The sequence below is a fragment of the Adiantum capillus-veneris genome, chromosome 17 (assembly GCF_014529385.1).
Source record: "Adiantum capillus-veneris isolate H3 chromosome 17, ASM1452938v2, whole genome shotgun sequence".
Lineage (NCBI taxonomy): Eukaryota > Viridiplantae > Streptophyta > Polypodiopsida > Polypodiales > Pteridaceae > Adiantum > Adiantum capillus-veneris.
Genome location: NC_140947.1, coordinates 101,936,512 through 102,008,600, shown reverse-complemented (window position 1 = coordinate 102,008,600; position 72,089 = coordinate 101,936,512).

Sequence of the window (72,089 nt, the reverse complement as noted above, 5' to 3'; positions counted from 1 at the left end):
CATTGGCTTGCCTTCTGTGTCTGTTTTCCAAAGGCGAATACTTCCACTCCAACTTGATACACCTACATGTGCCTTATATTGCATCATTGATGTCTCATCCTGCATAAAGAACCTGAACTGAAGCGGTTTGGAATGTCCAACAAGTATGTCTTGTCCATCACAAAGATAGCCATCACAATATTGCTTGAAATCGGGGATCTTTGTGAGAAAAAATGGAGCTGGAGATGAAGATGAGCTGTTTCGTAATGTATCCATCAAATGTGGCAAAGTATAGGTTTGTGTAACTCTCAGCTTCTCTGAAAACCTACTAAACATGGCGTCTATGTCCTCATGTGTATGCCCAACCATTAAAAATCCCAGCTAGAGGGTTTTGAAAACATCCCTTGCAACAAGCATTGACAAATAGGCAAATAAGTATCGATTTTTGTTTTCCCCTGCACAATTATCCAATTGTAGCAACAAGCTCTCTGGCAATCTGCAAAATGTTGACCCCAATTCCTCTTCTGCAATTTTTGACGACTGCACAATGGGCTCTTTTCCATCACTCAAGTTATGGTAGTCCAAAGCATCCCTTGAGTTCAAAGCATGTAGTAGTGAAATATTGCTCCTTGGAAGTCCATTTGTTACTAGATCACCAAGAGGATGCTTATCTATCCTCTCTAGGTTATGTAAACAATTAGCAATTGAGCCAATTGTAAGATTTGGATCAGCTGGCCACAAACCATTCAAGACAAAGTGTCCGTAATGACCTTCTCCATGTCCATGAGTGATCATGCCAATCAATGCCACCTGCAGATTATATCCTGAATCCACACCCTTGGGAACAATGCGTAATCTAGGAATGGCAGTCTTCTTTTGATCCATCTAATCATGGATTATGCATACATATTTTTGTGGTTGAGTTTCTGAATACGTGCGCCATGCATAATATAGGCTTCTGCAACTCTTTTGTTGTGCCATGTGAACTTCTCTCTCCCTCAAGAGAAGAGCTCTCTCTTCAAGAGAAGGTTTAGCTTCTAACCTTGCCTTGATTGAGCTACAAATATTGCACTTAGAGAACTCACTCGTCTTTGTTAAAGTGACATGTGGGTACTCTTTGTTCCAAATTCTACTAAAAGAAGATTGGGATAGCTTCTTCTCATAGCCCATTTGGTCAAGTGTCGTGTTGATTTCACATAAAATATCCACTTGTTTGTATGTTGATGGAATCATCAATTGAGTCTCTCTTGAGCCATCTAGCAGTGTTCTACTTCTATGTGGCATCTTCTCAGAGTTGTTTTCCACAAACTCATTTAGTAGTGCTCTTGCTAAACTAGTATGTTGAAGTCCCCTTCTCAATGTACATGTGTTCCCATGTACATATTGGCGCACACCATTTTCAAAGTTCTCCTTGTATCGATAAAATGATGTCTTTGGTATTCCATGTAGCTCATACCATGCTCTACAACAAACAATAGAGCCATTTAGCCTGAATTGGTATCGTGACTTCTCATCTTTCTGATAACATATAGAAAGAACATCATAAACATAATTAGTGCGTGATTTTTGAGACTCTCCCCAAAACTGTTGTCGTAACCTTGTCACCATATCACGATCTTCAAACTGGCAACATTTTTGTGCACAACAATCAATGCATGATACCCTTTGAATTGATTTGTTTGAAAGGTAAAAAGTCGAAGCTGGTGCTGCTTTTGATTTTTGAGTCCTGTTCATGAAATTTTATCGTCTCTTCCTTGACAACTGGACAACATTACTCCCATCAAGTTTTTTTCCAACATTGTCATCGTTGGATACATCCTCATATATAGCATGCATGCCATCAACAGGAACAAATCGTTGTAATGGGCTCCCATTCAACATTGTTGTCTGCTTGATGGGCCACTTTAGCAAAGTGATGCTACCCACTTCAACCACATCATCAATGCTTGCATTTTCTCTTTCAATACCCACACCCACACAATCAGGACCTAGTTCCTGAAAGTTGACATAATCATGTGGAAATACATATAAGATGGTCCCTTCATTCATGGTTTGCATCATTGTGTCATCTTTTAAAAGGACCCTCTGATTTCTCCAAGACTCTCGAATCATTGCTTCAAATTCTGGGCTTGTCATAGGTATTGCATCTGTAACTAGAGGATCAGAATGATCATGTTCTTCATCACCATTGTAGCTTTCCTGTGGATCAATTAAGTTTCCATTTAATACAAAAGATTGCAAAAGAAGCTTTGACCATCGAACAGCACTCCATAATGAGCCTTGGAGAGATGAAGTATCCATTGTAGGAAAAGGTAGGACCACATCCTTCAAGCATTCCTCCACTAGTATGGAGACATTTCCTTGCCCTATCTTTGTACCACCACAAGTGGAATCTGGATCTATTCTACACACACAGCCAATACCAACAATTTCATTGTCAAGTATCATATGTACTTTCTCCCCAGATTCAAATTCCATCCTGTAAGTGAAAAAGATTACATTGTTAAATCCATAGTTATAGAAAAATACTCTTCAAAAAAAAAATCATCCTACAACATGGAAAAGGTTTGCATAGGTTGGACAAGTGGTAAACCTTGAGACCAAATCCTCCTTGCTATATTAATGGAAGCAAGGTTGGAAATTATGGTGGATCTTGAAACCAAAGCATCCTTGATATATTAGAGCATAGGTTGGACAAGTGGTGGACCTAGTTTTAATACCCATTGCCACCTATCAACTACTATTGGACTATGCTTTCCAATGTCCAAGTATCCCTTGAGGCTTTCAAGGTTGAACACGTGGTGGACCTTGAAACAAAAATCCCCTTTCTATATCAGAGCATAGCTTGGACAATTGGTGGACCTAGTTATAATGCCCAATATCCAAGGTGAAATACCTTAGGACCTTGCTACCTTGCTTGCCAATGTTTACGTAGCCCCTCATTTATTTAATGGAAGTAAGGTTGGACAAGTGGTGGACCTTGAAACCAAAGCCTCTTTGCTATATGAGAGCATAGATTGGACCTAGTTGTAATACCCACTGCCACCTATCAACTACTATAGGACTATGCTTTCCAATGTCCAAGTATCCCTTGAGTCTTTCAAGGTTGAACACGTGGTGGACCTTGAAACAAAAATCCCCTTTCTATATCAGACCATAGCTTGGACAAGTGGTGGACCTAGTTATAATGCCCAATATCCAAGGTGAAACACCTTAGGACCTTGCTACCTTGCTTGCCAATGTTTACGTAGCCCCTCATTTCTTTAATGGAAGCAAGGTTGGACAAGTGGTGGACCTTGAAACTAAAGCCTCTTTGCTATATGAGAGCATAGGTTGGACCTAGTTGTAATACCCACTGCCACCTATCAACTACTATAGGACTATGCTTTCCAATGTCCAAGTCAAAAGGAAGAAAAGATGAATAATAAAGGAGAATCTAGCAAAAAGCCCTCCAAGTCACGACGTAAAATTGACATTGTAGATTTCTCTTTGGGTGAATGTTCTAAACCATATGATTTGGTTCAAGATGTTTCTGTGCAGGGCCCAAAAATCACCTGGCCCCAGTTACTCCACCTAGCACCTAGGGTGAGGAGACAATGGACAAAGATGGTTAACACGAGGCAACCAAAGCCAAAGATAGCTGGGGCTATCTTTGGGAGGAATCTAGACGACATACTACCAGTGATGGATGCTTACATCAAAGGGCAACACATCTCCAATATCTACATCGATGGTGGCGCACAAATATGCGTCATGAGTGAAAAAATGATGCACCGTTTGGGTTTAGAGGTGAGTCATCCGGCACCATGCCGAGCCAAAATGGCAAATAATTTAAAAGTTCAATGTGTTGGTGTCATAAATGCAGTTAGGATAAAGGCATTCAACACCGAGGTAGATGTGGACATCTTTGTCATGCCACACAAAGGGGAGGGCTATCCTATCATTCTAGGGAGGCCTTGGCTTATGGCTATGAGAGCTAAGCAGGACTGGGACACCGGCATAATCCAGATGAAGGATGCAAAAGGGAGGCCAATACTTTACGACATGAAGATAGGTCAACAACACGACATGGATCTAGAAACCTCCGAGGATGAGTTTTCTAGTGGTGACTCTTCAACCACTTCAGAGGAGGAGTCAACAGTGAGTGAAGAAAGTGACAGTAGCATTGAGGTGATGGGGATCATTCTCAAGGACCCTAAGAAGATGGAGCAACCTGATGCCTCATCATCAAGCCAAGGGGAGACACCAGGTATACAACCTCTGGTAGAAGCAAGTAAGCTACATCAAATGCTCTCTAGTGAGTTGTGTGGGAAGGAGCGTGAAGATTATATTTTGATGCTAAGTAATTTTACCACATTGTTCATTGATGAATATGATAAAATCATTGGCATCACAGTAGTTCAACATCACATTAAGCTCAAGGAGGGAAGTAAACCTGTAGTGCAGAAGCTCAGGCGGCTAGGAGTAATTCAACAAGACGCCCTACTCAAAGAGGTGAGGAAATTGCTAGAAGCCAGTTTTATCTATCCTGTAGAAGACTCAGAGTGGGTTTCTCCAGTGGTAGTCACACCAAAGAAGAATGGTAAGTGGAGGGTTTGGGTTGATTACAAGCCTCTTAATGCAGCCACAAAGAGGGACCATTTTCCTCTTCCTTTTCAAGACGAAATACTCAATGAGGTAGCAGGACATGAGCGCTACACGGTATGTGATGGCTACTCAGGCTATTTCCAAATTAGCATCGCTGAAGAAGATCAAAAGAAGACAACCTTCATCACACCATGGGGATGTTTTGCTTACAGAGTTATGCCTTTTGGTCTCACTAATGCTCCAGCCACTTTTCAACGATATGTAACATTTGTTTTTCAGCCATTCTTTGGAAAATCAATCCGTGTTTTTATTGATGACTTTTGCATTTATAACTCTCTCTCTCTCTTCATTTGGAGAAAGTTTATGAAGGTCTAGCTAGGCTACAAGCTTTGGGTGGCCAACTCAATGTGGAGAAATGCCACATTGGTGAAAGCAAGGTTACTCTTCTTGGCCATGTGATCTCGGCCAACGGCATTGAAGCTGACCCAAGCAAGGTTCAAGCCTTGGTGGCTTTGACCTCTCCCACCACAACAAAGCAATTGGTCTCTTTTCTTCAAAAGGTGAGGTATTTGAGTAGGTTCATTCACTTGCTCTCCCAAGTGGTTCTCCCTTTACAACAAGTTACCCATCAAGAGATCTTCACTTGGAGTGAAGAAAATGAACAACAATTCAATGAGGTAAAACAAATTCTAGCTTCACTTCCCACAATAGCACCTCCAAAGTGGGACGAGCCATTTTATGTAAACCCTAGTGTTGGCAATGACACACTTAGGGCTGTATTGATGCAAAAGGATCCTCAAACTTCTTTCATGCGTCCTATCTACTTCTCTAGTCGAATGATGACCCCATCAGAAAAGGGATACACGGCAGTGGAGCACATGGTGCTTGCATTAATGTTTGCTACCACCAAATTTCGCTCTTATTTATTGTCTAGACCATTCATAATCTTAACAATGGAAGAAGTATTTCCTTATGTAATGCAGCACATGGATGTTTCTTCTAGGATTTCCAAATGGCTCACAAGGCTACAAGAGTTTGACTACACAATGCAAGTGGAGAACTCCACAAGGGCCAGTCTAGGAGGTATTCTCACTCATCGCCACTATGAAAAGAAGCTAAAGATAAAGCCAAATGATCAAGATATTACACCCGTGCTGGAAGTCCCTAAGGTAGAGGAGGCTCACTCTCTTTTCTTTGATGGAGCCTACAAGAGGAAAGTGGACAAAGCTGCAGCAAGCATTGTCATCTTCAACGAGCAAGGGGACAAGGTTTTCTCCATTGGGAATCTCTTGGATTCTCACTCTAACAATGAGGCAGAATATGCAGCTTTAACTCTTGGGTTAGAGTGGTGTGTGACACAGGGAATTCAACGGTTAAATGTATTTGGTGATGCCATGCTTTTAATAAAACAAATACAAGGAACTTGGGCTTGTAAAAATCATATCTTGCTAGTCCATTTGCACAAAGTCAAGGAACTTTTAGGGAAATTTCAAGTTGTACAATTACATCATGTCCCTCGAGCAGAAAATCAAGAAGCAGATGCTCTAGCTAGAGAGAAGTTACAAGATGTTTCAGTGGTGGGTGCTATCAAGTTGAAGCTGCCTCTCTTCCAAGGTAGCGATGCTATGCCTGACATCATGAGTTTCTTGGACATAGGAGAGTGTCCTAAGGATCTTACTAAGGGCCAAAAGCAGTGGCTTGTGTGCAAGGCAACAAAATACCGCCTTATCAATGACGACCTCTACTGCAAGGGTAAGGATCAAATTCTTAGGCGTGTACCTCTCTCTAGAGAGATCGCTGAAATCATTTCAAGTTGCCATGATGGTGTTTACGGAGGACACTTTGCACTTGACATCACTAGTAGAAAGATTCTACAAGCCAGGTTTGTATGGCCTAGTCTACATAGGGATGTGCATCATTGGTGTAAAACATGCAAGGAATGTCAAAAGGCAGGGGATAGGAGGCTCACATATGAGCCACAGACTCCTATAATCTCATATGGACCATTTGAGAAATGGGGAATTGATGCTATTGGGCCTTTGCCAAGGAGCCAATCAGGTAAATTTTATATCATCATGGGTGTGGACTACATGACCAGGTGGGCTGAAGCAATTGCCACCACCCGGATTACAGCTAAGGAAGTGGCTAAGTTCGTATTTGAAAACATTTGTTGCCGTTTTGGCACTCCTCTTGAAATAATTTCTGGCAGGGGACCAAGTTTTAGAGGAGACCTTGTAGGAGAGCTAATGGAGAAGTTAGGTATCTCACGACGACACTCAACTTCCTACTACCCACAATGCAATGGTTTGGTGGAAAAGGTAAATGGTATGATCTGCAAGATCATCACTAAGCATGTAAACAATCACAAAAGTGATTGGGACAAGCATCTTATGGCTGCACTTTGGGCTTATCGCACTTCATTTCGCACATCCCTTGGGTTCACACCATATCACTTGGTGTTTGGTAAGGAAGCCATTTTACCCATTGAAGTACAATTGGCTAGTCTCAGGGTGCTAGCTGGGTAGGTGGAACGTCCTAATGCTCATCTCCACAACCACATTCTTGATCTAGAGAGGCTTCAACTAGACAGAGAAGATGCTATCAACTATTATGCAGCACAGGCAGAGCAACGTCGACTTACCTTCAACAAGGGACTTAGGGAAAAAGGTCTCAAGAAAGGTATGTTGGTCCTACGGTATTATAACAGGTTTGACACTAGGAAGGATAAAAAGTTTTCAACCAGATGGAAAGGGCCATTTGTCATTAGAAAGCGCTACGCCAATGGCAGTTACAGATTGATGGATGCAGATGGTAGGCTCCACAAAACACGTGCCAATGGATGGAGGTTGAAGCAGTACTTTTTGAGATTTGATCAAACACCTATGATGGAAATCCCCGAGGAGGGAGACTCCTCCACCTCAATTGAAGAAGATTCAGGTACAACGCTAGAGGCATGAATACCTCTAGCCTTAGGGGGAGGGCTAATGAGGAAAGCTTTTCCATGCATGGGAACCCCTCCATATATTTTTTCCCTTTTATCAAAATATTTCCCATTATATAAGTTACTTTTGATTTTTTTTCTTCCTTTTTCACAAACGTTTTAGCCTTTATTAAATAAATAATACTTATGCTAATCAATCACGATGTAGCATAATAAGTAATCTTTCTTTGTTGATCTCTCTTTTGACCTTAAAAATAGTAAATATATATATTCTAGTATTTTCTAATATATTTTTTTCATGTATGTATATTATTCCACTCTACCAAATATTTTATTCACTAGTTTTCATTTTCAAACCTCAACCCCACTTTCAAATTTCAATAGGAACTCCATCTAGATGATTGTCAATCTTTTCAACACTCTAGGTCATGTTTTCATACACATGAAGGAGCTTACACTTGAAGGCAAGAGAGAAGTCCACTCAAAGGGGACCACCAAAAGACTTTTGCAGCCACAAATAATACATTATTTGGCTGAATTTTTTAAGTAAAGAAGAACCCCGAATCTGAAGGAGCGTTCAACATGAAAGATGTAGCTCGTGATCTCAACTTTTAGCTCAAATTTTTTCAGAATTTTTGATGTTATGAACACGGAGATATGATTTTTGTAGTGGACCCCAGTTTTCTCGTGTAATGGTGACACAGGCCATCCCCACTTTTCTTCCTTCTAGAATGGCTATGGTTCTACAAGTCTTCAAGCATGGTTACAAGAGACAAGGCTCTTTTAATGAGGTCTTGGCTAGTCTAGAGTAATTCTATCACCATTTTTGGAGGATCCATCCTCATCAACAAATATCCACCTTCGACAACCTCTCTTATAATTTTCTTACCTCTCTCTTCTCTCCCTAATAAGCTTATGTCTATCCAAAGCTAGACTATTGTAAATATTTCCTATCCTCTACATCCTACCCACATTCTCTCTTTTTCTCTCTCTATTGACTCTGGTATTTTAAATAATAAGGAGACAAGATGGGAGCCACAGTCACATGCACCCCATTTTCCTAGTCACCAAAGTGGGACACTCACCTCAAATAGAAATATTGCTAAAACCTTCCCTCCTTCCCTATATAAGGAGTCCATGAGAGCTCACTTGGGGGAGAGAACACACACACACACACACCTATCCATACACACTCTTGTGCTACATGCTTGTAGCATGAACCCTAATCACATAATCACAACACCATCATCATCACCATCACCATGCACAAAATATGAGTACCACACCTCCACACCACTTGTAATTAAGGGTTGAAGGCACAATTTCAAGAAGAAGAAGGGTGGACACACTCATGATATTCCTCGCCATCAGCTCCCATCTCTCCATTATGCCTCCTACGATCTTGTTCCCTTCTCATTTTCCTGCCATATGCTACCTATTGTATTCATCTTTTGCAAGCAATCAACACACTCCATCTTGGTGCCATACTTTGTGTCGCTTTGGATACATCTCATTGTGAGTATGGTATATGCTTGTTCCTTGCTATTTTTTTTCTGCTTATGTTAAGGTGTGCGGATTCGCCACCACACACACACACTCTCTCTCCCTCTCATATTCCTATCATCTTGCTAATTCCATCTTAAGGTGTGCGGATTCGCCACCTTTTGTATGAGAAGTGAGCATACTTGCATGTATCCCTGACCTCGTTATCTTCATTACTACATGAACGCGTAGCGAGCCCATTCTCACTCACTCGCCACTCCTCTCACCTTATTCTCTGACCACCCCATTCCACATTTGGGCGTGGATCTCGAAATTGTTTTCCATGGCATGCTTCATTGTGTATATGTATGTGTCCTAGCCGCATATCTTGCTAGGTGGTGCCCCTACTGTGTATCCCCCATGATGAGGCCATTGTGCATAGTCTTGCTGTAGAGGCCACCGCGTCTATTTTTCACTTCCGCCTCTCACCACTACCAATAATAGCTTGGACAAGTGTTGGACCTTGAATGTAAACCCCTCATCTAGGACATATCGTGAGTTTAATGTTTTTCGATGGAGCCTAGCATCTTGGAGACATGGTGCAGCTTGCTTCTTGTCATGTTTCAATGCAGCATATCTTGGACAAATGGTGAAGCATCCTTCTCTCCATGTTTCAATGGAGCCTCGCTTGGACAAGTGGTGGACCTTTGCTTCTCTCTCTTTTTCAATAGAGTTAGCTTGGACAAGTGGTGGAGCTTGGAACCAAACCCCAATGTAAAACCTATCATGGTGACTCCAAGTGGTAAGAAAGAAAAACCTTTAAGATATAGACTTATAGGTTGGACAAGTGGTGGACCTTAACAACCAGATATTCTTAATATAATGACATAGAGTGGAAAAGTGGTGAATCTTGAGACAAAGCCACTCATGCTACTAGCGATAATAGCTTGGACAAGTATCAGCCCTTGAATGTAAACCCCCCATGTACAAAATATCTTGGGTTTAAGGTATTTCGATGAAGCCTAGCATCTTGGAGACATGGTGAAGCTTGATTCTCTTCATTTTTCGATGGAGCCTATCTTAGACAAATGGTGGAGCATCCTTCTCTCCATGTTTCAATGGACCCTAGCTTGGACAAGTGGTGGACCTTTTCTTCTCTCTATGATTCAATAGAGTTTGCTTGGACAAGTGGTGGACCTTGGAACTCAAACCCCCATGTAAAACCTATCATGGTGACTCCAAGTGGTGAGAAAGAATAACCTTTAAAATATAGCCTTATAGGTTGGACAAGTGGTGGACCTTAACACCCAAATATTCTTAATATAATGACATTGAGTGAAAAAGTGGTGAATTTTGAGACAAAACCACGTAAACCCCCCATGTTTCAATAGACTTAGCTTCAACAAATGGTGGAGCATCGTTCTCTCCATCTTTCAATGGAGCCTAGCTTGGACAAGTAGTGGAACTTTGTTTCGCTCTATGTTTCAATAGAGTTAGCTTGGACAAGTGGTGGACTTTGGAACCAAACCCCCATGTAAAACCTATCATGTTCACTCCAAGTGGTGAGAAAGAATAACCTTAATGATATATCCTTATAGTTTTGACAAGTGGTGGACCTTAACACCCAGATATTCTTAATATAATGGCATACAGTGGAAAAGTGGTGAATCTTGAGAGCACACTACTCATGCTACCAGCGATAATAGGTTGGACAAGTGGTGGACCTTGAATGTAAACCCCCCATCTACATTTGTTTTTCAGCCATTCTTTGGAAAATCAATCCGTGTTTTTATTGATGACTTTTGCATTTATAGCTCTCGCTCTCTTCATTTGGAGAAAGTTTATGAAGGTCTAGCTAGGCTACAAGCTTTGGGTGGCCAACTCAATGTGGAGAAATGCCACATTGGTGAAAGCAAGGTTACTCTTCTTGGCCATGTGATCTCGGCCAACGGCATTGAAGCTGACCCAAGCAAGGTTCAAGCCTTGGTGGCTTTGACCTCTCCCACCACAACAAAGCAATTGGTCTCTTTTCTTCAAAAGGTGAGGTATTTGAGTAGGTTCATTCACTTGCTCTCCCAAGTGGTTCTCCCTTTACAACAAGTTACCCATCAAGAGATCTTCACTTGGAGTGAAGAAAATGAACAACAATTCAATGAGGTAAAACAAATTCTAGCTTCACTTCCCACCATAGCACCTCCAAAGTGGGACGAGCCATTTTATGTAAACCCTAGTGTTGGCAATGACACACTTGGGGCTGTATTGATGCAAAAGGATCCTCAAACTTCTTTCATGCGTCCTATCTACTTCTCTAGTCGAATGATGGCCCTTGAATGTAAACCCCCCATGTACAAAATATCCTGGGTTTAAGGTATTTCGATGAAGCCTAGCATCTTGGAGACATGGTGCAGCTTACTTCTATTCATGTTTCGATGGAGCCTATCTTCCACCAATGGGGGATCATCCTTCTCTAAATGTCTCAATGGAGCCTAGCTTGGACAAGTGGTGGACCTTTGATTCTCTCTATGTTTCCATAGAGTTAGCTTGGACAAGTGGTGGACCTTGGAACCAAACCCCCATGTAAAACATATCATAGTCATTCCAAGTGGTGATAAATAATACCCTTTAAGATGTAGCCTTATAGGTTGGACAAGTGGTCGACTTTAATACCTAGATCTTCTTAATATAACGACATAGAGTGGAAAAGCGGTGAATCTTGAGACCAAACCACTTATGCTACTAAGGATAATAGGTTGGACAAGTGGTGGACCTTGAATGTATACCCCACATGTACGAAATATCATGGGCTTAAGGTATTTCAATGGAGCCTAGCATCTTGGAGACATGGTGCAGCTTGCTTCTCTTCATGTTTCAATGGAGCCTATCTTTGACAAATGGTGGAGCATCCTTCTCTCCATGTTTCAATGGAGCCAAGCTTGGACAAGTGGTGGACCTTTGCTTCTCTCTATATTTCAATAGATTTATCTTGGACAAGTGGTGGGCCTTGTAACCAAACTCCCATGTAAAACCTATCATGTTAACTCCAAGTGGTGAGAAGGAATAAAGTTTAAGATATAGCCTTATAGGTTGGACAAGTGGTGGACCTTAGCACCCAGATATTCTTAATATAATGGCATAGAGTGGTAAAGTGGTGAATCTTGAGACCAAACCACTCATGCTACTAGAGATAATAGGTCGGACAAGTGGTGGACCTTGAATGTAAACCCCCCATGTACGAAATATCATGGGTTTAAGGTATTTCAATGGAGATTAGCATCTTGGAGACATGGTGTAGCTTGCTTCTCTTCATGTTTCAATGGAGCGTATCTTGGAAAAATGGTGGAGCATCCTTCTCTCCATGTTTCAATGGACCCTAGCTTGGACAAGTGGTGGACCTTTGCTTCTCTCTATGTTTCAATAGAGTTTTCTTAGACAAGTGGTGGACCTTGGAACCAAACCCCCATGTTAAACCTATCAAAGTCACTCCAAGTGGTGAGAAATAATAACCCTTAAGATATAGCCTTATAGGTTGGACAAGTGGTGGACCTTAACACCCAGATATTCTTAATATAATGACATAGAGTGAAAAAGTGGTGAATCTTGAGACCAAACCACTCATTCTACTAGCGTTAATAGGTTGGACAAGTGGTGGACCTTGAATGTAAACCCCCCATGTTTCAATAGAGTTAGCTTTGACAAATGTTAGAGCATCCTTCTCTCCATGTTTCAATAGAGCCTAGCTTGGACAAGTGGTGGACCTTTGTTTCTCTCTATGTTTCAATAGAGCTAGCTTGGACAAGTGGTGGACCTTGGAGCCGAACCCCCATGTAAAATATATCATGGACATTTCAAGTGGTGAGAAATAATACCCTTTAAGATATACCCTTATAGGTTGGACAAGTGGTGGACCTTAACACATAGATCTTCTTAACGTAATGACATAGAGTGGAAAGTGGTGAATCTTGAGACCAAACCACTCATGCTACTAGAGATAATAGGTTGGACAAGTGGTGGACCTTGAATGTAAACTCCCCATGTACAAAATATCGTGGGTGTAAGGTATTTCAATGGATCTTAGCATCTTAGAGACATGGTGCAGCTTGCTTCTCTTCATATTTCAATGGAGCCTATCTTGGACAAATGGTGGAGCATCCTTCTCTCCATGTTTCAATGGACGCTAGCTTGGACAAGTGGTGGACCTTTACTTCTCTCTATGTTTCAATAGAGTTATCTTGGACAAGTGGTGGACCTTGGAACCAAACCCCCATGTTAAACCTATCATGGTCATTCCAAGTGGTCAGAAAGAATACCCTTTAAGATATAGCCTTATAGGTTGGACAAGTGGTGGACCGTAACACCCAGATCTTCTTAATATAATGACATAGAGTGGAAAAGTGGTGAATCTTGAGACCAAACCACTCATGCTACTAGTGATAATAGGTTGGACAAGGGGTGGACCTTGAATGTAAACCCCCCATGTACGAAATATCATGGGTTTAAGATATTTCAATGGAGCCTAGCATTTTGGAGACATGGTGCAGCTTGCTTCTCTTCATGTTTCAATCGAACCTGGCTTGGACAAATGGTGGAGCATCCTTCTCTCCATGTTTCAATGGAGCCTAGCTTGGACAAGTGGTGGACCTTTGATTCTCTCTATGTTTCAATAGAGTTAGCTTGGACAAGTGGTTGACCTTGGAACCAGACCCCTATGTAAAACCTATCATGTGTATTCCAAGTGGTGGTAAATAATACCATTTTAGATATAGCCTTATAGGTTGGACAAGTGGTGGACCTTAACACCCAGATCTTCTTAATATAATGACAGAGTGGAAAAGTGGTGAATCTTGAGACCAAACCACTCATGCTACTAGGGAGAATAGGTTGGACAAGTGGTAGACCTTGAATTTAAACCCCACATATACAAAATATCGCGGGTTTAAGGTATTTCAATGGAGCCAAGCATCTCGAAGACATGGTGCATATTGCTTCTCTTCATGTTTCAATGGAGCCTATTTTGGACAAATGGTGGAGCATCCTTCTCTCCTTGTTTCAATGGACCCTAGATTGGACAAGTGGTGGACCTTTTCTTCTCTCTATGTTTCAATATAGTTAGCCTATATTAGACAATTAGTAGACCTCGAATCTCTCCATGTTGTCTAGAGCTGAGCTTGGACAAGTGGTGGACCTTACTTCTCCCTTCCCTTAGTTTACTAGCTTAAAAGATTACTATGTATACTTGCTTAGATCTAACTTGAACAAGTGGTGGACTTTGTATTCACAAAAAATTAATTCATTACAAAAAAGTATATGCTAAAATAACATTTGGTTTTTTTTGTTTGAGGAAAGATGGCTCCAAAAAAATAGGTTGCAAGGGTTGCTGTGTCAGTTGACTATACTTGCAATGATATTAGGAAATGGTATTTGGACATACATGGTATAGAGGGTGCACAATTTCATAAGGTGCATCTATTTATTGCCAAAAAAGAGAATGATAGCTTGTTTGAAGATGTTGGACAAGTTGTGGAAGCATCTGTCTCTGTAGTTGATAGTCATCCGGAGGTGGAATGCATTGGCATTCTAGTTCCAATGAATCTAGAATTTCAACTATCTCCAGGAGCATATGCATTGGAGCGCATGTCTAGAAACAAAGAAGAGACAATGTTTTCTCGAGGATGGAAGTTTGCAGAATCAAATCCAAACATCACAGCAGATCAACTTCAAAGCTCCATCATTGAAAGCTTCACGACCTCCATCCACAAAGAAGCAAGCAAAAGTGCAAAAAGTAGCAGCTAAGCGAACAAGTTCCATTTTGGATGTAGACAAGGCATCTTTGGCATCCTCATGAACAGAGGGTTCAATGTCAAAGATGAGAATTGTGGATCCAGATGTTTTAGAAGCTAAGGCCATGAAAGGACAAGAAAAAGATACAGGTGGAATGAATAAGTACATAAATTATTTTCCTTTCCAATATAGGGAATTTGATATCCCTATTCAAAATTGTTGGCTTGCTCCTGATCACTATAATGCACGTATTATGGATAAAAAACACGCTGAAAGTGTGTTATTTGGATTTTCACGGAGTACAACCAAGCCTGTAGCATGTGCATATTTGATGCCTGTTCGAAATGCAAAATCAAAGAAGGGGACTCCTTTGGCAGTAGAAGAGGTAGAGGAGCAAAAAATTAAAGATTATCATTATTGGATTCTTGATGGGCAGCATTCAATCTATGCTGCAAAAGTTTTTCTTCACAATGAACAAAACAACAAAGAGATATTTGAAAGACTGATTAGCGTGTATAAATTTAGAAAGGCTCGCATTGTTGTGAATGCTCCTCCATTTGTTGCAATTGCTATATCTGCCATTGCAAATGAGGAGGCTCAGGCATTGTTTGTCAACAAGCAACCTTACAGCCAAATATTGAGACATTTACAGAGTCAATGGATCTTCTCAGGACGACCACCAAAGGCAGCAAGTGGAATTGCAGAGGGACATGCATCTCGTGCCGGATGGGATGTAAGTTATTTTCTTTGTCTTTTTGATAGTGTTTAATTAACAAATCTTGCTCAATAGTTTAATTATTTCTCTATTTCTTTTTAGGCTTTTCTTCGATTGGCAAGAATGAGTGCAGCAGCAAGTTGGATTGCTAAACAGGCACACATGGTCACGTACTCTGATTTAGTTTATGATTGCTGGATAGAAATCATTGAAAAGCTAGAAGAGGAGAATAAGAAACCCCCAACAAATGTATTTAGATACCTTTGTGGCCTTGAGGAATCAGAGGTAAAGACTATTCAAGAAGAGATTAGAGATGAGAAGATTTTACTGTCAAAGAGTGCAAAGGATGGTGATGCAACTGACATGTATGATCGAATCAAGCAGTTGAAGCAAGACAAATTGATTCAAGATGCACTTCTTGAAGGCTTCAAAAATTTGAATGAGTCTTCACCATGTAAAGACTGGGAGGAGGTGGTCAAAATGTATAACATCAATGATGTTGTTTATAAAACAATTTTAATGCTATGCGAGGAATGGATCAAATCGAGTTTGACGCATGGAACAAAGAAAATGGCTTTTCCAGATGGAGCAATAAAATACATGCAATGGGCAATTCACCTTCAAAAAGAGAAAACTGAGCCTAGAGATTGGCCATGGTCAATCTATGTGGTGAGCCTACAAATGGAAGGCAATCTCTACTTGATGCGCCACTTCAATAATAAAGTGCCTATTGGCTTATGGGTTTTAGATATGACAAAAAACGTTGGAGGCAATTTGAAGTGGAGTGAGGAGACATTTAACAATGCTTTGGATGGGATCTTGGCTATTGATGGAGGGTCAACAGATCCTGGATTTGTCTTTCTTGCATTTGTGGATTTCACTAACTTCACAAAATTGCAATGTGCCTTTCACGCCATGGGAGATAATCTGAGCTACCATTGTTGTAGTGCATTGCATCACTTTCCATCAGCTCCTTGCAAAGGAGCAATTCAATTCCTAACAGTTATTGCCTTCTTGGGACAAGGCAATGCATTTGAAGACCTGAGAAGAAGATCAGAGGAACATCCCATGCCAATTGATTGTTCTCTTCTTCAAGTAGCAAATAACGATATGTCAGATTTGCAATATTTGGAGGCCAAAAAAAGAGCTTTGGTCAAGCACTACATTCGTACATATTGTTTTGAAGACCGCAAGCTTGTTGATGTTTTTGGTGATGGCTCCTTGGTTGTACAAGAAGGAATACAACAGAAAAAAGAAGTTATATGCTTAATTGATAGTGTGGAGGAGGCAAAAAACGTGGAGACCATGCTGCTAGACTTTGCTAAGTCTCATGAAGATATAGAAAAATGGGCTGGACTTCAACAATCGCAATCAGATGACATTGTGCCTGTTACAGAGGAGTGCTCTCCACAAAGAGAAGAAGAAGAACAACAACAACATCCTCTGTCAATGGAGGACTTTTTGGAAATGGAGACACGTATGTTTTGAGTTTCTTGTGCGTGTTAGTGTTTCTTGTTACTGATTTGATACTCTTAATGTTAGATTTTGCTTTATATAGTATTGATTGAGTTTGTATTTTTTATCTCAAGCATTCAAGGTTTGAATGTAAATAATAAATTACTTGAGTTTTTGAATGGTGGATCTTTAGACTAAAACTATAACATTTAATACTCACAAAGACTTAATTACTTAAGAGCTTGAACTCAATAAGTTTTGGACCTTTTATCAATACCCCCTTGATATGATATATTAGATCGTAGCATGGTTAAATGGTGATGCTTCATAAATTGAACCTAGCTTAGACAGGTGTTGGAGCCTAAATTTAAACTAACCTTGCTAGATGGGAGCTTATGTTTGGACTTTGAGAACTAGCATAAGTAATCAATTAGAGCATAGATTAGACATGTGGTGGTGGCCTTAGAGACCAAAATCTTAATGAGCTTGGAAAGGTATTTAAGTACTGCAATTTACTTAGTTTTAGTACTCACTAAAGGCATAGCTTGACAAAAGGTGGACCTTACATGGATCCTAATTTCAAGAGGTGTGGTAGACCTTCAAACCAAGATCATATAGCTTGGACATGTGGTGGACCTTGCATGGAGACTAGTTTAGACAAGTGTGGTACACCTTGTAACCAACACCCATTTGTTATATTAGCTTGGACAAGTGGTGGACCTTGCTTTTATGTTTCAATGGAGCATATTTTGGACAGGTGGTAGACCTTGTTTCTCTCCATGCTTCAATGGAGAGAAACATTAGCTTGGACATGTGGTGGAGCTTGCTTTTATGTTTTTAAAGGAGCATATTTCGGACAAGTGGTAGACATTGTTTCTCTCCATGGTTCAATGGAACCCACCTTAGACAAGTGAAGTACCTTGAAACCAAACCCCCATAATACAACCTACTAAATAGGTTGGAAAATTGGTGGTATATGAAACCATCCATGATAGAGCATAGTATAGGTGAAAACGTAGTGGTACTTATATCAATTAACCATGCATAGCTTGGACAAGTGGTGGACCTTGATTCTCCCTATGTTTCAATGGATCCTATCTTGGACTATAGATATATCTTACTTATTTTCATGCTTCAATGGATTGTAGCTTGGATAAGGAGTGGACCTTCAAACAAAACTCCACAGCATAGAATATATTAACAATTCATGGGTTTTATACAGATTTTCTTTCCTATTTTGGAGAGTTGGTACACCTTTATTCTCCATTCTTCAATGGATCTGAGGTTGGACAAGCGGAGCTGGAGAAGTGGTCAACCTTAAAATGAAACCTCCCATGCTACAACCCATCATAGATCGTATATGTAGTGGACCTTGAAACTCTTTTATGTCCCTAGCTTAGAGAAGCATTGCACTCTTTATTATCTCCATACATGAAGGCAAGGTTGGACAAGTGGTGGACCTTCAAACCAGAATCTCTATGCAATAATAGGCAAGTGGTGGAGCTTGTTTTCTCCATGTTCCAATGGAGCCTAGCTTAGACAAACAATGGAGCTTGCTTCTCTCCATGTTTCAATGGATCCTAGCTTAGAAAAGTGGTGGAGCTTTGATTCTCTCCATGTTCCAATGGACCATAGCTTAGACAAGTGGTAGACCGTGAAAAAACCCCCCGTATACAACATATTATGGAGTTTTCATGTTTCAATGGCACCTAGCTTGGAAAAATGGTAGAGCTTGCTTCTCTTTATGTTTTAATGGATCCAATCTTAGCCAAGTGGTGGACCTTGAAACAAGAATCCCCCCCCCCCCCCATGTACAATGTATTCTGGGTTTTGAAAGCACTGGGAGAAAATAATAGCTTTGATAAGTGGTGGACCTTGCTTCTCTCCATGCTTCAATGGAGCCGAGGTTGGACACATGTTGGAGAGAAGATGGTTGCCCATGAAATAAGACCATGCATGCTATAATCAATCATATGTTGTACACATGGTGTACCTTGCAATTGTTTTATATGCCTAACTTGGACAAGTGGAGGACCCTTGATTACCTCCAGATATCAACAACAAGCCAAGTTTGGACAAGTGTAGTACCACCAAACTAGAATCTCTATGCTACAATAGAGTATAGGTAGGACACGCAGTGAACCTTGATATCAAACCATCCATGCTACTAGAGATGATAGGTTTCACATGTGGTGGAACCTTGTATCAATGTTCTATGTGTAGTTTTTGACTAGTGATAGACCTTGAAACTAATCCCTCTAGGCTACAAGAAAAAAGAGATGGATGAGGAGGCTAGACTACTTTTGTTGCATCAATGCATCCCATGTTACCACATATACTATAGGGTTCTTGGATAAGTGTTGGATCTTGTGTCAATGCTCCATGTCTAGCTTGGACAAGTGGTGGACCTTGGTTCTCTCTATGCTTCAAATGGGCAATAGATTGGAGACACAGTGGCCTTTTTTTTCCAATGATTTTATTTTTTGGAAACCTTGGAGGCACCATGTAAGAGGCACTCTAAGTCTTCCATACAATAGACCTATTGGACTATAAAATAATGATATCTTTCTTTGATATTGTCATTATTTTATGCATAATATTTTCTTCTTTTTGCAGACACAAAGGAGTTAAGTGATATAAAAACTAGATGTATTTCACACTATGATTGGCATGAAGATCCTTTTGGGACACCAACTTTTCCTATTCCCAAAGATGTAATTTTCCATATTAACGGTGTGGATTTTGAAGTGCGACTTTCATGTATTGAAGGAGCTGGTTATGGGCTATTTGTGCATACTACCCTGGAAAGTGGTTTGACTATTCTAAACTATGGAGGGCATAAGTATAGATTTCAAGACTGGAAAAAGATATGCAAAATTTTTCCAAGAGCTTATAAATATTCTCTTCTAGAGGATCCAAACATAGAAGAAGAGGAAGATCAATCATACATTATTGGTTGTGTAGAAGAAGGAAACGTGTCGGGCTATATAAATAGTTCTCACAATACAAATGTCTGTCCCAACGTACGCTATACATTTGATCCAAATTTGCCACCTTGGCATAAATGCACCTCTTCACACATCAAGTCAGAAGAATATGGCCATGTATGCAGTGAGACTATTTGTCAAGTTGAAGCATGAGAAGAGTTGTTTGCTGACTAAAACTTTACTTGACATTGTAAAGTATTGTACATGGATGGAAATCTCAAGTACATGCATCATTTTCATTTTTCATGGATGAAATATCAAGTGAATATAACATTTGATTATTGTTTAGTTTATGCTCAACGAGAATCTAAAGTGCTCTTATGCTTTGTGTGTTGTTTAACTTATTTGACTACCTTGGCCATAGAATCTTGATTCTACTCTAGATTTGTGATAAATCTTACCAAAATTTAATCAATGTCTAGGTTGGACAAGTGGTGGGGCTTCAAACATTACTGTCTTAAACAAGTGGAGTTATCTTACTTGAATAAGTGGTGGCCTTTGAATCCAAATCTAAGCCAAATCTCTAATTGTTTGCTTGTAGTCTAGGTTGGACATTTGGTGGACCTTGTATCCATGTTTCCTCAACAAGGGTGGCTTTTAGTTTTCACTTTAAGTACTCATCTTTAATAAAGTGTAGGATGGAAAATGTTGAGTTAGTAGATTGTATTTTAGACAAGTGGTGTTTGGTGTACGAATGCTGAAAATGGTTGCAAGGATTCTAACAACGACTTTACCTTAAATAAATTTCTTACTAGGAGTTCTACATATAAATATGGTGAATAAAATTCTAGTGGTTTTGAGATACCATTTGTGTGTGTGTTTTCTTAGATTCACAAACTGGGATGGATAATGCTCCTATGGTTCAGTCAACAACTATAGAATCCATAGATTCTATGGTTTCTAAAGTGCCCAAGATGGATGATATTTCTATACTAGAGTCTAGTGTTGTGCAACTTGAGCAAGCTTCCAATAATGAGAACCAAGAAATCGATGCTTCAAAAATGCAACATACATCAAAAGAGACTGAAAAGTCCACTCACGAGCTATTGCCAATTGGTACTACGTCATGTAGCGTAGATGTTGAGAAATCCATGCTTACAATTATATTGGATTTAAATGGTCTATTGTTGAAACGTTCCCCTCAACCATCCTCACACCACAACTCAGTGCAAATGGATTCAAAAAGATATATTATACTCAGGCCAGGTTGCATCCAATTCTTGAAGACTATTTTACAGAGGTTTAATGTTGCAATTTGGTCGACAGCTACTAGGAATAATGTGTATCAAATCCTTGCAGCACTAAACAACTTAGCTGAGGATACATTGCCTTTCTTTGCAATTTGGTCGCAAGATGTTTGCTACACCGCTCAAACTCAAAAATTGTTTAGACCCGACAATCCAAACGTTGAGGCAATGTTCAAGCCTCTAGCCAAAATTGCCATGGGGTTTGAATGTGATCCACAAAGAACAGTGCTTATTGATGACTCTCCTTACAAGGGATGTATTTCACCAGCAAACAATTGCATTTTTCCACCACAATTTGATGCTGAGAAGATGGTTGACAATATGCTCTTGGAGGAGCTACTGCCATACTTGATTCATCTTGATGAGAGAAGGGATGTGCGTGATTTAATTGCTTCTAATCGTTATGGACAACCTATAGTGACAAATGATAGTGAATACAAACAAATCATGGAGCTTTGGAAGCAGAAAAATGATGTTTGGTCAGCTAAGGTGTTCTTTACAAGAAGAATACCACCTGCAAAAGGTGACAGGGATGAAACTATCATTGAAAATGCAAGTGACACAAGCCACTGCAATGAAATGAGAAGAGCCCAAATACAAGAGATCTTAGCAAAGGAGCGTACACCCATTGAAAGCATGAAGGCGTCACAATTGACCACTTTAGCTAGGCAATTGGGTTTTAACACAAAAGGAGTTTTGAAGGCAACCACAGCAAAGGCTTATATAAATAAGGTGAAAGCTGAGAACAATCTTCTAAGGCTGGATAGAAAGCAACCCTAAGGTACTAGTGACATGTCATATATTCTTGATACACATACTTGAACACTCATGTGCATGGTATCTAGCAAATCTTTCTTTTTATTCCTTTCTGCAGGATCTTACAAAGGATACTACTAGATGGAGCTCAATCAATAGAGATTTTGATATGTTTGCTCAAAATAATGAAGCAGTCACCTACATTTTTTGTTTATCAATTTCTTGAGAGACTTTCTTTTAGTTTGTAATCATCAAATGAAATGAAAAGTATCCTTCTTATAAGATTGCTAATCTTTTTCTCGTTCAAAACTTTCAATTGTGATTTATAGTTTTGTTAGCATGAGATTGTGCTTTTTTAGTTTGAAAAAAACTGTCAAAGATCCAAGTCTTTTTGGCTTTAATTAAGTTATTAATTGTGAAAGATCCAAGTCTTTTTGCTTTACTTAAGTTATTGATTGTCTATGTAATAGTCCTTAAAACAATATCGGATGGATTTCTTGCTCCCATGTCTCACATTGGTCTTTAGGTAAGACAAGTGGTGACCTTGAAAGTATGGTCTCATACCTCGATCAAGTGAAGAGACATGAAGCTTAAATATCACTACTATGTATCTAGTGTTAAACTCCATCAAGACAAAAATACTAGAGTGCCAAATTGCAGTCTAGTTTAAGTGAAAATCCATTTGAGCTAAGGTAAAACTTATAGTGCCTCATTTTTCTAGGATTCTACTCCATCAAGGAAGTTAGAATCTAGCACAAACCAATTAAGACTCTTTTGGAGCCTAGATAGGACAATTCGTGGAACTTAAGAGACTTATTATTGAGTTAGAGTCTAGTTTAGATAAGCAAAAGATCTTCAAACCAACACTTGACTTTCTTACTATTCAATATTCAAAGTCCCTTGGGGCTAACAAATTACATACCTACTTGTAACCTAACTAATGAGTAATTATATAGATCTAAGCAAGTATATATAATGAGTCTTCAAACTAATAAACCAAGGGAAGAGAGTAGCAAGGTCCACTACTTGTCCAAGCTCAGCTCTAGACAACATAGAAAGATGCTAGTTCTACTAATTGTTTAGTTATAGGCATGGAGAAATGATAGAAGGTTGAACACTTGTCCAACCTATCATCTCTAGTAAGATGGGAGGTTTGGCCTTAAGATTCACCATGTAACCAACCTATAAATCATTGTATTATGAAGAGTAGAAAAGCAAAGCTCCACCACTTGTCCAAGCTAGTTCTAAAATCCACATGGAGATAAGCAAGCTCCACCATTTGTCAAATCTCTCTTCCATTAAAACATGAAAAAACTCAGCTATGTTGTACAGGGGGGACTTTTTTCCAAGTTCCACCACTTGTCCAAGCTAGGATCCATTAAAACATGGAAATAAACAAAGCTCCACCACTCGTCCAACCTTTAGAGTTGCAAAGTGTATGGGTTGTTTAAACTAGGTATGGGAAAATAATTGAAGGTCCACCACTTGAAACATGGAGCAAAGCAAGCTCCACCATGTCTCCAATATGCTAGACTCCATTGAAACACCCTAAACCCATGATATTTTGTACATAGGGGATGTACATTCAAGATCCACCACTTGTCCAACCTAGTATCCCTAGTAGCTTGATAGCTTTGGTCTCAAGATTCACCACTTGTCCACTCTATGTCATTGTATTAAAAAGGATTGGGTGTTAAGGTCCACCACTTGTCCAACCTATAAGGTTATATTTTAAATGGTTTTTTTTTCTCACAACTTGAACTACCCATGATATGTTTTACATGGGAGTTTTGTTTCAATGTCCACCACTTGTCCAAGCTAACTCTATTGAAACATAGAGAGAACCAAAGATCAACCACTTGTCCAAGCTAAGCTATATTGAAACATGGAGAGAAGGATGCTCCACCATTTCTCCAAGATAGGCTTCATTGAAACATGGAGAGAAGAAAGCTCCACCATGTCTCCAAGCTAGGATCCATTTAAATTTCCTAAACCCATTTTATTTTGTACATGGGGGGTTTTATTTCAAGGCCCACCACTTGTCTAACCTATTATCCCTAGTAGCACAAGTGGTTTGGTCTCAAGATACACCACTTGTACACTCTATGTCATTATATTAGGAAGAACTATGTATTAAGGTCCACCACTTGTCCAACCTATAAGGTTATATCTTAAATGGTATCCTTTCTCACCACTTGAAATGCCCATGATATGTTTTACATGGGGGTTTCATTCCAAGGTCCACCACTTGTCCAAGCTAACTCTATTCAAACATAGAGAGAAGCAAAGGTCCACCACTTGTCCAAGCTAACTCTATTCAAACATAGAGAGAAGCAAAGGTTCACCACTTGTCAAAGCTAGGATCCATTGAAGCATGGAGAGAAGTAACCTCCATCATTTTTCCAAGATAGGTGCCATTCAAACATGGAAAGAATCAAGATCTACCATGTCTCCAAGATTCTAAGCTCCATTGAAACACCCTAAAACCATGATATTTTGTACATGGGGTGTTTACATTCAAGGTCTACCACTTCTCTAACGTATTATACCTAGTAGCATGAGTGGTTTGGTCTTAAGATTCACCACTTATCCACTCTATGTCATTATATTAAGAATAACTGGGTGTTAAGGTCCACCACTTGTCCAACCTATAAGGGTACATCTTAAATGGTATCCTTCACCACTTGTCAAGTTCCATCACCACTTTTCCAACCAGTAAGGTTATATCTTGAATGATATTTTTCCTTATCACTTGTAATTTCCATGCTATGTTTTACAAAGGGGTTTTGTTCCAAGACCCATTACTTGTCCAAGCTAACTCTATTGAAACATAGAGAGAAGCAAAGGTCCACCACTTGTCCAAGGTAGGCTCCATTGAAACATGGAGAGAAGGATGATCCACCATTTCTCCAAGATAGGTTCCATTGAACAATTGAGAGAAGAAATCTCCACCATGTCTCCAAGCTAGGCTCCATTGAAATACCCTAAACCCATAATTTTGTACATGAGGGGTTTACATTCAAGGTCCACCACTTGTCCAACCTAGTATCCCTAGTAGCACGAGTGGTTTGGTCTCAAGATTCACCACTTGTACACTCTATGTCATTATATTAAGAAGAACTATGTGTTAAGTTCCACCACTTGTCCAACCTATAAGGTTATATTTTAAATGGTATCCTTTCTCACCACTTGAAATGCCCATGATATGTTTTACATGGGGGTTTCATTCCAAGGTCCACCACTTGTCCAAGCTAACTCTATTAAAACATATAGAGAAAGAAAGGTCCACCACTTGTCCAAGCTAGGCTCATTGAAACATGGAGAGAAGGAACCTCCACTGTTTCTCATAGATAGGCTCCATTGAAACATGGAGAGAAATAAGCTCCACCATGTCTCCAAGTTGCTAGGCTCCATTGAAATACCCAATACCCATAATATTTTGTACATGGGGGGTTTACATTCAAGGTTCACCACTTGTCCAACCTATTATCCCTAGTAGGTTTGGTCTCATGATTCACCACTTGTACACTCTATGTCATTATATTAAGAGGAATTGGGTGTTAAGGTCCACTACTTGTCCAACCTATAATGTTATAGCTTGAATGGTATTTTTTCTCACCACTTGTAATGCCCATGACATGATTTACATGGGGGTTTTGTTCCAAGGTCCACCACTTGTCCAAGCTAAATCTATTGAAACATAGAGAGAAACAAAGGTCCACCACTTTTCCAAGCTAGGCTGCATTGAAACATGGACCTTAATACCAAATTATTTCTAGTAGCATGAGTGATATTTTGTACATGGGGGGTTTACATTCAAGGTCCACCACTTGTCGAACCTATTTCCCTAGTAGGTTTGGTCCCAAGTTCACCACTTATCCACTCTATGTCATTATATTAAGAATAATTGGGTGTTAAGGTCCACCACTTCTCCAACCTATAAGGTTATATATTAAATGGTATTTTTTCTCACCACTTGTAATGCCCATGATATGTTTTAGATGGGGTTTTTGTTCCAAGGTCCACCACTTTTCCAAGATAACTCTATTCAAACATAGAGAGAAATAAAGGTCCACCACTTGTCCAAGCTAGGCTCCATTGAAACATGGAGAGAATGATGCTCCACCATTTATCCAAGATAGGCTGCATTGAAACATGGAGAGAAGCAAGCTTTACCATGTTTCCAATCTAGGCTCCATTGAAACACTCTAGGGGGTTTTATTTCAAGGCCCACCACTTGTTTAACCTATTATCCCTAGTAGCATGAGTGGTTTGGTTTCAAGATTCACCACTTGTACACTCTATGTCATTATATTGTGTTAAGGTCTACCACTTGTCCAACCTATAAGGTTATATCTTAAATGGTATCCTTTCTCGCCACTTGAAATGCCCATGATATGTTTTACATGGGAGTTTCATTCCAAGATCCACCACTTGTCCAAGCTAACCATATTTAAACATAGAGAGAAACAAAGGTCCACGACTTGTCCAAACTAGGCTCCATTGAAACATGGAGAGAAGGAACCTCCACCATTTCTCCTAGATAGGCTCCATTAAAACATGGACATAAGTAAGTTCCACCATGTCTCCTATATGCTAGGCTCCATTGAAATACGCAAAACCCATGATATTTTGTACATGGGTGATTTACATTCAAGGTCAACCATTTGTCCACCCTATTATCCCTAGTAGGTTTGGTCTCACAATTCACCACTTTTCCACTCTATGTCATTATAATAAGAGGAATTGGGTGCTAAGTTCCACCACTTGTCCAGCCTATAAGGTTATACCTTGAATGGTATTTTTTCTCACCACTTGTAATGCCCATGACATGCTTTACATGGGGGTTTTGTTCCAAGGTTTACCACTTGTCCAAGCTAATTCTATTGAAACATAGAGAGAAACAAAGGTCCACCACTTTTCCAAGCTAGGATCCATTGAAACATGGACCTTAATACCAAATTATTCCTAGTAGCATGAGTGATATTTTGTACATGGGGGGTTTGCATTCAAGGTCCACCACTCGTCCAACCTACTTTTCCTAGTAGGTTTGGTCGCAAGATTCACCACTTGTTCACTCTATGTCATTATATTAATAATAATTGGGTGTTAAGGTCCACCACTTGTCCAACCTATAAGGTTATATATTGAATGGTATTTTTTCTCACCACTTGTAATGTCCATGATATGTTTTACATGGGGATTTTGTTCCAAGGTCCACCACTTGTCCAAGCTAAATCTGTTCAAACATAGAGAGAAACAAACGTCCACCACTTGTCCAAGCTAGGCTCCATTGAAACATGGAGAGAATGATGCTCCACCATTTATCCAAGATAGACTCCATTGAAACATGGAGAGAAGTAAGCTTCACCATGTCTCGAAGATGCTAGAGTCGATTGAAATACCCAAAACCCCTGATACTTTGTATATGGGGGGTTTACATTCAAGGTCCACCACTTGTCCAACCTATTATTCCTAGTAGCATGAGTGGTTTGGTCTCAGGATTCACCACTTGTCCACTCTATATCATTATATTAAGAAAAATTGGGTTTCCATATCTAAATGGATCTTTGCTTGGATAAGTGGTAGACCTTGAGACCTAAATACCCATTCTACACTAGAGCATTGGTTAAGCCTTATGCACTTCAAGCATACCTTTAACAACAAGTAGTAGTTATTAGTTGACTTAAGTCTAGTTGACCTCCATGGTATTGAGACTAAGAGAGAGTGTAGCATTAAAAAGAGTCAGGATTTTAATTTGACTTTCTTTCTATTAATGAGTAGATCATAGATGGATTTTGGTATCTAATAAAACCTTAGGGTAGACAATGTAAAACTCATGTCTATTGTTGTGTTTGAATTAAGTGTTCTTGTTCTTTAATTTCAGAACCATTACAGAAAAATGGATTGGCTATATGCTGGCATAAATTGAAGAAAACTATTGAATTACCCATCCAACCTCCTCCAAGACCTTGTCCAAGGAATGAATCACCTCCTTATCACCTACCACTTTCTTTCAAGGACATCAAAAGAGTACTTATCTTGGATCTAGAGGGGTTACTTCTCAAGACAATTGAAATGAAACATGGAGATTCTATGCCATCTTGGGCTCAACACATGTGACTTGTGGAGGATAAAGATGAAATTTATCATGTGGTGCGACCAGACGCACAAAGTTTTTTGGATTTTTGTGCTGAATACTTTGAGCTATGGATATGGAGTTGCTATAACTTAACAAGGGTGCAACGTATCACACAAAATGTTTTCCTAAGCAGTATACCAAGTTCAAGGTGTTTATGAGTAACAAAAATTGCCAAAATCCAAATATTATGTTAGGATTTACAAGGGTTTATCACAAAAATTTGAGTGATATTTGGAAGATATTTGAGGATTTGGATGCAAACAATACCTTAATTTTTTATGACACTCCATATAGGGTGATGTGGAACATGCCAAGGACATATCTTATATTTCCAAAGATGTGGAGGCAAACTTCCGAGCAACTTCAAAACTTCTTGCAGAGAACCATAATTCCATGGTTGGTAGGATGGTTGTATGCAAGAGATAAGAGAGTCTATACATACAACACAATTGTAAATCAGTATAGTGATTCTGAGACAAATTATGTCCTTGGTGTGTACTTGTCAACACGAAAGAATTGAATAAATATGGCCATAAGATGCTTTTTTTATTCTAGTGTGTATCTTTCAACATTTGTATAATTTGGTATAGTCTTTTTTATAAAAAAACAAAGGTGTGTCAATTTTATGAACACTTGAATGGAGTGCACCCTACTCGAAGGGGACTTCAATGTACTATTGGAGTGCATCCTATTGTAAGGGGACTCTGATGTATTGCTAGAGTGCACCCAAATTTTTGGAGACTCATTTTTTATTTGATTGGGGCCTATGTTGGGTCATATAGTAAAAGAAATTCATTTTTTGTGAATTCATATCGAGGTTGCATTTATTTGTAACTATGAGAGAATTGATGTTTGATGTCAAAATAAAACTTGTAAGTATGGATCAGAGAATTCATGGACTTTAAATATGTGAGAGGGATCTTTTTCTTGGGCACAAATGTTTGCTTCAAGAATTTTGTCATTACATACTTTACGTGAAAGAGTTTTAGAACCTAAAAGACTTTGAAAACAAAACTATGGAATCTAAGTGCATGTATTCTTGAATGGCTTGAAAGTTGATGTATACATGCATGTCGCCTTGATGAAGATTTAGATCTGACAAGATGCAAAGCTAGAATTCTTGGACGTTACCTTTGTCAATTTGGTAATAACATATTTAACTTTCTTTTATTATGGGTGGAAAATATATTATTATGTGCATTTGGAATCTAATTGCTTGACCTTCAAACCAAGATTCCTATGTTATTTTTTCATATACTTTTTTGTAATGAATTAATATTGTGGATACAAGGTCCACCACTTGTTCAAGCTAGATCTAAGAAAGTATACATACTGACTAGTCTCCATTGAAACAAGGAGAGAAGAAAGCTCCATCATTTCTCCAAGATAGGCTAGCATGGATAAGTGCACCTTGAAACCAACCTTCCTATGAGGCAATAGAGCATATGCTACATATTTTATGTATGCCCCATGCCTCAAATTAAGAAGTTATAGATTAGAAGTGGACCTTGCTTCAATGTCACATGCAATAAATTAAGGAAAAATAGCCAAGTGGATTGTATTCCTCAATGGATCCTTGCTTTCACAAGTTGTGAACCTTGAGTTACTTTTACTTTAACTTGGACAAGTGGTGGACCTAGAAACCAAGCTTTCCATGTTGAGATAAGTTGTAGGTAGGACAGTAGGACATAGACAACGATAATGGATGCAATATACTCGTCTCCTAATAATCCAATTGATTGAAACCATGGTACTTTAGTTGTTTTCATTGTGTATTGTATGTGCATAAAGTGGAATGAGACCTTAAGAAAACTCAAATTTTTGACAAAATCTCTATATTTTGTACATGATATATTGAAAGTTGTCCAACCTAGGAATTGGGATTTTCCCACTTTCCCTAATATGGTCTTAGAGATCTTTTTGCAAGCCGCAGGAAAAGAGATTCAAGAGAAGTTAGAGCTACTACTTGAGGATAAGGATGTGGAACAAGGCTTGAAGACTGATTGGAATGAGGTCGAAGACGCCATTTTACTGCTATCTAAGCGACAACGACAAAGAGACAAGATGATAGTTGACCCTACTCAAGACCCAAGTGTTCATGAGTGTCCCATAAAGCCTGTGATTGTGGTTCCAAAGAGTGTCAAATCCATCTTGGATGATATTGTTAAAGAAATGCAAGATCTCATGTTAAAGCTTACAAGGCTAGAAGAAAAGGGGCAACCATCGGGTCAATCTACAATGCAACGACCTCAAACTAGAGAAGTCTTTGTCAATAGACATCTAGATGTCTATGGTGTGATAGTACTGACCATGAAAGAAGGGATTATGAAAGCTTTAAAGACACTTTGACAAAGGAGCTTGTTTTCTTTAAAGATGGAAAAATTCACTTAAGTGAAATAGGTAAGCTCTTAGGGATGAACTTTGGAAATGGAGGGATGAAGAAGCTAGTTGAGAACATGGCTACTAGCCGTGCCATCTCAATGGTTGATGCAGCCGCCTATGGGTTGAAGGTGGAGCCTATAAATAAAAAAGGAGTCAAGGTTGGAGAAGAAGCATCTAATCGTATTGGAGATATATGGCCATGCGCTATAGAATCTTCTTTGAACGGTAAAATGACTATAGAGACTTTACATGAAGCTGGAGACTGCATTTGGCTTGAAACACGTTGGAATGACCCTGTGGGACTCTTTGTCATTGCATGCATACATAGCCAATTGTCATCCAATGAGGCCATTGTTGAAGAGAAACCTAGGCATGAGAATGGGGATGAAGGGCCTTCAAAACGAGCGACGAGGAGTGGAGGCAAAAATGACACAGTGCTTCCTAGATCACCTTCCCTGCAAGAGATGCATGTCCCCAAAGTGCCTATGCAAGAAGACTCTAAAGAAAATAATAAGGATGCAACAAAATCTAAAGCAAAGGGTCTGGCCTACAAACGCCAATCTTACATAGAGGCGGCACCTGATCTTAAAAAGGTTTTGAAAGAGAGGATTTTGAACAGTATGGTGGAATTTACTTTTGGGTGAGGTTCTTGTTATAGAAAAGCGATAATTTCACGAAGAAATAATTAATATCATAAAGAGGAAGAGACAATCTCTTACTGAATCTATCCATGTACAAGGTGACGAAGAGACTATAAATGCACAGGGTGTACATGTCTATGGCGAATAAGGTGAAGAAACTGTTGTTGGATGCTACAAGTCTAGGTGAAGAAACTGTTGTTGGATGCTACAAGTCTAGGGGAGGAGTAAAACACATTCGCTTCTTGGATGATGAAGATGAAGTTGAGACCATGCACAAGAGTTACTACTCGAAGAGTCACTGGGCAAGAGAAACTACTAAGACCCTGGTAAAACTGGGAGACTTAGAAGAGCCATACATTGCATTGATAGATCATGGGTCATAGATTAACCTCATGTCAAAAAGTATTTATAAAAAATGAAATGGCCAATTGATATAAATCATGGATGGATGATTTGTGCAACAAACAAATCATCAGGGTAGCTATCCAGAGCTTTTCTAGATGCTAAGGTGACTATAGGGGATGTGAAAGATGACCAAAATTTCTTTGTACAGGAGATGTCTACATACCCTGTTATACTTGGGCATCCATACATCACTGCTACTTGCATGGAAACGAAGGTGATGGATAATGGGTCAGCTTATGCAAGGATAAGGAGCAGGGATGGGAAGCCAAAAGTACAGTTAATTACTGTTTATGTGGACCATGAAAGAAATTATGAAAGTCTTAGAGAGCAACCCTTGCCAAAGGCAAACAAAGAATACAAGGACTACAGGGATATGAGGGGTTTCAGCCATGTACCATTGTAGAGCGGGATTGTAGTGGTACAAGAAGAGAAAAGTTCTCGCATGATGTATATACGAAAAAAACATTTTCTACACGTTTTGTAGGATTAACAGACTATGGATCTATTGCTTTTACAAAGTGTGAGGACTTAAATGGGGTGGAAAACAACATATAAATATTGTACAAAGAGGTTTTAAGATGAATGGTTTTCTAGAAGATGGTGAATGCATTGCAGGTGTGTTTGATGAGTGTACGTTTGTTGATACTATGCAAGACTTGGAGTCTTTAGTGGATTGTAATTTGCATATGGGCAGTAAGGTCATGAAAGTATGCTCAATAGAAATGTACAAAATCATTGAGGATTTCAAAAATGCTCAAGGGGTTGATGTACGAGTGGAGACCAAGTACAAGTCTGTGGCAAAGAAAGTGAAACCACAAATAAGATGGAAAAATATACTTTGCAACCTAGCCTCCGTGACCCAAGCAAGATTGGACACAAGTTCATGTAAGATTCTTTGAAGGAGTTAAAGGTTGGTTGCAAGGAGAGTTTGACAAAAGCTAAAAGATATACTTTGAAGACATGCTTGCCAAACATGGAAAGGCTTTTGCATTCGAGTTGTATGAGATAGGGTGTGTTGATCCATCCATTGTTGAATCTCCTATGGTGATCTTCACTATCCCTCATGTACCTTGGAACTTAAGACCTATTATGGTTCCAAAGGCCCATTTGCCAAAACTCATTAAGTTGCTTAATGAAAAGATCAAGATGGGTATTTGGAGCCTTCTTGTGCTCCATATTCAAACAGGTGGTTCATAGTTCCAAAGAAAAATGGTTATTTACGCTTTATCCAAGATATGAAACCTATCAACAAGGTTACAATTAGAAATATGGGTACACGGCTAGTTGTAGAAGAATTTGCAAAGGCATTTACACCAAGGGGGAATATATTTTATGGGGGATTTGTACTCAGGGTATGATCAGTTCTAACTAGCAATGGAAAGCAGGGACCTGACTACCATGAGGAAACCTTTGTGTCTGGTAAGGATGTGCACCTTACCTTAGGGAGAAACTAATTTAGTTGCACATATGATGAATGGTATGAACAAAGTCCTATGTGACTTCATACGGCAAATTGCAATGCCTTTCCTTGATGCTGTGCCAATCAAAGAATGTGATGTAAGAGATATAGATGTGGCTCTAGACTCGAGGCACTTTCACAAGTATGTAAAAAACCATATCAATGATTGTGATGAGATCTTGTCAATATTTGAAGAAGTGAATCTTACCTTGTCTGGGAGAAAGTCTGTGTTTGGTGTGAGCAAAGTTCTTTTTGTGGGACATATGTGCTGGCCATATGATAGAAGGCCTTGTCCTGCAAAGATTGATGTAATTCAAAGAATGAAAGGGACATGTATTAATGTAACTGAGGTTTGAAAGTTCTTGGGTGCATGTGTGTCTATGTTATCTGGATTCCACAATATGTGCATATGGTAGAACCTTTGTATCAACCTTTGGGAAAGAGCCAAAAGTTTCAATGGGAAGAAATGCATACCGATGCCATGAGAAAATTAAAGAAGTTGCTGCTTATGTCTCCAACTTTGAGGAAAGCAAACTATGAATGTGGAAGATATGCAATTGTGATAGTGGATACTAGCCCCATAGAAATTGGATGGGTGAATGGGCAAGATAATGATGATGGCAAGCGATATGTGGTGAGATTTGGAGCAAAAGTCCTAGGTGCTCGTCAACACAACTATGCACAGGTAAAAAGAGAGTTATGAGGAGTAGTCACAGATTTGAAATGTGACAAGGAGTTTTTGATAGGAGAAAATGTAATAGTGGACCGCTTCTTGGAATGATCACAAGCTACTCAACTCGTGACATTGCTATGTTGAGATGGATTGCCTACATAAAGTCATCAAATCTAGAATTTAAGCATATTGCAGGGAAAGATAATCCAGTTGCGGATATGATTTCAAGTGGAAGGTATGAAAATGAAGAAGACATGGTTGCTGAGGGAGATGATGTAGGCACAAGGTTCTATAGTATCTCTCATGCCAAGGGTGATCATGTTTGCTTGACAAATGCAATTGAGTCATTTATAGAGGACCTATATCAACATGACTGGTTGCTCATTGGACGCTATATGAGCACTTTAACAAGGCAAAAAGGGTGGACTGACCAAGAGTTTAAAAGAATATGGAGAAAGGCCTATGGATACTTTTTGAAAGATGGGTACTTATGGAAGCTTCCAAAACAAAGAAATGGAATTCCATTGAGAGTCTTGAATGATAAGGATGCTCAAAATGATCTTATGAAAAAGTTTCGTGAGAGTCTTTATGTTGGGCATAGAGGTGTATGGGCCACCTTTACTAAAATGAAAGAGAGGTATTGGTGGAAAGGTATGTATAAAGATGTATCTCACTTTGTGGAGTTCTCTAAAACATGTCAAATGTATTCAAATGTACGTCATCGTGATAGGTTGCACCCTACTTACCCATTGGCCATGCAGTATAAGTGGGTAGTAGATCTTGTTACAATGTCATTCGGCTTATGGAAAATGAGATACATAGTGCTTGCACGCGAAGACTTGACCAACCAAGTTGAAGGTCGTGCTCTAAGAACAAAAAGTAGAGAAGGGATTTGTAAGTTTCTCTTAGATGATGTAATCAGCTGTTATGGTTGTGGGGGAAAAATAACAGCGGGCAGAGGTGAGTTGGAGGTTGACAATTAAAGCAAGGGAGTTTTTATCTAGGTTGGGTATTAAACTTGCTCTCACTACTGCATATAGTCCTGAGGGAAATGGTAAGTCGAAGAGTGGACATCCTTCTATCATTAAAGATTTGGCCAAGGCTTGCAAAGGTAAAATGGGAGAGTGGCCTAGGTTATTGCCTTATACTCTATGGGCTAATTGTACAGCTCATACCTCAGTTACTGGTTATATGCCTTTTGAGTTGATGTATGGTCAGAAACCTATAATGCCGATTGAGGATATAATTCCCACATGGATGTATTACCTTGGGAAGATGGAATGAGTAGGGAAGACCTTCTTGATTTTCACATACGACACCTAGAAAGAAGTCCTCAAATATTGAGAATGCACTAGCACGATAAAAAGAGGCTCATACCTAAAGCTATTGAGGAAGATGATTGGGTGTTGGTGTATGATAGCAGTCTTGACAACCACCATTCAACAATAAGAAATCTTTCAAAGAGATGGTTCAGTCCTTATGTGGTTCAACATGTACCATGGGAATGCAACTTATACCTTGCATGAATTTAATGGGACAAAATTGAAGATTTGCATTGCAGGAAAAAGAATCACATTATTCAAAACAAGAGGTGATACATATCCCTTTAATTCACAAGAAAGTTAGAATGAAGGCTCTTATAAAAATGTTATGGATGTGGATGAAGAATGAGCGGATGATACGTTAGATTTCGTTGCAAGTGATGACGGAATTGATGTGTATGTTGACTTAAATGACGACAAAACCTGCAAAAGATGTGTGGCACATGCCGGAGAATGTGCAAGTTTACAGGGGTAGATTTCATACCGTGCATGTTCATAATGTGAAATTAACCTCACTCTCAATGCTTTTGTTATGTGGAACCAAATGCTATAATGTACATAGTGTGATATATGCGAAAATAAATGCCACGGTTGCAGTTGTGTACATACCTTGCCGGGCATGCGAGGCCCTATACATGGCACTATGGCATGCCTTTTCACATAAATATATTCCTATTTTTCTTTAGACATGTACAAATGTCAAGTGTATCAAAGTGGCACGCTCATTTTGCCTAGAAAGTTCATTGTGGGCAATCTAGGCCAAAAATAGTAGGTTTCATGCACGGTGGAAGTCTGATAGAAGCTAAAGACGAGGCTGTTTTGAGGCTGAAGACATCACCGTTTTTTGGAGTCAAAATTGCCATTGTTTTGTGGTCAAAGCACTACTCTTTTGGGGCTGTGATCCATGCTATTTCACGGCTGAAAATGTGTCTATTTTGTGGCCAAAAGCATCACTAGTTTGGAGCTTATTTTACTGGGCAAAGAGCACCGCTTCAGAGAAAATGCTGCTATGTGGGCTGATTTGGTCGAACAAAGCATGCCACTTTAGAGAGCTAAAAACATTGCTATGTGGGCTAATTTGAGAGACTCACGTATGTTCCTTTAGTCCTTGCTGCTCTTGGAGAGATCGCCAAGCTCCCTCTTGGGCTCAATCTACTTCAACTGCCAGAAAACTTTCTTGTCGAGTCTATGCGTTTGGAGATGTCAAAGCTCCACTAGTAAAGATGTTGCCGACTCTACGCCTTGATCAGATCCAAAATCCATATGCGAGTAATCAACCAAGCCAGCATTGTGACTAGCCATGTGGTCTCCTTAGTGGCGCTCTGCAACTCCACCTCCTATGGCAATGTCGTATCTCCAACCCACCAACAATAGCTACCTCTAAGCCAGGTGATAGGGGTTTGGGATATTTTATCAACCTGATGCGTCTCCATTGCTGAGAGCTCTAATTGCCGATGTAGAGACCCTATCTCCACCAACAAGCAGAGGTGCAAAAAATGATCGCCTAGAGGCTCAATACATTGTTTTTTTGGGGCTGAAAACATCGTTGTTTTGGTGTCAAAATTGTCATTGTTTTGCACTCCAAAGAACTGCTCTTTTGTATCTGAGATTTGTGATGTTTTTTGGCTGAAAATGTCGCTATTCTATGGGCCAAAGTATCACCATTTTGGGACCCCGACTTAGATATATTTAGGGCATTAGACACTGTCTAACCCCCCAACATCACTTAGATAGTTATGTATTCATCCTTCCACTTTCATGTCTATCATCAAAGGTATTGTTGGGGATGAGATGCATACCTAGTTGAGTGTGGGGGGGGCTAGGGCCAAGGCTCCTTCCGTTATTGTCTAAAGTGAGAGCTACAGCTTGGTATGGACTCCATACCTATCCAAGGGTGATTGGGGGTAGGAGACTGACCAGATAAGCTAGCTACCAGTTGTCATCACATGAGAAAAGAGTCAATCTTCCCATTTATAAGCTCTAAAATGAGTTGTTAGAGCAACCCATGAAAAAAGGGTTTTTAGTTGTGATTGAAGAGACTAGTTCTTCACTATTTGGGGATGTTAAATGCAAAAAAACATCACCTCTCTGTTATCCCCTTCTCATCCAAGCTTGTATCATTGTACATTAGTGCAATCCCTATGCATACCCATAGAGCTTACAACATCCTCACTATTAGCAATGTGCGTGTGCAAAATAGATTTCACAAAAATTGTTGTGCTAGAATCATGGACTCTTGCCATGTGCTGTTAGCAAAGCTTGGTTTCTCCACCAAGGCTGGCTTCAACACTACCCACTCCGGAGTGCTGCACTCAGGCACTTAGGATGGAAAATGTCAAGATGATGGTTGCTAGGCTTACGTGTCCTAATTCAGGACTAAATGAAGCTGTCTTTTGGTGAATGTGGCTATTTGTAGCTTGATGGAAAGTAGCCAACACCTATTGTGAAAACTCATTAACTAGCAACCAAATGGATCCGACATTAGATAACCACTAAGGACGCAAGAGAAAACCATGGATTCTACTCGTTGCACACACAATTTTTACAACGCGTATTACATTTCTGATGGCTTCTCAAGCATTTTTTGTCGTATGTTTATCTGAGCACATATTGTGTGGCCCTTAGCTAGAAGGCGATGATGGAGCATTTTAAGAGAGCCGTGGTGGACCAGCATCCCATTTGCAAAAAGGAGCAAGAGAGGATTCAACAACTCAATGATCCGGTAACCATATCAATGTATATTGAGGATGATTGTCCGTGAGAGCATTTTTTCCATGTTATGTAAAACTTCTATGACATGGCAGGTAGAGTTGCTATCTAGAATAGAGGCAGCAGTAAAACCGCAGGGTCATGTATGACATCCATGCCGAGCGAAACCCTTCTTTGTTCCCTCTCGAAGATGCCTTTGATATTTTTCCCACCCACACTTGCATCTGTCACATGAGTTAACCCGAGCTCTAATATTACAATAGTAATTTTCTCTACCTTATCTAAAGGTTGAGAAAGCCACATTCTTGCGTTAAACATGAGTGTCTCCCACACAATTATCTCAGGAAAAGAGCACATCGATTTGTGGCAAAAAGCTTGATATGCACCCAAATTCCATGGCACTCACATCCTATTAGTTTACCAAACTTTACCTGAGCTAGTAGAGCAGGATGGTGTTACCTCTAGCAAGGTGGACTTACCGATGCTATTGGGGTCAAAAATTACAAGGATCTCTCTAGGCCAAGCAATGTAGTAGGAATGCTTCAAGATGAGTGACCGTAGTCTAGGTGCATTGGTACTGCTGTCGTGGGGTTTGTATTCGAAAGGTGAGCCGAGAAGGCACGAGGCCCCTGACTATGAGAGGTGCGGGGAAAAGAGTTGCAGCAGACACAATTAATGAGAACAAAGCTTAATACAGACAGTTTAGCTTAAGCCTAATAAAGAGCAATATCCCTATTTAATCAAATATTAATGGAAACGTTTATGCTCTTTACAACGTTTAACATGTCTTAATCCAAGTACTAATCAAGGCAATGACAATTAAATTGCCTTGTACTGCCTTCTGTCCTCAACTTCCAATGCCTTGGGTGGTTCAATTCAGTTTATGGTTGCCGGATTAATGAGAGTTAAGGATTATGGCTTATAGAGCACAAAAATCGAGCTTAGACTTGGCTTGAGAGATTAATGAGATCAAGATTTGGTTCCGCTAATGGGTGATTAATGAAATCAAGCTTATGCTTGGTTAATGAGAGCTTAGACTCGGCTTAAGCTTAAGAGTTTGAGATTATGGTTGGAGCTCAAAAGGATTAGGATTACCTTCGCTTAGGCTTGGCTCGGCTCAAGAGATTAGGCTTAGGCTTAAGAATAGATGAGATCCAAAGCTTTGGAAAGCTTGGCTTATCAGAGATTAGGCTCGGCTTATCAAGCTTATGCAGCTTAGCTTGGCTATGGAGCTCAAGAAATCGAGCTTGAGTTTGGTTATTATGAGCTTAATGAGATCCGGCTTGCTCCTAGAGAGCGCTCAAAAATGAGAAGGGGAGGAAAAAAAACATACCAGAGCGCTCAAAGAGAGCCCCCCTTTCCTTTTTATATGTTGCATGAGCCTTCTTCTTGCTAAAAAAGGGCCTACCCATTAGCGATGTTGCTAATGGGTACCCTCCCTATGACATGGCAGGCGGAATTTTGGGTTGCTTCAAATGCTAAATGGCTGGTACCGAATCCGGTCGTCGGGAGCTACTTGTCATTTCTCGCTTCATGGACGACCTCAACCAGCCACCCCTTCCCGTGCTATGAGCTCAAACAGGCCTGCGCTTCTTCTTGCTCGTTGCCGCCACGCCTTGGTTCCTCCTTTTTCATTTGACTTCACACCCTTAAGCTTTAACTTACCCATTGCACGGGCAGCCAGTCTTAGGTCTTGGGCGACCTTTTGATTAAGGCTTATCCTTATGAGATCACCATTTTTGGCATACATATGGGCCAAGCTTTGCCAAACTTCCCCACTTGGCGGCCATAGTTTTTTTAAGGGCACCACATTTGGTATACATTTTGGCCAAGGCACCGCCAAGAATCTCCAATGGGCGGCCACGGCCATTGTAAGGGATGACATGCCGGCCAAAGCAATGCCAAGCACAACATCTCTTCCGAGCAGTCCTTGCCAACAATCTCATCAGGGATTCTCTCCCCTTGGGGTAAATCCCGCAATATTTTGGACAAGATTATCCTAGAGGACTTACTTTGTTGCATTCCAAAGATCCAAGCGAGAGCCATAATCTCCTAGATGGCACTCCGGTCGAGTCGACTTGCTGGCACAGAACCGGCCCCAGATGAATCTATAACGGCCAATAGCTTGGCAACCATGACTCTAATGAATGATCTGAAAAGACTGACGCTCTCCACAAAGTGAGCACTTCAGGCCCGTGTACTCATTTCATTTATGTTCCCTCAGTTGTAGCTGCCCAATCCGGTATGGATTTGCTATTGACTCAACTTAAAGCTGTCATACCTTCTTATCCGTAGCTCCAATTGACAAGCCATAAAGACAGGCCTTTAGAGCACTTTGAGTACTTCATCTTTAATCAACAAAATCCCAGCTATCTATGACCACTTCAATCATACTCATTGTTTAGCATTACCAAGACATGGTTTGGCCCTTAGAGCTCCATCTGACACACTTTTAGCTTAAAAATTGGCTTGTGAGCAAGCCCTTATAAAACTGTTGAATAATCATGCAGGATTCAAATACACCTAATTGGCATTCATTTTCTCATTTTCTTGTCATGGGAGCGGAGTGGCATGACATCCACCCCCTCTAAACCTACACAGCCTCCGGTTTGTGCCAATTGCACTTAATCAGTCTCATTAAAATCATCATCAAACATATCATGTGATGTATATATAACATCATCATGTGGAGGCGGATCTGATTGGGAATCTTCAAGAACAATCTTGCCTTCTCGCTTCTTGAATAGCTTGATCCGTTTCCCTGCAATAGGCACCTTGAGCATAGTGCCATCTAGTTCACATAATTGATATGTCGCATTATCAAAAACATGTAGCAACACGTATGGTCCAAACCACCGTTTAACCATTTTCCGCATAGCAGTATATTGGTTCTCCAAGCTACTGTCATAGACAAATACCTAGTCACCGTCTTTGATAGCATGTGGGCGTAGTCTATGCTTTCCATCGAATGCTACCTTATTCTTCAATATTGCCTCCTTAAGCTTCTCTTTAGCCTGTTCAATATCCTCTTGACGCCTCTCAAGGTGGTGAATACGTAGAGCAAGCAAGTCTTCAGTAGACATACCTTCTTCCCATGGCATTATGGTCCAAGTCATAACCGCTTTCTCTATAGGCATAATGGGTTTTTTCCCATGCATCAATTCAAACGACATAAATCCTGTAATTGATCTATGTGTAGTGCGATCAGTCCATACAGCAAATGGTAAGAGTTTAAGCCAATCACCAATATGTCCTCCACATGCCTTCGCCAAAGCTTTAACAATAGGCGGATGTCCTCTTTCACTTTTTTCATTACCTTCTGGATTATATGTTGTAGTGAGAGCGAGTTTCATGTCAATATGAGAAAAAAACTCTCAAGCTTCATCTGCATCCAGCTCTCCTCTATCCACAGTAATTATGCCAAAACATCCATACCTGGAGATAACATCTTCAAGAAAGAACTTGCATACTGAACTTGTACCTTTGGTACGCAAAGCTCCGTCTTCAACCTAATTAGAAAGATCTTCTATGGAAAGAACAATATACCTCATCTGCCACACTTCTATTGGCATTGTAATAAGGTCCACCACCCACTTGAAGTGCATAGCCAGTGGATAGGTGGGATGCAATCCATCTCTATGTCACACATTAGAGTACTGTTGACATATCAAACATGATTCCACAAATTAAACCACATCTTTATACATACCTTTCCACCAGTACCGGTCTTTAATCTTGACAAAGGTTGCCTAGACTCCTCTGTGTCCAGCCCATATACTTTCATGAAACTCTTTGATCACCTACTATTGAGTTGCTTTATCACAAATAATTTGTTGTGGTACCCCTCCTGGGTGCTTTGGTTGCTTCCATAAATGTCCATCTTCCATGAAATAGCCATAGGCCTTTTTCCTTATCTTTTTGTAATCTTGGTCACTCCACCCTTCTTATCTAGTGAGAGTACTTAGGTAGTGGCCAATCATAAGCCACTCTCCGTCATAAAACTCTTCAAAAAATACTTCAAAAACATGAGCAATATTTCCACAATTGGCATGTAGATAAGAGGACGTGTAGAACTTCAAGCCAACATCATCACTTGTGGTCATCATCTCTTCTTCATCTTCAAACTTGGCTCCTAATAACATATCTGCAACAGGATTATCTCTACCTGCAATATGACAAAATTCAGGGTTAAGAGACTTAATATAGGCTATCCATCCTAGCATGGAAATGTCCGGAGTAGAGCAGTTTGCAATCATGCCTATCAGTGGCAAGCAATCTGTCTCTACCACAATAGAAGCTCCAATAAATTATTCTTTATCAGTCCTTAGAGAAGTAGAAATGCAAAAGTTCCCTCTTAATCTTATATAGATAACCTCGTTGATGAGCATTGAGCACCTTGGCTCCAAATCTCACTGCATACCTGTGTCCTTCAACATCATCTTGACCTATAGCCCATCCAATACCTGTTGGGCTAGTGTCAACAATTAAAATAATTTGCTTGTCGCATTTATAATCAACTTTCCTCAAGGTCGGAGCCTCAAGAAGCATCTTCTTTAATTTCTTGATAGCTTGTGTGTGATCTTCTTCTCAAACAAACCTTTTACCTTTTCGTAGCAATTGATACAAAACCTCTGCAATATGAGCAAAGTGTGGCAGCTAAATACAATAGAATACACATGCACCCAAGAATGACGAACTTCAGTAACCGAAGAACATGTTTCATTCATCTTTTGGATAGCTTCAACTTTTTCTGGACTTGGCCTTCTACCTTTAGAACTGCACATATGTCCCACAATTAAAACCTCCTTAGCACCAGAAGTTGATTTTTGACCTAAAAGTGTTGAGTTAACTTCTTCAAGCCTCGATAAATAGCATCACAATCAGCAATATGTTGGGCAACAAACTGTCGGCACCCCCTCTGATCTTTTGCTTCATCTTTTGAGCCTTCTTTACAGCCCTTAATTGGTAGATCATCAATGAAAGGCATAGTAACATGTGGGATAAAGTCCCTTAATACCTTATTCATCCCGTTCATCATATGAGCTACTGAATTAGCAGTACCCTGTGGCACAGTGCACATCCTTACCAAACTAAGAGGAGTACGCATTGTAGTAAGATCCCTGCTCTCCAAACCTAACTTGAATTGATCACATCCTGAATAAAGATCACCCATGGAGTAAATACATCTACCTGCAAAGGCCTCAACAAATTCATCCACAATTGGGCCAATACCCACATTGCAAATTGTTATTTTATTAATTGGTTGCATATCCTGAATGAACCTTAATATACCATTTTTCTTCGGAACAATAAACCATCGCTTAGAATATGGTGCACATGATGGCTCCAAAATTCCCATTTGAATCTTTTCATTAAGCAAATTGATAAGCTTTGGCAAGAGAGCTTTAGGAACTGGAATAGGACGCAAGCTCCATGGCATGTGTGAAACAGTGAAAATAACCATAGGTGAAACAACACTAGGATCCACACACCCAATCTCACTTGGATCAAAAGCGAAAGCTTTACCATGTTTTTGGAGCATACCTTGAAAACATTTGATCTCCTCTTCATTGAGGAAACCATCTTCTCTAACCTTCAGCTGCTGCAATGTCTCCTTAGTAAACTTATGCCCTATATTCTTTGGATTCCTGAGTATAGGCTCTGGAGAAGCCACCTCCATCATCCAACACTTCCTTCTGGCAGCGTTGTAGCCACTTGCCTCACTTTCTTTGCAACAATCTTATATTTTTTCTCTACCTGTGCTTCAACTGCTTCACTTGAATCATCCTCAATATGCATGAGTGCTTCATATATACCTAACTCATCATACATGCCCTGGGCGGTCAATTTTTAGAATGTGTATGATATCACGTGAGTTAACCGGAGAGGATTATTAAAAGACCAAAATGTATAAAAATGTATACATACAGAGGGGGGTGGGGTTTTTTTAAATAGGCTCACAGTGTAAAAATAGTATGTATATTGGGGTATTATTAATTACCTCTTGAACGCACGTGATATAGGGGTCTTTTGATAAGTGACTGCCCCGGGCATACATGTCCATGGAATGGACATTAACCAGTTCATTTCCGCTTTGTAACCTATGTTGCCTGATCTCCTCAAGCTCTGACATAGTATCTACATAAGATATGTCTTCAAAGATTCCAGTAATCACATCATCTGATTAAATTTTTTGAAAGATACTGAACCTTCAAATGTTAACCCTAAAAACCCTGAAGAGAAAGCTTCTCTTTGCGAGAACTTCTCCTCACTTGTACCACCATAGTCCCGCTTTATAATGGCACTCCGAGAAAATCCTGTGCAAACCTGTGTTCTGTAAATTCCTTGTGTATCTTTGGCATTGGATTGATCACGTAGACTATCCTTGCTCCTGCATGGTCAACACATATAGTCAAGAACTTAACTGCTTTCTTACCATCTTAGCTTTGAACCGTGGCATAGGCCGAGCCATCATCCAACACCTTGGTTTCCATTCGCACAACTGTTATGTGGGGCTACCCCAAAATTAATGGATAAGAGGAATGTTCCTATATAAATAAATTTTGCTCATCATAGATATCCCCTACAGTTACCTTAACATCGGCACATGCACCATAGAGGTCGCCTGGAAGCATATTGGCAGCTCGAATCTACCAACCATGGTCCACATCAATAGGCCATTTCCCCTTTTTGCGCAAGGTTTTAGCCATCAAATTTATCTCCAATCCATGATCTATGAGTGCTAAGACCGGTTCTTCAATGTCGCCAAGCTTCACAACAGTTTCGGTTGTTGCTCTTGCCCAATGAGTCCTTGAAAAGTGACTCCTTGGTCTACTTTCATTGTCTTCATCTTCATTGAAATAAACATGCCTTACCTCTGGTACGGTTGGATTTGACACCACCACATATGTCAGGACACGGGTCCTACGGGCAGGGCCCTACCCTAAGGGGGGTCACGGACCCCGGCCACGGACCAGCTAGCAGTGTGGACAGGGGATCCTAGGGCTAAGAGCCTATAAGTATGGGCGGTTGGGTGGTGGATCCAACTCTCTAGCTCCTAGGGTTCTCACACTAGTATCAGAGCTCAGGGGAGAGCAGCCATGGAGGGGAAGGAGATTTGCATGGCTTCTCTCTTCTCTCATGCGAGTTTTCTCTCTCTCAGGCGTGGACGAAGGAGGAGACCGTGCTTGGATGGCTCAATGGCAAACGAGGTCGAGGTCGACATGACGACAGCAAAAAGACCGTGGGAGGTGCCCTAAGGAGGAGAAGGAGGGGAGTAGGTCAAGTCATGCGAGACGGGTCATGGGACACCGCCCCTGCAGAGCCGACGCTGGAGGAGAAAACCGCGGGAAGGCGGGCTTAGCCGAGGTGAGGATCGAAGATGACCTGCACGAAATCGATCGCGCCTTGGCTTGTTGGGTTCGTAGGCTCTGTGGAGCAATTTCCGACACATGCTCGACACCTGTTGCACATCACCTTGCTCTCCTGCTCTCGCTCTCTCTATCAGCGCAACAACAGCTTCCATGGCTCGTTTTAGAGCTCCTTTTTCATATACGGGCGCCCAGACTTGGGTTTTTTTAAAAAAAAACCCTAAGCAAGGGTGCATGCCCACCCCGGGCACACACCCCTCAAGATCTCGCTTAGCCAAGCTCAAAGATCTGCGGTCGTTGAGTTTCCTAGTTGCATGAATCACGCGCCAGCAGCAATAGAGGCTGCATTCAACCGTGGACTTCCAAGGAATGGGGTACAACGGGCATGCTCCTATGATGGCAAAAAATTCCGATACAGCTGGAGTGAAAGCATAAGACCACAGGCATGCAAGACCACCATAACTATGCCATGCAAGGGCATGTAGGCAAGCATGCATATCGTGCAAAGCTATGGAAGCATAATATCATCAAGAAAAGGTGTCGTCAAGGGAGAATTAAAGTAGCTCGACGTATGATGCATGGCTTCTAATGGCTGTGCAAAAGGACAAGCCACAAGGCTGACACAACAAGTTTCTCGAGGGCATTAAGGAGGTAAGCAACATATTTCATTTTTGTTTGGAATTGCACGAACTTATGGCTTATGCATATATGATATGTTGACACATCATTTGAGACAAGCACGATTTGTGCTAAGCTATAGCAAAGCTTGGCAATATTACCCAAACACATGGTATTCACTCCTAGTCAAGCAAGGCTTGAGTGAGAAATGCTTTTGTTTCCAAGAAAGGATTGTTCCCCTGCATTACAAAGGTCATGGCATGGTAGTGCTTGAAATTATCATGACGATTGGCATGACCTATTGCTAGCCTTGATGAAGGAGGCATAGGTACTCGGCAAGGCCGACCCTTCACTGCAATTCCAAGAAGTTGTCAAGTAGGTTGCTCGGGCTTGACTTCTAGGCCAGTTGTCTCTCACTAAAGCAATCAAACAATGATAGGATCAAGACATCAGTGGAGCAAGGTTCCCTCTACGTAATCAAGTCCAGCAGGTACGGGGCACATCTACTGCAAGTATTTTTCTATTTTTCAACACATTGTATAACTCGACGAGGTCGATTATTTATGAACACTCGACAAGGGCGATTTTCTCTTTTTATGCCTTTGTCAATTGGCAAGAGTATGTCTTCGCTATGAGCACCATAAGAGTGCACGAGTACTTATGTGAAGCAAGGCTTCCCTTTTGGAATTTGGCATCGCGGCTTCTAACGTTTGCCATATGCTCTGAGCATACACAATGGGAAAGGAATACGCAAGGTGTTTGCAGGTGAATTCACTTTTGTAGGGTATGGCCTTATGTACCAGATGAGTGTATATGACATACGAGGGCGTCGGTGCAGATATGGCTATGGGCCGTTGTGGAAGGAGTTTTTCTCCCAACTTTCATGACAACTGGTTGCCGCAACAACGACCAGAAAAGTGCTTTGGCAATTCTATAGGAATCCGGCTTCAGGGAACTGGAAAAATAGGAGATATCAGCTCATAGAATTCCTACCAGTCTAAATTGTGCAAGGTACTTACAGTTTTGATTCTCACGGTTGATGCCATCACTCTCCGCAAGGGCTTCCAATTCTGCATGCCAGGCATGCTAGTGAGGTGGATTCAATTCCACCACTTCATGCAATTACGCTTCCGCTAACACACTCCCAACTCTGTCAAGGACAAAGTACGGATGGATTGATGGTTGTTATTAACACACTCCCAACTCTATTAAGGACAGAGTACGGATGGATTGATCGTTGTTATTAACACACTCCCAACTCTATCAAGGACAAAGTACGGATGGATTGATGGTTGTTATCAACACACTCCCAACTCTGTCAAGGACAGAGTACGGATGGATTTATGGTTGTTATTAACACTCAACAATACTAAAAATAACCTAAAATTTTGACTAGATTCACCGGCAAGGTGCCACTTTCAAGTCATCCTCATACATTCACAACCCTACATGGTAGATGGTCAAGATTTAACTTGTGTTTTCTGTTGCATCTCTCGATGAGAGCATCGAACAGACAAATTGTGGAATGCTTATAGGATAAGCTTCATTTCGCGCATAAGATATCTAAGAGCACACATTCTGGGCACACACCCACTAGAAATTTAAGGAAATTTCCTCAGCCCAGCACGATCTTCTTCTTCTCTCTCTCTCTCTCTCTCTCTCTCTCTTTAAGGGAATAATATAAGAAGATTTTGATACGTGTTTTGCTCGTGAGTCCGCCTGAGCCAAGGTGACCTAACTCTCAGCTAGCACGTGGCTAAGATGCTACTCAAATTAGTCTTCATCGGTTCATCCATTGAACACTAATTTGCACACCGGCTATGAGCCACACAGGCTATGAGCCACACCGGCTAAGAACCATTGTCAGGCCAAGGGTAAGACCCAACTATTGGCATTCTTTGGGTGATTGTTTTCAAGAGTGAACAGATCTACCCAGGGAAGTATACATCGACGTTAATGGACAAGCAAGGGTCTTGTCATTCAGGATGTTTACAGTGTCATTTTTGCACTACATGTTTTCAGTCCGACACTCCAGTTGAGTTTTTGATAAATCTTCAACTCACAGCAGCTGTTCTTTACAAGGAAGTATAGATGCAGTAATCAGTTGAGATAGCATGGCTGACCACAAGAGGTAGGCAGTTCACTTGTGTGGATTTCCTTTTCTCTCTATAGCACTACGAAGTGTCTATGGACATGCAATTCACTTGTGTGGATTTCCTTTTCTCTCTATAGCACTACGAAGTGTCTATGGACATACTGTTTTGGGGTACGACCCGACGGGTGACTGCTACATTACCCATAGGCATTGAGGATCATAGTTTGATCTCTCCCAGTTAGACTTTCAAGGAAAGCATTCTGCAATCTACCATGCGGTAGCGGACAAACTCAACTTCTCAAGTTGATTCCAATCATTATGTACACGGTTAACTATGTTGGTTACCGTTACCTGCTAGTTCAGCAGTCTCTACAAAGGGTCCTACCAAAGGGTTTGACTATGTCGATTTTAACCAAAGGGGTTCTATTGTGAGGACAACACCCATGGTTCCCAGTGCAATGCTGTTTGATTTTTCAGGAAGGAGACGTGCTCCTCTACGCTTGAAGACGGGTAAGTGAATGTTACGTTCAAATTTCCAGGTACGCATCTATTGATTTGGTGTTATTTCATTTTTAGTATGCTTTGCTCGGTTTTTCCAAGACGTATATGTACGCTTGAATGTTAGAGAGCCATGCCAAGGGCATGACGGCACAAAGTATTTTGGGCCAAGAGTCCAATCTATCTTTCTGTCTTTTGTTGTTACGAACCTACTTGTAGGGTTCGATTTGGCACATGTTGTCACATGGGATACAACATGGTCTAGGAACTCAAGGAGTTTAGTTTAGCCAGTGTGGAGCATGATAATGAGGGTCCCTCTCACTCTTGTCACAGAGTGTTTGTAGTTACCTCCACACGCAAGTACCAGCTCGTACTTGATGGATGTCTCTTTTCTTGATATCCTTGTTTGATACATATTCCACATGTGGAGAATATGAGTCTCTGGGATTGACACGGGCGCCAACTACCTAACAATGTGTCACGATGAAGTCCCTAGGTGCTGGTCGCATCCATGGATTCAACCATTTTGAGCACACAATATCAGGAGCAATTTCAGTGGCCAGAAATTGTCGAGTAATAAGTACAAACTTGTTACGATTACAAGTGTTGTGAAACCACCTTAACGGAGGGTTGTTTCTACATATAGCTAAGTATGCTATGTCCATGAAAATGTCTCATGGTTGGTACCTAGGTGTGACCGGGTTGTCACATTCTATTATGGTCCAAAGTCTCGTCATAGAATTGCGGTTCGGATATGTTTGTGTTAAATGCATGCACACTAGGTGTTATGGGCCCTAGTGTTTAACAAAAAATTATTCGGAGCGGCATGCCACTTCATGGACATTATTGTTTCTGTAATTTTTTGCACTGCCAGTACAATCTCTCTTGCAGACTTAGTATGATTTTACATCCTGCCATACAAGGTGATGGATGAGTATGGGTGTTTGTGATTGGCTGCTTAAAACTCCAATCTGCTTTCAACCTATTTGGTTGTCTGCATTCCATATCGAGTATATGGATGGATACTCAATGATTGAGTCATAGTTTGTTGTCAGTCGTGGGCGACTTTCTGTAAGTGGTTGGGGGAAAGAACCTCACTCTTACTGCTGCTATTCATCCCGTGTAGGATGGGCAATTTACAAGCATTCTATTTAGTACTAAAGGATATGCAAAGTGCATATGCTAGTAAAGCACGCTAAAGGATATGCTAAGTGCATACGTTAGCAAGAAGTGAAACAACTAGATCGGTTACCTTTCTGGTTTGGAGTTTGCTTCATATGATGAAAGGCATGTTACGGCTAGTTCTAGTCTCTGCCTGTTATTCTCAAGTTATCAACCTTAATCATCAGTTTGGATGAGGTTGACTATTAGCAAGAAACCACCGCAAGTCAAGGACTTGGTTGCTGCTGATGAGTATGTCAGCATAGTACTTTCATGGAAAGATAAGCCGAGGTTATATTGCACATTTCGGTAACTTCAGAAAGTCTGAAACCTGGGTATGCATTTAAACATCTCGACGTTGTGATAACTCGTTTAGCATTCTCAAGTGAGTTCTAAATGGATCCTTCACGCTCTTTTGATTATGAGTCAGTTAACCAAGACGGTTTTACAGGGACAACAATGTGGAAAATCAAGATGTTATTCTTGATTTCATTGAGCCTCCCAATGAACCGGGTTCCGATTTAACAGACCGTTGGATCCATGAGGGATGCCACGGTGGAAAACATTAGTGTTCTTATGAAGATACCACCACTTCTGTTTTCGAGGATGAAAACTCTTCCAAAGGGGGGAGTAATGTCAGGACACGGGTCCTACGGGCAGGGCTCTACCCTAAGGGGGGTCACGGACCTCGGCCACGGGCCAGCTAGTAGTGTGGACAGGGGATCCTAGGGCTAAGAGACTATAAGTATGGGCAGTGGGTGGTGGATCCAGCTCTCTAGCTCCTAGGGTTCTCACAACATACCTCAACTCTTCTTCTTCTTCAACATCTGCCAAATACTCTTCATAGTCATCCAAAACTGCTTCAATGTGGCAAACCGCCTGGTGCTTAACTAACTCCGGCTCCTGTTCACTTGGTATCTGTCGCTTTCTTTTGATAATATCAATAATCTCCTTGTGAAAATCATGTTTGGAAATGCCCAAAATATCACCCAATGTGAGTTCCACTTTGCTATTCAGAATGCGTTATTCAAAAACTTTCTTTAAATTTGTAGCTAATTCAATGTCAAATTTAAGCTTATATGAGGGTCCCCTGAGCTTACCTTGCTTTTTGTCCTTGGGTGCATCCTCCATCACCACTTCAAGAGCGGGCTTAAGAGTAGGTCCTTCTTCTTTTTTGCTGTTAAATCTCATTGTCCTTTTCCATGTCTGAGGAACTTCTTCATCTCTTCTCCGCTTTTCCTCCACGATAGCCTCATTAGCTTGAGACTTCGCAATGAATGCATACACCGAGAGGTAATCCACTAGTTCAATCCACCCTGTGGTTTCTTGAATTGAATTTCCTACTTGCCGGAGCTTCCCATAAGTTACCTGCCCTCTTTCTGCTGTCTTCAAAGCATAAGGCCATAATTGACCCTTGGTACCTTCACCATCATCATCACCCTTCCCGCAGACTTGCAGCCCATATGTAGCTGCTTCCACAAGAGCAACATTATGCTGGATCTCTTCTACTATCTATTTCATGCCGCCCCTACCGAAGTTCAGGCAGAGCATCTCACCTATTGCCCTAAGGTGTATCTTCTTGTCCTTCCAGAACACCACGTTCCTTTTATAAGATTCATCAAATTCATTGCATTCTTTAACGTACTTGTGGTCTTCACTATCACACCACATGCATCGGTCCCAGCCTTTGCGTGGAGGCTGCTGTCTAGGCTCAGAAGTAGATCCCTTTGCAGCTAGCTCTTCAAATTTTACAGCTTTAAAATTCAAATTTAATTCTTGAATACCTTTCACCAATTCGTCAAGAACTGTCTCTTCCACTCTGGGTATTGCCGAAGTTGTTTTCTCCTTAGGTTCCTCTTCCGCAACATCCATATGTCAGCCACGATCATCTTATCGACTCTCATCTGTCGTTTCCTGATCATGTTTACTTCTTCAGAGACTATCTTCTAGTCAGATGTTAAGCCCAGTTCTCCTGTTGAATCCTCCAACAAGTGCACTAGACTCTTCTGAAGTCGTGGATGAGCAGCCTGAATGAGCAGTTCAACCTTTTGATCCTTCATTGAACGTTGCTATGTCGAAGACATCTGCTCAAATTTCTTCTCAAATTCCCATAATAATTCTCGTGTAGATAGATTTTGTTCTTCTTCTACACCCACTTCATAAAGCTCTGTCCGGTTACCCTTTGCGAATCCTCAAGGAAGTATTCCTCCTGAAGCGCCTTCTTAAAGTCCTTCCAATTTGGGCCTTGAACTGTTTGAATTTCTTTTATTCGGATCCTAAGTTTTGTCTCCACAATTAAACGGAATCCTTCCACTCCATTTTGATCATCGATTCCATCATCTTCTATTACCTGCTCGTAGATACTACAAACTTGCTAATATCCCGGCCTTCAAATCGTTGTAATTTCTCAGAAACTGTGTGCCGAGCATTATGAATTCTCTCTTGCAGATTATACTACTATTGGGCAGCCTATTGTTGTTGAATGTAAGCAGCAAACTGCTGCATCATTTGCTGCATGGCTACCTCTTGCAGTGTCGACATCTTTCTCCACAAACACTGCTTACCTCGGCTCGTTTCATGTTGGGCTCACCAAGAATGTCGGAGGATTTCTATTCGAAAGGTGAGCAGGGAAGGCATCAGGCCCCTGACTATGAGAGGTGCGGGGAAAAGAGTTGCAACAGACACAATTAATGGGAATAGAGCTTAAAAGAGACAATTTAGCTTAAGCATAATCAACAACAGGATCCCTGCTTAATCAAATATTAATGGAAACATTTATGCTCTTTACAAAGTTTAGCTTGTCTTAATCCAGGTGCTAATCAAGAAAATCACAATTAAACTGCCTTGTACTGCCTCTGCCTTCAACTTCCAATGCCTTAGGTGGTCTGATTCAGTTTATGGTTGCCAGATTAATGAGAGTTAAGGATTATGGCTTATAGAGCATGAAAATCGAGCTTAGGCTTGGCTTGAGATATTAATGAGATCAAGATTTGGTTCGGCTAATGGGTGATTAATGAAATCAAGCTTATGCTTGGTTAAGAGGGCTTAGACTCAACTTATGGGATTAGGCTTAAGATTAGGAGTCTGAGATTGGGCTTGGAGCTCAAAAGGATTAGGATTACCTTCAATTAGGCTTGGCTCAGCTCAAGATTAGGCTTAGGCTTAAGATTAGATGAGATCCAAAGCTTTGGAAAGCTTGGCTTATCAGAGATTAGGCTCGGCTTATCAAGATTATGCAGCTTAGCTTGGCTATGGAGCTCAAGAAATTGGGCTTGAGTTTGGTTATTATGAGCTTAATGAGATCCGGCTTGCTCCTAGAGAGCGCGCAAAAATGAGAAGGGGAGGAAAAAAAAACATACCAGAGCACTCAAAGAGAGCCCCCCTTTCCTTTTTATATGTTGCATGAGCCTTCTTCTTGCTAAAAAAGGACCTACCCATTAGGGACGTCGCTAATGGGTACCCTCCCTATGACATGGCAGGAAGAATTTTGGGCTGCTTCAAATGCTAGAGAGCTGGTACCAAATTGGGTGGCCAGGAGCTGCTTGTCATTTCTCGCTTCATGGACGACCTCAACCAGCCACTCCTTCGCACACTATGAGCTCAAACAGGACTAGAGTTCTTCTTGCTTGCTGCCGCCACGCCTTGGTTTGTCCTTCTTCATTTGACTTCACACCCTTAAGCTTTAACTTACCCATTGAGCGGTCGACCAGCCTTAGGTCTTGGGTGGCTTTTTGATTAAGGCTTATCCTTATGAGAGCACCATTTTGGGCATACATATCGGTCAAGCTTTGCCAAACTTCCCCATTGGTGGCAATAGTTTGTTTAGCACCACATTTGGTATACATTTTGGCCAAGGCACCGCCAAGCATCTCCAATGGGCGGCCACCGCCATTGTAAGGGATGACATGCCGACCAAAGCAATGCCAAGCATGACATCTCTTCCGAGCAGTCCTTGCCAACAACCTCATTAGGGATTCTTCACCTCTTTGCTTAATTTCTTCACCTTTGATTCCAAGAAAATCCGCCTCAAAGATGTTGCTTAAATCTCTCTCTCTCTCTCTCTCTCTCTCTCTCTCTCTCTCTCTCTCTCTCTCTCTCACACACACACACACACACACACACACACACACACACACACACACAGACACTCACACACACGCACACACACACACATACACACACAGACAAACAAAAACACACACAAACTTATAGCAATAGCTGGAACTCTCATGCACGCAATGCATGTGCTCAAGTGTCCTCAGTGCAATAAAGAATCTATTGCATGGATCACAAAGTTGTACATGATGAAAATCCGAAAGGTAATTGTTTTCGCCTCATGTGCCCACTGCATATAATTGTTCCTTTAAAAAGAAATTATTGTTTTCTGGGTTGTCATGGTAAATTTTTTGGGTCGTGACCACCCAATTAGATTTTAAGTTAAAAAAACATGGCTTTTGCTTGTGGGTTTGTCACGACACCGTGACAACCCAAGCCTTTGTGTATATTTAAAAGAAACTTGCCTATGCTTCTAGAATAAGTGTTGTAGTTATTGCACCTCATCACTCAAACTTGGTGTATGGTGAGTGTAGCTTGAGCACTTTGGAGGAGGATCAGGCAAGCAAGAGATCAGACGGTAAGTTTCTCTCTCTCTCTCTCTCTCTCTCTCTCACACACACACATTGCGATATCCAATAGCTTGGTGGGAGCTTGGCTATGAGAGAATCATCAAATGGTAGATGAGGCCAACATTCAAGGCTACAAAGAATCGTTCAGAGACTTCAAACATGTCCCCCCCCAAGCAATTGAGATGACGATGGAGGACATTCAAGCCATACTGCAAAGACCCGTGAGATCCCATGGGACAACCATCATTGTATAGTTTCTCCATTTTACACCTCATTAGCCCTCACATAATTGTACCCATCCCCATATCTTTTGAGATGATGTATTATGTGATACTAATGATGACGATGTTGGATAGGCTTGGAACCTACCCACTCTCAAAACCCTAATTTTTAATGCTCTTCAAGCAGTGTACTAGAGTCACATATAGACATAATCTTTTGGTTTCATAGGTAATTTTGGGTTTTAAAGATGTTAATATGAGAGCCCTTGAGGGAGTTCATGGGATGATATCACCATTGTATACTTTCTCCATTGAACGCCTCATTAGATCATATGTGATTTTAGCTTGTACCCCTCTTTGTATGTTTCAAGATTATGAGTTATCTGATGTTGATGATGTAGAGTAGGCCTAGATAACTACCTACTCTAGGTACCCTCATTTGTTTTCATTCTTATGTTCCCCAAACACAATATTAGAGTCACATAGATGTAGTTTTGGGTCTTATGATTGTATACTTTCTCCATTGCACACTTCAATATCCCTCAGTTGATTGTAATTGGCACCCCTCCCCGTATGTTTTGAGATGATCTATTATGTGATGCAGATGATAATAATTCATTTGATTCATCGTTACCATCATTTGAGATTTTGTCTTTCTTATTGAGAAACTTTAATTAGTCTAGGTCACCATGGAAGATGAGCCATTGGAAAGGATTCTAAAATGGGATGCTCAACAAGTTTCTTATTTTGTTCAGAATTTTTGGGTGTGGATTGCTACACACGCAGTGTATGCAAGAACAATATCAACAAAAAAATTCTTCTGTATATGTTTGTTGCTTCATGGGAAGCTTTGGGAGTGGAAATTAGTGGACATCGATTTGCTTTGCATAGTTGGGAACAAAGTGAAATGGCACAGAGAGAGGCTCCATTACCTAAGGAGACACATGTTCAAGTTGATCCAAAGCCACAAATCAAATATCAATCATCCTCAATATCACTTGAACAAGAGGAGGAATACCTTATGTCAAATGCTGTGAGCGGGATGAAAACACACACAACGCCTCTATAACGACCCGACACACACTCTTGGGAAGATATACACACACACTAGGGGGCACCACTCGGCTTACACAACACACCTGGCCGAGACAGGGAACACACCTCTAGAGTGAGAGGAGAGAGACTATCCACTTGCCTACTCCACACAGAGACACACACACACACACACACACACACAAAAACTCAGCTCAAAAGAGGAGAACTTCTGATGTTTAGATACAAATGAGCTTGGGCCAACACCAATGGGGCAAATAGCTCACACAATCTGGGTAAAAGATACCAGATACAATCACAAACTGGAGCAGAAACTTCGCTCATAGGAGAAACTTCCACAGAAAAATAGCAGAAAAAGAGTGAGTAATTTGGAAAAATGGACAGCTCCATCGCGTCCGGAACGGCCCAAAACCCCAGTCTACAATGTCAAAGTGCTCAAATCCGATATCGGATGAGCAGTTTACGGCCAAAACAGGCTCCAAAAACCCAAAAAACACACCTGCGGTTGTTCCTCCTCTCTTCTCCACGTTTTTTCTGGTCTTCTCTCAGTTTTTTCAGTTCCCACACTTAGCTTTATTAGTTGGGCACCCTTGGCCTTTTAGATGACCTCAAACGGACCCCGAACAGGCCAAAAACTGACCTCACAGTGCATAGTTGTCACCTTTTTGCATCATTCGCACACCTGGCACTCAGCTTTTTTCCAATAATTCATCTCGCCACCACGTGAAGTGGCCCCAAAAAAAGGTCCTCATGATGACCTTTCTGCATAATTCTCACAAGCAAACACCCACGTTGTGTCCGTCCTCATCCACGTGCAAATATTGACCTCGTTCGCCCTCCTGACGCCACTAGATGCCATCTGACGTACCTGCTGACCTCACGTCGTCCGCCCGCGGATAGCTTCCTCGAGAAGTTTTACGCGCTACCAACTCCTCCTTATTGTAGAAAAAACACACTAATACTGATAATAGAGAAAATCGTTGCACTATGTACATGCTGTCCTACCTGTACACATGTGGGCCCCACGTAACCACCTGGCTCTGGAAAATGGGCAATCCTTTATTTGATGCACCATGCATGTATATGTACATATGCGCAATCCCTTGCTCCAAAAAACTCGTGACATGATTTGCCCATCCCCTAGCCTGCTAGATCATTCATGATCAGCAGTAGCAAAGAGAGATATGAGACTCGCCGCATCACAGGTCTCCTCATCCTTCACCAACATTGCTTGCTCCACAGACAGTTCATCTTGCTCCACCATCATCAATCTAGCATGATACAATTTAAGACGCAATCCATTTACCCTTGACTTATGTAGAACACCATCCAGGTTAGCCAGCTGATATGTGCCATTTGGAAAACACTCTACTACCTTGAAAGGGCCTTCCCACTTAATTTGAAACTTCTTTTGGAAGGTGTTGTCCAGCTTACTGTTGTAGCGCAAAACCAAGTCATGTTTCTTGATACCCTTACTTTTGACCTTTTCATTTATCTTTGTCAAAGCCTTATCCTGCATCTGCCCATAATGCTCCAATGCGCTCATCCTATCCAACTGGACCTCTTGTAACTGCAAGAGCCTCTCTTTGAATGCATCACTAGGCGGCCCAAGCAACTTCTCTAACATCTTGACCGCAGGCAACTCTACCTCCACAGGCAATAGTGCTTCCTTTCCATACACCAAATGAAATGGAGTAAACCTTGTACCTGTTTTTACCGAAGTACGGTAAGCCCATAATGCACTAGGCAATTCCAAATCCCAATTCTTTCCTTGGTGCTCTGTCACTTTCGAAAGAATCTGTACCAACTCACCATTGAATCTTTCATTTAAGCCATTACACTGTGGGTAATAAGAAGTGGTATGCTGGTGCCTAATCTTCATCTTTGTGCATAAGAAGTCTAGCAGTTTAGCTCTAAATCCTGGCCCCTTATCTGAAAGTAGCTCTAATGGCACCCCAAACTTGCAACATATTTCATCATACACAAATTTTGCCACATCCTTTGCAGTGATCTGTTTTACTGCTATAGCCTCTGCCCATCTAGAGAGATAGTCCACTGCCGTCAAGATATAGCTTTTGCCCCTGCTTGTGATAGGTAACGGGCCTATTGCATCAATCCCCCACTTTTCAAACACATCAAACGCCATAATGGTTTTTCGTAGTTCTGGCTTCAACACTCTCTTCCCAAATGCTTGACACCTATTGCAAGACCTACACCAATGGTGAACATCCTTGTGCAAACTAGGCCATACATACCCCTCTTGCAAAATCTTATGCAAGGTGATCTTTAGAGCAAAATGGCCACCACATGCGCCTTCATGATTCTCTTCCAACACTCTGTAAAGCTCCTCCCGCCAAGGTACACATCTCAACACGAGATCAGCCCCTTTCATGTATAAGACATCACCAATCAATTTGTACCTGTATGCTCTACGCACAAAGCCATACTTCTTAGACTTCTGAATCTCCTTTGGAATGATTCTTGTTAGCAAAAACTCCTCTTCTTGAGCCAAACTTTCCCGGCCATGATAAAGAGGTAAATTGGTCCTCAACACGAATAGCTCCCCAATCATGCCTTGAGCTGCTTCATGTGCCTCTCCATTTAGAGCACGTTCAATGTGTCTGATGCTCCATGCTTTGAAATTTTTTAGCAGGCCTTTAATTCTGAAGCACATTTCCTTCAATGAGGTGTTCTTGCTCTTCCACACACCCAGCACTTGCTTCACCACTAACAAGGCATCACCTTTTATGCTCAACCTTCGAACCCCATGCTTCAAACAAATGTGTAATCCGGCTTCCAATGTAGCATATTCAGCCTCATTGTTACTATGCGCATCCAATTTGAACCCTCTCTTGCATACTAGATTCCCCTCTGGATCATAAAGTGCTATACCCCCTAAAGCTGCATTGTGGCTCTTTCTGTATGAACCATCAAAGAACAACACATGTGCATTGCTGATCTGTGGCACTTCTTCAACTACCTTTCTCACCACCTCTTCCTTAACAATAAGGGGATTCTCCTTGTAGGTCAACAAATCAGCTAGGGTAGCCCTTGTACTATCTTCCACTAGAAAAGAGAACTCAAACTCTTGCAGCTCAATTACCCATTTCTTCACCACATTTGACATGTTAATACCATTAATTAACTGTGGCAAAAAGGCATAACTCGTCAAGAAAACAAAAGGCCGTGGTAGCAAGTAATGACGAAATCGTCGACAAGCAAATATTACACTGGCCATCACTAGCTCTACTTCCGAGAACTTTCTCTCCGCTACCAACTTCACTCGGCTTGCACAATACACTGGCCTCATATAATGGTTGCCCTTCCCCTTTTGCAATAGCATGGCTCCAATGGCATCATCCCCTACTGATGGATTTACATAAAAAACTTTCTCCCAATCTGGATCCTGCATGGCTGACAACCCCCCTAACACCTCTTTCACCTCTTGAAACACTTCTTCACACTTGTCATCCCATTGCAATGGATCATGCTTTGCCACTTGCTGTAATGGATAAAGAAGCTGCGAAGACAATGGAATAAACCGTGCCATGTACTTCACTTTGTGTATAAAGGTTACCAATTGCTTTGTACTCATAGGTGATGGAAGAAGAATAATAGACTTAACCTTATCTGGATCAGCCTCAATGCCATTTTCTGACACCATATGGCCCAATAACTTCACCCTTGGCTGTGCTAGATGACATTTCTTTGGATTTAGTTGTCCTCCACATTCATCATATCGAGCCAATACCATCTGCAGCTTCTCATGGTGTTCAGCCCTACTGCTATAAACACAGAAGTCATCCATAAAAGCCTTAACACAACTACCAATGAATGGTTCCAACACCCAATTTGCTCTTTCTTGATAGAAAGATGGTCCATTTGACAACCCAAACGGCAACACTGTGTAGCAATAGCAGCCCCATGGCGTAATAAATGTTGTCTTTGTGCGGTCTTTAAGAGCAATCTTCAATTGAAAATAGCCTGAAAAACCATCACACACACTGTACCTCTCATAACCTGCCACTGAATCCAAGATCTGATCGATGAATGGAAGAGGATATGGGTTCTTCTTAGTGGCTGCATTTAAGGGTTTAAAATCTACACAAATCCTCCACTTCCCATCCTTCTTTGGACTGACTACTACTGGACTCACCCATTCTGTGGTCTCCACAGGGACTATGAACCCTGCCTTCAATAACTTGTCCACTTCTACCCGCAAGGCTTCCATTTGCTCTTGAACCATCCTTCTTAGCCTTTGCCGCACTGGCTTAGCACCTTCTTTAAGCTCTATATGCATCTCTTCACCCTTGAACCCTCTGATCTCTTCATATGAAGTAATGAACAAATCAGGAAAACTAGCCAGCATATGCAAAAATATATCCTTCTCCATAGCTGAGAGGTCTCCACTAATCATTTGCGTCATTAATTCCTGCTTCTTTGACAACTCAACCTTGGTTTGCATCAGCCCTTCAATCACTTCATAAGGCCCTTCACTTTCATCTTCAACCTCATTCGCAAATGCAACTAAGCCAATCTCCTGGATTTCTTTGTCCATCAAAAGAAATGCAACATCAGCATCCTCATCACTGCTGGTAGTGCTATCACTGTCCTCATCTGTCATCGTGGAAGAGTCTTCATCACTAGACTCATCCTCATCTTCATAAAGCTCCTCTAATCGTTTCCTTGTGTCCATATTATAAAGCTTCTTGGTACCTGTCTTTCCATAGAGGCTAATCGTACCATGTCGCCAATCTTGAACGGCTCCCACTGCACGTAACCATGGTCTGCCCAGTATAATAGGATATGCTCCCAACCCTGCTAGCATCACTTGAAAATCAACCAGTGCCTTTGCATCATATGCCTCCACTTCTAAGCTCTTTACAACACCCAAGCATTTTACTTTTTGATGGTTTGCCAATCTGATACGAAAACCTGACACCCCAGCCACTGTGAGACCCATCTTCTCAACACATGAGTGTGTTATGACGCATATTTGGGCTCCGCCATCCACATAACCTTGTCCCAAATTTTTCCTTTTATGCCACACATCTACTATTGGACAAATGTCTGGTAGCTCGTCCATTGCCAACACCTTCACTGAACCTCTCTCTGGCTCTTTCTCCATTGGGTTAACCATCCTCTTCCACTGTCGCTTTAGCTTAGGCACCATCTCTATAAGCTGCCCAAAAGTAACATCTGCCTTCCTGCTCGTCAGATCCTCCCTCAAGTCATAGCTTAATTGCCCATCCCCTAGTGGAAAATCTGAAACATGAAACTTTCGACGAGCTCTCCTTTTTCTCTTGGCCTTGACATCCTCGCCTTCATGGCTCTTTCCTTTCTTCTTACTAGGACCTGGGGCACTTCTTCCTTCCTTATCCTCTGTGGTCCTCTTCCCAATAGGCATCACTAATGTATCCTCTAGCTTTGATGCCTTCTCCAAGGTGACTACACTTAGCACTTTTGTCTTTCCCTTTTCCTCCTGGGTCAGTCCACTGGTTCCTTCGTCTCCCTTAATTTCGATGCCATAATCATTTGACCTAGTTAACACCTGTCTTGGCAATGGATACATGTCTCCCCCCATCCTTGGTGGCTTATCACATTGCGAGCTGATGTGACCCAACTCTCCACAATTATAACATGTGGGCGTCTGCCTCCAAAACCTACCATTGCTTTGTCCAACACCATTCCTAGGCCTTTCTTCACCTCCTGGCTGATTTGCAAACCGCCCTCGACCTCGATTATTTCCCACTTGACCTAGCATGTTTAGGCTGAGATTCTTCATCAGATCAACCACTTGCCTCATGTCTTGCCTTAGGCCATCATCTTGCACTGCTGTAGTGACCACTGCTGGCATAACCTGAGTAGTAACAGGAACCACTGGTTCATGATGAACCCCTGACATGCGCCCTTGTAAAGACTCTATAGGCTGAAATTCAGACCTCATTGGCAAAGACTCCACCCCTAACTGGCTCATTTTTCTCAGCTTCCACTCTTTGTTCCTTGCTACCTCTAGTGCATCCTCATATGTCCTAGGCTTCTTTAGCTCCACTCCCCAACGTATATTCTCCCAAAGACCAGCCAAGAACCTGTCCTTCTTCATCATGTCAGGCGGGGGTACCTGTGGTGCTAAAGCCTTGCACATTCGCTCCCATGCCAATGAAAACTTTCGTATGTACACATCTACTGGCTCACCTTCCTTTTGTACCAAAGCCTGTACTTCTTGCCACACTTTGTCAGGATCTTCTATCTTCACAAACTCCACTTCCAACCCATGTCGTAGATTGTCCCAACTCAACCTTACAGGTGGATCAGCCACATGCAACTCCTCTTCAAATGCTTTAGACCAAACTCGTGCATCACTCTTCAAACAAATTTGGAGAAGGCGTAACATTTGCGTAGGGTCATGAATCTGGTTGCTAATGCAGGCAACCTCCATCTTTTCCAAAAATTCTTCCACATCTTCATCACTTCTTCCATGAAACTCCGGATAAGAGAAAGCCTTGGCTAGAGAAACCCTTCAAACACACGTGCAAGAACCCAAAACTTTTTACTACCCAATCCCCAGAAACCTCAATGGAGCTCAGCTTTAGATGAGAACAAACACATGCACATCAAATGAGTTTTCATAGTTGATCATTGGAATTACAACAGGCAAAGGACATTCCAGGATCTCTCTCAATCTTCTTGGCTGGAAAAAGATCTTCCTGGACACATGAACATTAATCTGAATTCTTTGAGTTAAATGAAATGGAGTGAATTGAGGGCCATTTTGATCATCCATTAAAGCCAACCATGAAGCTCCCAAGAAGGCACACCTATCTTATCCTCTGATTTTGCCAAAATTTCAGCAGCATAACAGCATAAATGGCTCAAAAGACCAAAAAACCAGCCATCACAACTCGAAAAAATTTTGGCAGAGTTCCCCCAGAAGTAGAGCAGTGTGAACCCAAAATATAGACCATATATGTATGCATAAACTGTCAACAATAGAACCCGAGCATCAAATAGGAATCACTAGTACATAGCCTATGGCAAGGTCACGAAAAGGGTGCTCCAGCTACTTGTATCACCGAAAGGATCTCCACATTTGAGAATCCCCCAGCTCAATAAAAACCTCACGCTATCGACCCTCACACGAAGGCTAATGCAAATCGCGTATAGTCAAGTCTCAGAAATGACTATCTTCCAGACCAAGTCTCAGAAATGGCTGGAACTGCCAAATAAAACCAAGTATGGCTCCACAAAGGCGTACAATAGCAGTTTCCACAAGTAACGTACAATCCACTAGACAATGCGCTCAAACAGGCGCTAAATGATGCATACCCACAACAACTGCAAGTGACACCACTGCTAGTATATCATTGTACTCCAGCTACCTGTATGTGTGTGAATCACCTGTACCTGTACCTGTAACCGTAACCTGTAACCTGTAATCTGCAACCTGCAACCTGTAACCCCGAATCTCGAAGCTTGAAGCTCCACGCAGAAGGTACTCGAAGAAGATCCTCACTGGGGGCTCCAAAAGAATGTGAGCGGGATGAAAACACACACAGCGCCTCTATAACGACCCGACACACACTCTTGGGAAGATATATACACACACACTAGGGGGCACCACTCAGCTTACACAACACACCTAGCCGAGACAGGGAACACACCTCTGGAGTGAGAGGAGAGAGACTATCCACTTGCCTACTCCACACAGAGACACACACACACACACACACACACACACAAAAACTCAGCTCAAAAGAGGAGAACTTCTGATGTTTAGATACAAATGAGCTTGGGCCAACACCAATGGGGAAAATAGCTCACACAATCTGGGTAAAAGATACAAGATACAATCACAAACTAGAGCAGAAACTTCGCTCATAGGAGAAACTTACACAGAAAAACAGCAGAAAAAGAGTGAGTAATTTGGAAAAATGGACAGCTCCATCGCGTCCGGAACGGCCCAAAACCCCAGTCTACAATGTCAAAGTGCTCAAATCCGACATCGGATGAGCAGTTTACGACCAAAACAGGCTCCAAAAACCCAAAAAACACACCTGCGGTTGTTCCTCCTCTCTTCTCCACGTTTTTTCTGGTCTTCTCTCAGTTTTTTCAGTTCCCACACTTAGCTTTATTAGTTGGGCACCCTTGGCCTTTTAGATGACCTCAAACGGACCCCGAACAGGCCAAAAATTGACCTCGCAGTGCATAGTTGTCACCTTTTTGCATCCTTCGCACACCTGGCACTCAGCTTTTTTCCAATAATGCATCTCGCCACCACGTGAAGTGGCCCCAAAAAAAGGTCCTCATGATGACCTTTCTGCATAATTCTCACAAGCAAACACCCACGTTGTGTCCGTCCTCATCCGCGTGCAAATATTGACCTCGTTCGCCCTCCTGACGCCACTAGATGCCATCTGACGTACCTGCTGACCTCACGTCGTCGGCCCGCGAATAGCTTCCTCGAGAAGTTTTACGCGCTACCAACTCCTCCTTATTGTAGAAAAAACACACTAATACTGATAATAGAGAAAATCGCTGCACTATGTACATGCTGTCCTACCTGTACACATGTGGGCCCCACGTAACCACCTGGCTCTGGAAAATGGGCAATCCTTTATTTGATGCACCATGCATGTATATGTACATATGCGCAATCCCTTGCTCCAAAAAACTCCTGACAACGCCACCACCATCCACTCTATGAATGCTTTTGAATCCAATACCCCAACAAACATTCAAACAAGTGGAAAGGAGAAAGTATATTGGAGGCATGAATATTCTTTGTAGCACCACACCTATAACAAAAACATGGAGCACATTTGTAGATGGGTTTAGAGGGGCCTTGATTTATTTACCCCTAGAAAGTTCCCGTATGCCAACTTGGAAAGGGATAAACTAATGAGGGAGGTGATCGATAGGTTCATCCATCAAAAAAGGAATACACTTTCCTCTTTTTGCAGTGGTTCAAAGAAGGATGGTGACTACATGACAGATAGGAAAATTTCTCTCAAGATTAATCACCACAGGTGAAACATGAGGATCAAACCAAGGCGACCTCAAAGCACAAATAAAGGTATCTATGTTCCAAAGAAAGACCTCCAAGAGATGTTGCAGAGTATGGCTAAAGAGACACCAAAAAATTTGGAGTTGACAATAGGGGACTTGGAGGTGGAAAATATAGGGCAAAATAACAAGAGTGAGACCCCATATACACCAACTCAAGTTGTTTGCTATGTTCTAGCTAGTTTACTTGAAGACAAGGTCACTATCATGGGGTCATCCAAGCTCATATTAGAGGAAAGTATCCAATGTAGATGTGGATTGTTTCCTAAAAACATGCCACAAAAAAAATTCTTCATTTCATTTCTTGATGTGGACGTGAAGCAAGTTGGCATAGAAACAGTCCTTCAAAGTCAAGTGGAGGAAATAACTACGAGGAATGGAGAGTGGAGATTAAACTGATCAGCCATGAGGCTAGTGGACTTTTATTCCCAAAGGCTTTGTCAAAGTATCAGCATTTCATATCGTGAGTATCATTTGATTCTTAAGTACTTTAATTGGTACATGAATTTACTGATTAATTCTTATCTTACCTTATTGTCTTATGAAGTTAAGAGCAAGTGATAAAAGTTCGCCTTGTGTATCTAAGCATGATTGAGAATAATTTGACTTCAAAAGTGCTAGTAAGCATATCTCCTTGCATTTATGAGTTTTTGTGTATTTCTAGTGGTAATTTGACATATTGTTAAAGCCTTGCAAGGATACGGGTCTTTCGTTGTCCTTGCAAGATATGTCAAGAAAAGAATCAACAATACATTAGGAAGAGGATGGGGTCTAGAAGCGCCTCTTTATTTTCCATGAGATTATGGAGGTGATTAACATCTTGGCAAATAGATACATGCCATGTGTGCAAGAATGGTGGGTGTGTAAGAGAGGTGTAAGAGTGGCCAAAGGATGCACTTCCCCCCCAAAAAGGGGGTGGAAAACTTTATGATTTTTGGCCTTCCATAACTCCTACATATGATCTCTAATTTGAGTGGAGATTGTAGAATTGCACCAAGCTCTTTCCATAGATATGCTACATGATATGGTTTTGCTCGCTAGATTTTGGATTTCATTTTTGGAGGGAATTGGAATTCAAATAAACTAGCCATTTTGCCTTTTTGAATTCAAAAGGAATCCTTTGATTGCTTTCCTAATAATAGAGGTTTGACTCCCATAGACTGCCAAAACAAGAGAGACCCTCCTAGATTGCATTCTCTTCCTAATGAAAAGGCAAAAAGTTTTTTGTAAAGTTCAAATGAAGGTACTCTACTTTCATACATTTGCATATATACTTGGAATGGTTTCTCATGTGTCAATGTTTCTCTTTCAAGGATGGTAATACTCAAAATGACTCCTTTGCTTATACATAAACAATGAATCTAGCTCCTGAATACGATTTAGGACATTCACAACATGTTCTTTTAGATGGTTTCACTAGATTTCTCTTTATTTGATGTCCATGAATCCCTTAATCTCTTATCTATATGGTTTCTAGCTTAGGTTACAAAAATTGAGAATGGATCATCAACCTATTCCAAAAAATCTTGTTCTTGGTACTCAACCATGCTCGATGAGGTTTGTATCATCAATGTATGAGAAATAAGTTGTTTATCATTTGTAACAGGGTGTGCTTATCTTAATTTTTTTTTTTAAAGGTTCATGATAAAGATCCCGGAGATTTAAACAAGGAAATGGAAGAGGCACTTAATTTTGACACTCTTCACAAGGTACATCTACCACTATGTATCATATAATTTTCACTCATAAGTACACTGTAGCAGATGCTTGCTACTACAAGCAGCTCTCCTTTAAGTGAAGGCTTTTTCATTGAGCTAGAAAACACTACGAAAGGAAAAAGAAGAGTAAAAATTTATAATTTCTTAATAAGAAAACAAAAATTGAATGTTCTTTCTTTGAATCTTTCTTTTTATTGTATGGCATATGTAAGATGTTTCACTTGACCAAGACTTATGAAGATCCTTCTATCTCAATCATAGAAGATTTTGTTAGATTCACAATTTTCATTGTGCTTTTTTATAATCATGGTATCTAGATATGATTGTTTTATTCAATAAAAGCATCTATGTAGGTGGCAAAGCATCCCGTTGACCATGATGAAGGGAGTGACATACACAAATTTTCAATGATGTATATCTACCATACATCAAGTATTGATGTGGCAATTTATTTCTTATTATAGAAATTACCTTGAGTATATTTTTTTGGATGATAATAATACCACCATTTGTCATAAAAACTAATATCTAATTCTCCCAATGATTTTCTTATGCTAAACTGATCATTTAATATGAGGAGGTACCAGGGGAGTAAAAGCTAGAATATTGGTAAGGCTACCAAACCGATCTCATTAGGGATTCAAAGGAGGGAAAATAGGGGTCCAAACGGGGACAATTTGCAAAAGTCCATGTGCGTGAATGGAGCTTAGAAGACCTAATGTTCAGCTCCGTTAACACTTCCATAGGCTAAGGTTCCAAAATGTAATTAAAAAAGTCCAATGGCCAAAAGTGGGGAAAGTTGGATGGTTATGGGAAGACTAAAAAGTCTTCCCGCATCCCTAGGAAGGAGGGGGCAAGCCCTAAAGGTATGGGAAGAGAGAGAAACATACCCACACGTTCCCAAGCTCTCTCTTTACACAAAGAAAATAATGGACACATGGCAGGCTTCTAGCACAAATTCCCGTAATCTCCTCTCAAATCCTATTGGATGGCCATATAGGTGGACCAATGAGAACTAGGCTAGAGTAAAATTAGTCTAATCAATTTAAAAATTACCGATAAAAGAACTAAGAGAAATTAAGCTCCCTAGAAGACTATTTTGACAGTCTACCAAGGGGTCCCTTGTAGCCCCATGGCTTGCTTGATTCCTAATGGTCAAAATACTAAAAGGTCCAATGAGACTTTAAATAAATAATTTTAATTACCTAAAGCTCTCACAAAGGGGAAAGGGGGACACTTATCACAATACTATCAATTATGCTTCTTTATTGCTATTGGCTATGCTTTGCAGGAGCCAATGGGAGGCCAGCAAGAGCAAATGGGAAGAGGGGTCGACCAAGAAGAGAGAGAGTTGGCATTTTTAAGCTAACTAATTTTTCTACACACACACACAACTCATGTGTTGAGCAAGAGCTCCATATCTTTCTCCAAGCATTGAGAAGTAGAGGCCTACACCAACAACTCTTGGATATGGAATGCAAATCTAACCAAGAGCCAAGCTTCAACGGCATGCTCATCTCCTCTACCATGTTAATTACTAAGTTAAGCTATGCTATAAGAGTGATTATGTGAGGAGAATACTATCATAGGGTACATCTTCTTCCTCTTCATCGTTCCTCATTCCCTACTAGCTCTCACCATCTTTAAAGGTGTGTGAGGTCTTGGGACTGAGGCTAGGCCCACTAGGTGTGTTTTTAAAGCATAATTTGGTGCATGAGCTTCCATTTTCATTGTACCAATGAGTTTTGTCAAGGAACACAACGATTGTATTGTACAAAAGTCTGCTTTGAAGGGAGAATCTATAATACAAAGCGTTTTTGGAGGGGGGGCTCCATGTAAACCCGGTCCTCAATGTGGTCAATTGTTCTATTTCTCTCTCTTTTCAAGTATTGTCTATGCCAAACTAGCTAGGTGTAATTGCTATGTTGCTTTTGTTGAGAGAGAGAGAGAGAGAGAGAGAGAGAGAGAGAGAGAGAGAGAGAGAGAGAGAGAGAGAGAGAGAGAGAGAACCCCAAAGTGTGTAGAATACACACATGAGATGATGTATATATAGAGGAGACCTGGGTGCCATATATAGAGAAGCCATATATTGAGTAGCTTCACATATAAGCTCAACACCCCTGCTCAAATAAGGGTCCCTAACTCTGGATGAAAAAACCCTTGGGGGATCAAGGGAAAAAACCACAGCTCTATATACACCCACCGTTATATTATAAAAATCATTGAATATACAAATGTTCATGAGGAGCTACATCACTCCTTTTACAATGAATGTTTTGTGAGGAGTTACATTACTCCTATCCTATCAAATACAATAATGAATACAAAGGTTCAATAAAGAGGTGTAAAGGCTATCGAGTAGCTCGTTATTAGAAGTGTCTCCGTGAATCTTCTGTGTAGCTTGTCATCAATATGGCATCACCAAATATGTGTTCATGTTGTCATCAATATGGCATCACTAAACATGTCTTCATAAATCTTTTATTGTCACTAAGTTTGTCTTCATGAAATCAATTCTTTGATCAATCCTACATAGATCATAGACTCAAACAACATAGTCATGAAAATTATTAGTATCGTTAGTGAAATAATTACATTCACAATGCCATAAGAGATGGTTCACGACGCCACTCTTTTGACAACATATATACGCACGAAAAAATATAAGTATGAAAGTAAAAGTACAAGATGCGTGATTACGTGATGCAAATGACATGTGTATATACTACATAAAATGACATTTATCAACACAGTGATATCAATGAGTATCATCAAAGTATTAACAAAATATCATCATTGTATCAATAAAAATGAATAAATCATCATGGTATCAATGAAAAGCATCATACAATAATCATTGTATCAACGAAACAATGTCATGGTATCACCGAGAATAACTATGGTATCAACGAAACAACATCATGATATCATTGAGAATAATCATTGTACCAATGAAACAACATCATGGTATCATCGAGAATAACCATGGTATCAATGAAACAACATCATGGTATCACCGAGAATAACCATGGTATCAACGAAACAACATCATGGTATCACCGAGAATAACCATGGTATCAACGAAACAACATCATGGTATCATCGAGAATAACCATGGAATCAACGAAATATCATCATGGCATCATCGAGAATAACCATGGTAAATATCATCATGGTATCAACGAAAATCACCATGACCAAAGTACTAACAAAACATCATCATGGTACCATCAAAATCACTATGGTATCAATGAGAGATTATCAATAAACCGATGTAAACTATATCTCTAAAAGAATAATTATATGAGAATCAATGAACGAGTATATCATATAACAAAAGATCATGTACCAACAATAGCTCGATAGGATTTGGACGATCATCAACGGCTCCATTGAATCGAAATGATATGTAACTGGCTTCTGCAACAAAGTTATGTCAGTAACAAATATATGATTGATGAAGAGAAAATATAATTGAGAAGTTTTCAATTATGAGGAAAATCAAAAGCAAAAAGTAAAATTTTCTTTTCAAACATATTCGCAGTACAAAAACGATAACCCAAAATTGGTGCAGAATTTAGAGAAAGTTTCTTCTGCAAACTTGTAGACCACATCGATTCCGATGGCTCGAGCAATAGTTTCTGCAAAATCGTTTTCAATTAGCAAAAAAATCAAAAAACCAAAAACGAAAGTTGCTTTTCAGGCATGTACGCAGTCCTCAAACGATAACTCAATTCAGTGCAAAATTTGAAAAAACTTTCTTTTGCAAAGTTGTAGACCACATCGATTCCAATGCCTCTGCGAGTTGTTTTTGCAAAATCGTTCTCAATTAGGAGAAAAATTGAAAACAAGAAACGAGAGTTGCTTTTCAAACATGTACGCAGTCCGCCAACGATAACTCAAAATCAGTGAAGAATTTGGAAAAAAATTATTCTTTAAAGTTTTAGACCACATTGATTCCGGTGCCTCACGTGGATCGTTTTTCCAAAATCGTTTTGAGTCAGGATAAAAATAAAAAACAAAAAGTGAAGTTGTTTTTCAGGCATGTACGTAGTCCGCGAACGATAACTCAAAATCGGTGCAGAATTTGAAAAAACTTTCTTCTGCAAAGTTGTAGACCACATCGATTCCGGTGATTTGCATGTGTACTTTCTCCAAAATTGTTTTTAATTAGGAAAAAAAAATCAAAAACAAAAAGCGAAATTGCTTTTCAGGCATGTGCGCAGTTCGTGAACAATAACTCAAAATCGGTGCAGAATTTGAAAAAACTTTCTTCTGCAAAGTTGTAGACCACATCGATTCTGCAAAGTTGTAGACCACATCGATAAAAATAAAAAACACAAACGTCCTACTTTGATACCATGTTGAGAGAGAGAGAGAGAGAGAGAGAGAGAGAGAGAGAGAGAGAGAGAGAGAGAGAGAGAGAGAGAGAGAGAGAGAGAGAGAGAGAGAGAGAGAGAGAGAGCACAGAAATAGAACCCCAAAGTGTGTAGAATACACACATGGGACGATGTATATATAGAGGGGACCTGGGTGCCATATATAGAGAAGACATATATTGAGTAGCTTCACATATAAGCTCAACAACTTTCTCCAACTAACTACTCTCACTATGCTCATTTGGAACTTGTTCTTAATGAAATGCTCACTATGTTATCATTTTCCGCTACACACAAGTTACTAGTGCATTAGATGTTACATTGGTATCACATCTATTGGTTTTTCTTTTATTGCTCAAAAAGAGAGGTCCTGAAGCTTTCTACAAATGGTTGGTGTTAGTTATTGAAAAAGAGTAAGTAGAATATGGATTTTTCATCCTTGAAGCACGCCTGCTTTATGCAGTTAATGGGGATACGGTTGAGAGCTATGGTTTTGATAATGGAGTCCTACGGGGATGCCTACGGCTTAACCATTATTGAGCTATTAGAAGCTTGACAGGAATCGATGCTGCCTTGGCTTTGTGAAACCCTCTCTTCTATTCCTTGCAATTTATACTATTCGAGCCACGGGTATAGATGCTTCAATGCTTATCTTTGAAGGTAAAGAGTAGTAGCAACTAGGGATTGAAGTGACAAAGTACAAGTAAAAATTTACATCAAGAATTTTCTAGTATGGTTGACAAGGGTAAAGAGATTGAAAAGAATGTTGTTAGCTTTGATTTGGATAATGATAGAGCAACTAATGATGCCCCTATGCTTGTAAACTATCTTGTTTCTAGGCTTCTCAAGCCTTGGAAAATCCATCCCTTCAAGGTGAAGTGCTACAACAATTGTGCACCCATGGTATTCTCCAAAATCCCCACGAAGAAAAGAGAGTACCTAGGAAAGCTCCTGGTGAGACTTCCAAAAGAGGACTCTCTTTGATAAGGGAAGAAGAGGAGGATACATACAAAGGGCTCAAAAACTAACTACTTGATGGGGTATCTCCCTCTCAAAGGGGATCCCAAGTCTCAATGATAGAGCCCCAGCCGAAAGAACGAGAAAGAAGCAAGTATCCTACTACCTCGGTGGAGATGGGTCCACAAAGATAGTGGGCAAAACACTCTCCAACACCCCCTAAATGGGAATACCATCGCATACTCCTCCTCACCATAATTCAAAGAGGGAGAAACAAGGGAAGAAAAAGGAAAGAGAGAGGTCACCCTCTTCTTCCTCTTCCTTTTTTGAAAAAAGTAATGGTGCAGTAGAGGACGAAAAAGGGAAGAAAAAGGTGAGAAAGAGGTCACCCTCTTCTCCATCCTCCTCATCCTTTTCCCCTTCTAAAGAAAGTGATGGTGCAGCCCTTGAACCACCCAAGAGAAGAGGCCACACAAAATCCTATACGGCTTGAAAAAGGTCATCCAAGCTCAAAATGCTCAAAAAGGCAAGAAAAAGCATCTCTTTCCTTACCTACGATGGCACCTTTGGTGCTATGGACAAAGTCTTTGCCTTTATCCAACAATTCGATGCTACGTTTGGAGATTAGGGCTTCACAGAGTCCTCTAAGCTACACCGTGTAGCTATGCACT